The sequence below is a fragment of the Malus sylvestris genome, chromosome 12 (assembly GCF_916048215.2).
Source record: "Malus sylvestris chromosome 12, drMalSylv7.2, whole genome shotgun sequence".
Lineage (NCBI taxonomy): Eukaryota > Viridiplantae > Streptophyta > Magnoliopsida > Rosales > Rosaceae > Malus > Malus sylvestris.
In genome coordinates, this window is record NC_062271.1 from 18,536,683 (window position 1) to 18,608,771 (window position 72,089).

Below are 72,089 nucleotides of genomic sequence, written 5' to 3' on the forward strand. Positions count from 1 at the left end.
AAGCAAATGTTTGATGGGCAAGTCATTTTCAGAAATGATGAAGGAAAAAAGAGGTCAAATAAAATTTCAGAAGTGCAAGAAGGGGGAAATTTCTACTGGCAGCAACTTTCTGAGCATACTCTTGAACACAATTGATGTTTCTATAAGATAAGAGGCAATAAAGCCACTCGTTCAGAGATCGAAGAGGCACCGCTCTTCGAATTTCAAAAGCTAGATTTTCCTGAATAAAGTTTGTTGGCATATTTCAGACGTAATCTCAGTTTTTTGTGATATCGCGTGCAACTTTGTCAAAGATCTCTGACAAAGTTGAAAGCGCATAAATCTTACTATTCTAATTACACCACAGTTGCTGACAAGAGTAAAGGCACAACACCACTACCTGCTATTGGGGAAATCCCTATATGATGCATCTTCAACAAAGCATCTCGAAATACTCGGTTTTCTTCCTCTCCGAGAATACATCTTCAAACAAGTCACACCAGAGCAAGATTATCTCATATCTTCAGGGATGAGAGTAAGAGTATCTCATATCATGCAATCTCATTGTCCTTTCCTTTGTCCTTGTTCTTACCTGCAAAGACAAGGATAAAGAAAGCAATATGTCGGAACCTCCACTCAAACTCCCAATAAGTAACTGACTGCCTGGAACCTTTCTTGATTGCTTACCTAGCATTCCTCTCGAGTAGTCGTCTTTAACTGTTGTTGGAGCTGGGTCTCCAGTCACCAAGAAGTGATGAACCATCCAAATGCAAGGGTTGCATTCCACTCCTGCATCAGAAGGTAAATACTGCAGGAGAATATGCCACACATGCATGGGGGAAAACCAGGGAAAATACAACTTAAGCATGGGGAGCAAGTAAGACAAGTGAAAATGATACATTGAAGCATATGGAGACAAGCGCAACAAGCACGTGTTGATTCATCCCCGACAAAACCGAAGATCACTTGCCACGTGAAGCTCCTCATGGTCCACTTTCATTCAAGATCAAGCCACGAAGTCCTTGAAGAAATCATAAGTCCGATTCAAGATCAAGTGTCCACCACCATTGAATAAAATTCCTCTCCAGATTAAAAGAGTAAATTCAAACCTTTGGAGGAAGTCTAGCAGAAGGCCCTCCAACCCAGTTCACGAACAAGCCTGTGGAAAGTTAACAACATGTAAAACACCTCTTTCGGCAACTCTACTCGCTAAGGGACTGAAGCATAATGATCAATGATTAGCCTAAAGAATTTGAAATCAGGGGGAGATACTAGTTAGGGGAAGCATCCAAAAACAGATCAAGATTTTAACAAGTTAACTGATGTTGATATGTGGGCATCCAAGGGGGAGTGTTGTAAAACAATGCGTATGTTTGCCCACATGTATATAGTAAAGGTTCACAAGTTAAATAGTGAACTTTTTGCTTTCATAATGTTTTCTCTATAAATAGAGCATTACAAGGAGATGAATGAGAGGGACTCATGGAAGAGATTGTGAAGGAGAGAAGGAAGAAAGAAAAAGAGAGGAAGAGGAGAGGAGAGAATAGTGAAAGTTATCTTTGTACTCCTATTATTCCAAATTATAATGAAAGCACTACTGCTGCCCCGAAGACGTACTCCAGTCACACTGACATTGGAGGAACCTTGTAAATTTTGTGTCTTATTTATTTATTCCATTGCACACACCGTCGATTTTACAACAAACAATAGAAAAAGAAAAATAAATAAAAAAGGAAGACCCACACTTTTAGGAATGTAGTAGAAGGTTCCCTCAAAGAACCGATAAAAAAAAAATTCCATCCAATTTATACTTTCCCTCTCTCGTGAGAAACTTTCTCTTAATTTGGGAGTCTCGTCTCACCGATTGTGAATGTATCCAATTTCGATAAATTCCAAAGCTGCCGACCCTAGCTATGGTTGGGGTTGGTGGTAGTTCCTTCCTCCTGCCCTTTGTCTCCTCTTTTCTAACATGATGTTGCTTTTTCCCCCCACTTCCTACCCCGATTTAGCTTGTCCCTCACACCACAATAGCATCCGTCATCTTTGACCATCTCTACTTCGATCTGCAATCACTATTTACCACTATTTGTTGCGGCTCGTCGAGAAAGTGTGTAGAGCTCCGGTGTTCCCATTGGCTAGGGTGTTCATAACACCACCACTTTCTCATTGGTTGCTGCCTTTTTCTGCAGCGTTGCTCGTGTACTGCCATAGGCTTCTTCCACTTAGTGACTAGTTTTTTTCTTTGTGGCTGCGTTTGATAAGTTGCTTGTGGCTGGTTGACGTGATTGGTGAGGCATTCGTCGGTTGGAGGCGTGGGATCTTGTTGGTGCACTGTAGCAAAGGCGATGGAAGTAGACATCTAGGGTGTTTTTTGCTAGTTTCCGGTTTGGGCCTGAATTCTTATTTGGGCTCCTTTTTGTTTAATTCTGCTAGTCCAATTTTGCTTGTACTTGTTTGTCCTTAGACCTTTGTTGTGTAAATTTGGGTTGTTGGTAATGGAAATGTTTACCTTTGTTCAAAAAAAAAAAAAAAAAAAAGAAGAAAAAAGCCAACAATAGCTCACATATACAAGCAAACGAAGGGCTAGAACTGCGAAACAAGATGGCCTCCTATAACCCCGCTTTCTCGAGCTTTTTTATCTTTATGTTGTTTCCATTACTCTTGCAATTTCAATTTGGTACACAGCTTCATCATATTTTTTACATTTATTTGTGGATTTTAACTATCCTCTACGAAAACTATCCTATACCAGATGTCATTTTAATCAATCTATGCATACCTTGTCTAGCAGAGTTCGTCAATCTGAACTATTGATTAAGTACAGTACTCTGGAACGTCAAAATTATCTTAACTATTACGTCCTTATATACGTAGAAATTTATATAAAACAAGGAACCGTAGCTTAGTGTGTTAAGTTGACAATGTTGTGTATTTTGACTGGTTGACATAGGTAAAAGTGAGCTCCGACTTAACTATTACTCCAATAGTTGCCAAAAGCTGAAGAAATCATCAAGCAAGAGGTCACTAATCCATTTTATAAACATGGAAATAGCAATTTCTTGGCTAAGAAATCTCTTTCACGATAGCATCGTTCAGGTATGAGTTGTCTGCCTTTGACTTTTGCGTACTAGTTAATTAAGTCAGAGACATCAAATTCATAATTTTCATTAGTTAATTAACATTAATTTGTGGCATGCAGGGATGTGATGCGTCTCCATTGTTAGAGAGTGTGAAAGGAATAAAGTCGGAGAAGGCATCGGGGAGGAGCTTCAGTATGAGAAATTTCAAGTACGTAAACACAATAAAAAAGGCCCTTGAGAACGAATGCCCTTCCACTGTTCCACACAGTTAATTTCTTGTGCTTATGTTGTTGCTCTTTCGGCAAGAGATGGCTTTGTCATGTACATATTGTAGTGAGTTTCGTTCTTTTGGTCATCACCACATGATCAAAGATTCATGGTCACCCGCCTTTTGGATTTGATATCAGGATTAGAGAATAAATAGATACACTTTTAAAGCTTTAACCTCAAACTTTGATCTGAAATCCATAAATGAGTAATAATCATGCATTTTTTTTATCACATGGTCTTCGAGAAAATTTTAATATTACATTCCGTTTAATTTTCTTCATCTATTTCGACACTTTAAATCTCTTTACGATCTTTGCAATAAAAAAGGTACGTTAATAAATTAAATTATCGTTTCAGTTGACTTTCTTCGTGTTCGATTAATTAGTTTTTCTTTGAGAGGTTAGGCTCCTTGTCTCGTCGAGATTCATTACTTAAGAAGATTTAGTTGCAGTTAGAAGGGCCACGCATTGAGATGAAGACGGGAAGGAAGGACAGTGAGGAGATCTATGCAAGTGTGTTGGAATAGTTTATTCCTAATCACAATGATTCAATAACTTTAGTGCTCTCTCGCTTTCAGTCCATTGGCATCCATGCCGAAGGAACAGTGAAAATTTTGGGTAAATTTCCACTATCTTTGACATCAACTCTTGAATATCAAGTATTTGAATATTTATATTCTAATTGTATAATAATTCACCCAAGAAATTAAAAAAAAAAAACAAAATTCAATATAAATCTGATTCTAATAGCTTAATGGGTCAGCTAATTTTCGATGTTATTATATAAGACATACTAGACCTCCATATATCAACCAAGGAAGAAAATATCGGTGATATCGGAAATATCGGTAGTCCGAAAACACGGAAATATCGATGGAAATATCGGTAAAATATCGATATCGATAAAAATTACATGGAAACCACGGAAATTGTAAGAAAAACTTGGAAATTTTTATTGAAACTTTGTAGGATGTTTATTTAGTCAATTATCTATTAGTTTATCACAAAAAATTGGAAGGAAATGCATTGCATGATGGATTTAACATTATCAAGTTGATTATATAGCGATCTGACAAACATTATGAGTGTAGAAAATATGTAGTAATTAATGAAAGAAGTCTAAACACACCATAATCATTTATATATAATGAATTAGTACAATATTTTACACTTTAGTACCACATAGAGTTCCTATGAGGTTCAAATTTGTCACTATCTTCATCATCTCTATGTGTAGAATGAGTGTATTGTGAAGAATAGTTATCAAATGATAAATCCCCAAAATAGTTTTGCATGTAATTGTTAATATGCCACCCATATGGATCCGAGATTGGTTGAGGTTGTCCATAAGAAAAATCATTTGAAGATTGAGGCTGGGATTGTTTCCATGAGTCGCTCGATTCCATCCCAACAGGAATGGGATATGAAGGGTAGGGAAATGGTTGGTTATGAGTATAACCATAGTTACTACTTCCCAATCCAACAGAGTCTGAAGTTCTAGATAACGAGTCATCTTCTTGACTTGACAAAATCCCTTTGCCTCTTTCTCTGCGAGTATAGTCCTTCCTTATGGCACCAATTCCTGGTCCTGCCCGCCTACTGCCATGGTCATCATCCTGTGTTGCATGCGTGAAGTTTGCCTTACCAGTGAAGGGGCTCATATATCCGGGAGGTGGTGGTCCATAATAGTTTCCATATCCACCACCACTACCTCCAGCTCCACTATGTCCTTCATCATTCCCACCTCCGGTGGTAGGTGAGTCTCCTGATCTTGTACTAGAGGTATCATTAGTATCAGCACGATGTTGTGGTTGTGTAGGATTGGAAAAAGGTGGAATTCCAGTGTTGCTTGGTATTGGGTGCAAAAGTTCTTCGAAAGAGTCAGCGCTGCTAGATCCCACCTCCTCCTCTAATACTCTTTCTACATTTATCCCTTCATTACGTGCTTCTTCAGCAACTCTGGGAGCGGGGTTGCCTTCATCATCATCTAAATGAAGAGGTCTAATCCATTGAAAAAGTTGGTTACCCTCCGTATCATCATCTTCACCAACAATATCAAACACATCTAGTGGGTCACCACGGTCGACATGATCGATTTCTGCTTCCTTATCTCGAATTTGAAGCTTCATGTTGTAGTAGCAATAAACTAATTTTTCCAAGCTACTATGAGCCAACTTATTTCTTTGCTTTGTGTGTATGAGTGCAAATGTGCTCCAATTTCTTTCACAAGCAGATGAGGAAGCTGTTTGTGATAATACTTTTATTGCTAACTTTCTCACAGTTGGTGCATCGGTCCCATACATGATCCACCATTCAGCTACAATGAAAAATAATGTTGATAAGCCTAATAACTCCAACAAATTCTATTATAAACTTATAGTGAAATATGTTTATACTCACTAGGAGACATATTTGTTCGAGCAGCAACTGATGTTGGTTCTCCAAATGTTCTTCTTGCATCTTTAAACCATGTTAGCTGAATACAATAAATTGTGTTAGTTTAATCCAACAAAGTAATTATTATAATTTAAGTAATTGTGTACCTCATTTCCAAATTGGCCAACTGCTGGTGATGCAGGGTCTAATTTAGAGTATACATTATGTACAGCACGTATAAGGTTACCATCATCTCCAACACCGGGTCTGTATTGGTATCGGGGATTCAAATAATATGCTGTTCAAAGAAACACATACTCTAATAAGATAAATAATACTTATGCAACTAAAGAAATGAATTGCAAATTATGACATAATTTATACCTGCTGCATGCAAATCGTGGTATAATGTTTTATACCATCGGTCTTCAATTATTTTTACGACCCACCTTGCACCATGTTTTCTTTCCAATTCATCCTTCACTACACGCATCAACTCATATACAGCCCCCATAGTAGGATACACTTCTGTGTCAACGATCCGTAAAACTTTGTAAAGAGGTTCAAACACTTGACACACATGTTCTGTTTGACTCCAAAAAGCATGATCAAGCACTATACTTTCCACCATACGACCTGTATTTGAGCGGCTGAAATTGTGGTTGGCCCAATCGTCACTAGTGAATAGTTGCTTCAACCCTGCTTTCTTCTTGAGTAGGCTGTTTAATGCAATATAGTTGGTGGCGAATCGAGTGGTAGCTGGACGAATAATTTCTCCTCTGCAAAATTCACGCATCTTTGCCAACAACCAACCGTGATTGTAAATATAATTAGTGATCGTTCTAGCTCTTTTGACCACAGTAGCAACATTCTCTCTCTTCCCCATTGCCTCAAACATAAGATCAATACAATGTGCTGCACATGATGTCCAAAACACATTATGATACTTCATTAACTTTTTTCCAGCTTTGACAAATGCAGAACCGTTGTCGGTCACGACTTGGACAACATTATGCTCTCCCACCTCCATGATTACATCCCTCAATAATTTGTAAATATACTTGTAATTCTTTATATGGTCTGAAGCATCAACAGACTTCAAAAAAATTGTCTTGCCCTTGGAATATACCATGAAGTTGATGATAGATAATCTGGTCGGGCCGGTCCATCCGTCACACATGATTGTGCAACCATTAGTTTCCCACTTTGACCTTAACTTGTTAACATACTCGCCAATGTCTTTATACTCCATATCCAAATATTTGTTTCTTATCTCATAGGGAGTGGGAGGTTGTACTCCAACACCGGCCTGTTGACATCCCACTACCATATTTTTGAAATGATGTGATGAAGCCTTCGCAGCAGGGACATTTTCATAGATAAAGAACTTGTTAATTAGACGCCCCATTCCCTCCTTCACATTACCTCCCTTGAAATAACTCCAAACACTCTTTTGACGTGCGTTGGATGACTTATATAAACTTGGGGCTATTGGTGGTGTTGGTTGTGATTCTCTAAGACTGCCTCCCCGTCTCATTTGTGCACCACCACTTGTCCCGGAACCTTGTCCCCTATTAGGAATTTTATGAAGGTGTTCTTTTTCCCATGCTGACTGTTTGGAGGCACGTAATGCTTGTTTCAAACTGCGTCGTTCTTCAGGTCCCATGTCATCATCACATTCGTCCTCATCGTCATCATCATCACTGTCAACCGCTTGGCCATAGACTTCTCCCCGTAGCCCAGCTCGAATAATTTCCATTCCTTGTGTCATCTTTTCCTTCTGCTGTTTTTTATTTTTTAATAATGTGCTGATGAATGCCTTCACTTCTGGGGGGACATTATCGCATCGTTGGACATTTTTTGCTGGATCTAATCCACTAAGATGGTACTTAAGTCGTGTCACTCCACCACTCTTCATTACCCGACCATAATATTTGCACATTGTGCCATGTTTGTTTCCGTCTATTGGGTCGCCATGTTCCCAAGCTGGATCACGTTTACTAGCTCCACTAGACATCTTAAACGTACCTACATTTAATTTGATAAAACCTAATATTAATGAATAATAATCCAATTTGATAAAAAAATAATCACTGATGAATAATAATCCAATTTGATAATAATCCAATTTAATGAATAATCCAATTTGATAATAATAAAAAAACCTAATATTAATGAATAATAATCCAAATCGATAAAAAAATAATCCTAATATAAAACATAGTGATGAATAATAATCCAATTTGATAATAATAAAAAACCTAATATTAATGAATAATAATCCAATTTGATAAAAAAAATAATCCTAATATAAAACATAGTGATGAATAATAATCTAATTTAATGAATAATCCAATTTGATAATAATCCAATTTAATGAATAATCCAATTTGAGAATAATAAAAAACCTAATATTAATGAATAATAATCCAAATTGATAAAAAAAAATAATCCTAATATAAAACATAGTGATGAATAATAATCCAATTTAATGAATAATCCAATTTGAGAATAACAATAATATAAATATAAGTTAGGAAGGGCTTAATAAAAAGTTGTACACATGCTTTCTAATCTAACCTCCGACCAGGCTAACTAATATATTTCATATTAAATTCACAAACATGCAACTGAGATCCCCATGTTCTATTTTACTTTTTATTTTATTTTTTTGGTCTTAACTTAATATTAATGAATAATAAAAAACCTAATATTAATGAATAATAATCCAAATTGAAAAAAAATTAATCCTAATATAAAACATAGTGATGAATAATAATCCAATTTGATAATAATCCAATTTAATAATAATCCAATTTAATGAATGGTCCAATTTGATAATAAGCCAATTTAATGAATAATCCAATTTAATGATTAATAATCCAATTTAACAATAATCCAATTTATTTGTTATTGTATAAATTACAATAATATAAATATAAGTTTGTAAACTTACCTTAAATATGGAACCCTTTGTGTTCAAGCTTTGGAATAGATCTGGAATGGCTTTGAAAATGGTAAGGGAAATAAAATAATAAATAACATTAAACATATTAAAATAATCCTAGGGAATAATTATACAACATTACTTAATTACTTAAAAAAAATTAACATGTAATTGTTAACATTACTTAATTACCTACAAAAATTAACATGCAAGTATTAATTAGTTAAAAAAATTAACATACGAGTCCATACAAATTTATTTGTTGTTGTATACATTACAATAATATAAATATAAATTTGTAAACTTACCTTAAATATGGAACCCTTTGTGTTCAAGCTTTGGAATGGATCTGGAATGACTTTGAAAATGGTAAGGGAAGAAGAATAAACGAAATTGCTCTGAGGGAATGCCTCTGATACTCCAACTCTCATAAGGTTTTGCACATCCTCTGAGGGAATATAAGTATATAACAGAGAGTGGAACATGGTTTTGCCTGTGAAAGCATATCACAGACTCACAGTGATACACGGTTTCATTATTAAAGTTCTAATATTCGTTGTCCATTGTCTGCAATTGTAAAAAGTGATTGAAAAATTAGTGAGGTGAGTAAGATGGGGTCAATCAACCACAGAGGCACACACACAGACATGCTATTATTCGTTGTCCATTGTCTACAAATGTAAAAAGTGATTGAATAATTCATGAGGTGAGTCAGATGGGTCACTCAATCACAGAGGCACACACGCACACAGACGTGCCATCACACACGCACACAACACACGCACACATATCACACACGCATACCGCACTCTCTCTCTCTCTCTCTCTCATTCTCGATCCTTCTCTCATCTTCTCTGAGTCGCGCCGGACCTCTCTTCTCCCCCTTCTCCATTCGACCCACACACACCCACACACATATCTCCATCCTTCTCTCTTCTTCTCTGAGGCGCATGACCTCTCTTCTCCCCCTTCGCCTTTCGACCCACACACACACAGATCTCCCCCTTCTCGATCCTTCTCTCTTCTTCTCTGCCCTCGATCCTTCTCTCTTCTTCTCTGAGGCCTGACCTCTCTTCTCCCCCTTCTCCATTCGACCCACACACACACAGATCTCCCCCTTCTCCCACTCTCTCGATCCTTCGCTGCCGTTGATCGTGGGTCTGGCGAAGTGGAACATGGCTCAGTCGTCTCAGGTAAGATTCCATTGAAACCCTAACTTAGATGTGTTGAATCGTTGATGCATGCGTGAAATTTGAGGCTTATATGTGAAATTTAAGTTAAAATTCGTGTTTTTGCAAGGTTTTTGGGACGAAATGGGCTCGGGAACAGGCACACATCTCCGGCGTTCTTCTCCAGCGTCCGATATCGGAGTCCGATTGCCGCGTTTGCCGACATTTCTCGATATTTCCAAAATATCGCGATATTATCGATAATATCGATAATATCGCGATATTTGGCCGAAAACCCCACGGAAACCAGTTTAAATATCCATGTCCCGAAAAATCGATATTATCGGCGAAATATCGCCGATAATATCGATATTTAAATCTGTGATATCAACCAAAGAATAGATCAGTGTTGTAAAATCGATGGTATGTGTGCAGTGGAACATAAAGTAAATGAGACATAATATTTACGAGGTTCGGCAAGTGTGCCTACGTCCTTGGGGCAGCAATAGTACTTTCTTTTATTATGTGAAATAATAGAAGTACAAAGATAACCCTCACTATTTTCTCTCTTCTCTCTAGCCCAGCTCATTGGTATTTTATTCTATATCTCTCTTATTTCTCTTCTTCCTCTCCTCTCTCTTCTTTTCTTTTACACCTCTTTCCTTCCTCCGTATGTTCTCATTTTATAGGAAAAAGGTTACTGTAGCAACACTATTTGCTTTACAAACTTTCTTCATATGAATGATAACCTATTTGATTTTTCTTTGGATGAATAGTAAATAACTATTCATGTGGGCTATCCACATATTACATTACAACACTCCCCCTTAGATGACCATATGTCAATTTCGGTTGCCTTGTTAAAAACTTGATCTGTTTTGGATAATCCCCCTGATGAGTATCTCCCCCTTATTCATGTGGGCTATCCACATATTACATTACAACACTCCCCCTTAGATGACCATATGTCAATTTCGGTTGCCTTGTTAAAAACTTGATCTGTTTTGGATAATCCCCCTGATGAATAGTAAATAACTATTCATGTGGGCTATCCACATATTACATTACAACACTCCCCCTTAGATGACCATATGTCAATTTCGGTTGCCTTGTTAAAAACTTGATCTGTTTTGGATAATCCCCCTGATGAGTATCTCCCCCTGATTTTGAATTCTTCAATCTAGTTGATTACTAAGTTGATGCAATCTGATATCATTCATGATAGTTTGAGTGTTTACTTTTGAAGGTGGTTCACATGCGCTCCAAATTTTAATGGCCACAGGTTTTAACCAAACTCCCTTATTTCTGAGAGATATGGAGATGTGGCAATGAATGTTGCTTCCTTGATTGTTGTAGGATCGATCTATTTCCATATGTAAATACAAATCCTTTCTGAGAGTGATTTGTATGCAGGCTAGAGAGGTATTCAAATTTTGCTTGCCCAATAAGACCATAGCTATTAGTGAGTTCTTTGGAATAAAACAAGCACATGTCTATAATTTCCTGGAGTTATCAAAAGTTAAACTTCATTCTAATACCATATGTTGATATTGTGCTTCACAGGAAATGTAACATCTGACTTAGTGTATTGTACTAAATGCAGTAAGACATATACTTCACTAGGATATGGTACTCCTGGACCAAATATCAATACATCATTTCCCTCACGAGGATGAATGATTTTTCTTAATGTCTAAATATTAATTAACCACTTGAGTGTTCAACTCATAATCTTCAATCCATATGGTTCTTTAATACCATAAACATCATGGATAAGACTTGTGTTGGCATATTGTTCAATCTGCAGCTTGAGACAATATTCATTTTAACACTTTATATTCTTTCTAGACTCTTCAGGAGTCCCATTCTAATATTATTAGCTTTGGCAAGAGATTTAGTATGTTGCAACAACATCATAAATATAGTACTCACTAAGGCAATTTATACCATTCATTGGTATTGAGTATATAATTTATGCTTTACCTTTCCAGGGTTTCCTTCAAGCAATCTAAATCCTTCGGGGATTTTCTACACTTCGTAACACATTCTCTTTTGGAATTTATACCGAGCAACTTGCTTCCATGTATACTTGAGGGATTTACTTGTGGAGATATGCTTCGGGCATATATATAATTCTTCACTGAAATGAACAAGCTTTACAATGAAAAATAATGCCACCAGGAGTGTATTACAATTTCAAGTTTCAATTGGAAACCTTCTGTCATATCATGTGAGTGTATTTTACTGTGTTACAAATGACCATATGTAACCTTCTGGGTTTAACATCATTTGGCGAATTGTACTATAGGTCCATTTTTTTCACATTCTTAATAAATTGTAATGGGATTGCCTTTCTCCATATTGGCCAATAATTTTTCTTTTTTGTCAACGAACAAAAGAACGTGGCTCAATATCAACATAGCTTATTGATGAATTTAGTAGCTATTGTAAAACCAAAATTAACATTGGTAATCATCAATTCATGATCCTATAATTCTCATGTGCATGTGCATGCATATTTATAAGTATTTCATTACTTTGGATATCATTGCCTCTTCATGGGCTTTACATTGTCTCTTCTAGGACAGTCATCTCTTATTAGATGAATTGTTTGAGCATTTGGATCATAACCTCCTCTAGAGCGTCATAGAGCTTGGATTTTTAATCTCTACTTTTGGGAAGTTGAATCATTGGAACCTACACATTGATTATGCTTCAGACATGAGATATATTAAAATTGTCATGTCCATGGATTATCCCTTCTGGAACTTGAATCCAAGTGGTGACTGTCATGCATCGGGCGTAATAGTTCAGTAGTGCTAAGTCTATGGATAGTCTGACTGAGACTTCAATTCGTTCGACATCTCTGTAACTTGTAAACAATTAGTAATTTTCATTACTTTTTTATGCCTCATGTGAATGATATAAACTGGTAGAGTTTGCTGGGGCTATGAGTAGTCCATGCACAAATTAACAATCAAATACTGGTCGAAATCAGACAAAAGAAAATAGGTAAAAAACTTAGGCTTTTTAGCCAAAATGGTCCTTGAGAATGTCCACCTTCCGTTATTTTGGTCCCTAAGATTGAAAATCAATAGAAATGGTCCCTAAGAATGTTTAGCTTCCGTTATTTTGGTCCTTCCGTTAACAACTCCGTTAAGTGTCTCGGAGCTCTTGCCCGAAAGTTTGGGCAATTTTCAAAGCTTCGTAACTCAATCGTTTCTTAACCAAATTCGACCCATAATATATCAAAATGAAGATAGGAAAGTGTAGAACAAGATTATACCTATTTAGAAGCCCAATGGTTGTCAGAGATGGCCGGAATATAGCCTGAAAGATGACTGGTCAACTGGAAAACTAGAAAACTCGCCAGAAATTGGGTAAACTTTAAACGTTCTTAACTTCTTTCTTTACTCAATAAAATCAAGTAATTCAAAACTGAAAATCATAGTTCTCGATGAGATGAAAAGAATGGTACCTTTCTCAATGACTAAATCGCTGTGGTTTGGTCGAAAAATGGCTTGAAACTGTGTGTTGGTCTCGAGTTAGCCACTTTCGAGCCATTTTTCGGCCAAACCAGAGCGAATTAGCCATCAAGAAAGGTACCATTCTCTTTGTCTTGTTGAGAAGTATGATTTGTTTTTGAATCACTTAATTTCGTTGAGTATTGAAGAAGTTATGAATGTTTAAACTTTACCCATTTTCGGCGAGTTTTCCAGTTTTCTAGGCGACCAGTCACTTTTCAGGCTATTTTCCGGCCATCTCCGACAACCATTGAGCTTCCAAATAGATATAATCTTGTTCTACACTTTCCTATCTTCATTTTAATATATTATGGGTCGAGTTTGGTTAAGAAACGATTGAGTTATGAAGCTTTGAAAATTACCCAAACTTCCGGCCAAGAGCTCCGAGACACTTAATTGAGTTTTTAATGGAATCACCAAAATAATGGATGGTGGACAATCTCATGGACCATTTATATTGATTTTCAATCTTATGGACCAAAGTGATGTGTGATGCAAATCTCAAGGACCATTTTGGCTGAAAAGCCAAAAGTTTACTACCCTAAATTTTTTTTTTCAACATTTTATACATGAAGATTTTTTTCGTCTCAGTTTGGTACCTAAAGTCATAATTTGGGACACTTTCATACATCCGTTAAATTTTCTGTCAAAACCTCCATTAACAGATGACATGGCACTCACGTGGATAATAACTGAGTGCCACGCGTCAACATAAGCCCACGTGAATATTAAAAAATAAAAAAATAATAAAACTAAAAACCCTATTTTTTTTCTCCTCCCCCCTTCACCCGAGCTACCATGTTCTCCAAAACCTCATTTCTTCATTTTCCTTCCTATTGTCGTCGCCTTTTCAAAATCCTCACCATGTCCCTTGAGCAAGAACCAACTGGAATTGGGGACATGGACTGCGTCAGCGTTGGAACTGATTCATCACTACATTCTCCACCTAGGCAACCAACCCTCCCTTCTTCTATTCCTCCTTTTCCTTCCCTAGTCACATTGTGAAGTTGGAACGCATCCTCATCGCCGTCATCCATCATAGTAGGTGATAATCTAAAGGCCTACATGCAAATCATCGATGTCCCTTTAATTTTGCAGTAGAAAAACAACATCTTGGGCAGATATGAACTAAGATGACCGAATGAAGCCTAAGTCCACAAGCCTCTTTTGGGGATTCGAGCAAAAAATTGGGTTAGGATTTTTGGGTTTGGTATGAGGAGGAAGTCGAATTGGTGGGTGGAGTGGGGGACTGATATAACATGGAGGTGGTGGTTGAAGATGAAGGTTGAAGACGCGACTCAATTCGTCAAGGCCGGGAAGAAGGAAATTGAAAAGCCCCTCTAGGGGAAAGGGTTTGATAATTTCTTTGGTTTTGGGTTAGAAAGAACACCAAAAGCAAAACCCATCTCTAATCAATTTTTTTTTTAATTTTTAAATATTCACGTGGCGCCCATTCATTGGCCATGTGGGTGCCCTATCATCAATTAATAGAGGTTCTAATAGAAAATTTAACAAATGTCTGAAAGTGTCCTAGAATTATGACTTTAGGTACCAAACTGAATTGTTGAAAACCAAGAAACTTCATTATAGTAAACTGAGATTAGCCCAAATAGTAAATAAATATTGCAACACTCAACTTTAATTAAATAAAAGGGTTAATAACAATTTACTATGCTAAAGTTTATTGGTTTTCAACATTTCATACATCAAGTTTTTTTTTCCGTTTCAGTCTGGTACCTAAAATCATAATTCTGGGACAATTTCATACATCCGTTAGTTTTTCCGTCAGAACCCTCGTTAATTGATGATGTGGCGCTCACATGGACAATGACTGGGTGCCACGTGTTAATATAGGCCACGTGATATTAAAAAAAATTTTAAAAAAATCTTTTGTCTTACTCTCTTTCTTCTCTGCACATCCTCCCTTCCCAAACACCCATTCTTGTCTCCAGACTTCCCCACCCAATTCCTCACCAGAGCACTAAATCTCCCCCACCTAAACACTATTCTTCCATTAACCTTCTCTCGTCTTCTCTTAGTTATTGAAGAAGCGAGAAAGTAAAACAAAATGATATGTCATGCCTGCAAACAGAGTTGCAGGCCAAGACCTAAATCCATTTGAAAAATGGGCAGCGGACAACGAATGGAGGTGAGGTACATGGCCTCGATGGGGGAAGGATGAACCCAACAAGGTGTGACAGTGTAAGAACAACAACATGTGTGCGTGCAATGTCGTAAGAGTGACGACCTCCAATCTTACCCTGCTTCCTCCTTGTTCTCCATTTTCACCCCCAGAACGCCGCAACCCAAGTGTTTGATTTGCCTCCTCGCCACGCCCGCCGCCACCTTCAACTCCAAACTCTCATCTTCCAAGCTCTCTATACGAAGCAAGCCCTCTCTCTAGCAAGCCCTCTCTCGAATTTAAGTTTTTTTTCTTTTGGATCTGATAAGAAAATAATTTGTTTTAGGGTTAATATTAGTTTATTACACTGAAGTTTCTTGGTTTTCAACATTTGATATATCAAGTTTTTTTGGTCCCAGCCTGGTACCAAAAGTTATAATTCAAGCACACTTTCATACATTTGTTAAGTTTTTCGTCAAAGCATCCGTTAACTGATAACAAGGTGCTTACGTGGACAATGACTAGGTTTCATGTGTCAACCATATGGATATTAAAAAAATTTAAAAAAAAATTCTTTCGTACGTCTTCCCCTCCATTTTCCCCTACATATCCTCTCTTCCTAAATGCCTATTCCTCCATCCCGACTCCCCCCCACCTAATTCCTCACCATAGCGCTAAATCTCCCCCACCTAAACACCTATTCTTCTATCAACCATCTCTCGTCTTCTCTCAGTTCTCGAAGAAGCGAGAAAGGTAAAAGAAAAGGGATTTGCCATGCCTGCAAACAGAGTTGTAGGCCAAGACCCAAATCATTTGAAAAATGGGTGGCAGACAGCGTACAAAGGTGAGGTCTATGGCCTCGGTGAGGGAACGGAGAACCCAGCAAGGTGCGACAGCGTGTGTGCCATGGCACAATCAACCAGTCTTCGTGTCTTTACCAACCCCGATCTCACCCCCTTCTCTGTAATCCAACAATGGCGGCTTCAATTTCCAAGCTCTTCAATCCCACTCCACTTCCTCCTTGTCCTCCATCTTCAACCCTAGAACGCCACAGCCTACGTGTTTATCGAGCGCGAATAGCATAAAAGCGTCATCGCAGTTGAGCCTTCCCCCTCGTTAAATCATTACCATGAGCGTCCAATCAGCCGAACCCATCTTTATTCGTTGCCAACGCTGATGGATCTGCGGTCACATTGAGGGTGAGCTTGGTGACGATGTCGAAACGGGAGAAGAGTGAAGGGAAGATGGGTTTTGGTCATGCGGTAGAGGTGGGGTTTTGTCCACGATTGAAATGAAGCCCATCTCGGATCTATACGGGTCCGTCGAAAAGACACGGTTGAAGACGGAGGTGTTGGAAGATGAGCCGTAGCTGATGAGGTAGTTGTTGGAGGGAGTGAATGAGGCTGAGAAGTGGAGGAGAGAGATGAGGGTTAGGGAGAGAAAGTGGAGATTAATGGTACATTTTTAAATTTTTAAAATTTTTAAAATTTTTTAATGTTGAAGTGGGGTCAGATTGACACATGGTGCCTAGTTAGTGTCTACATGGGTGCCACGTCACCAATTAACGTTGACTTAACAGTAACCATAACGGACGTATGAAACTATCTCAAAATTTTGACTTTAGGTACAACTCTAGGATGAAAAAAAACTTGAACTACCAAATGTTGAAAACCAAGAAATTTGAGAGTAGTAAACTAAGATTAACCTAATTTTAAATTGGAGTCTTAATGAAACATTTTTGGTACTATTCATGTTAGGGACATTTTTACTCTAAAAAGTTACTCCTGGTACTATTCACTTACAACACATTTTTGTCATTTTGGTTAAAACTCAAAGTTTTCAAGTCCTTTTAATGAGTTTTCCTATTTTAAATACCCATGTGTGCCTAAATTAACACGTGGCACCCAAACATTGTCCATGTGGGCACAACATTATCAATTAATGGAGGTTTTGATGGAAAACTTAATGGATGTGTGAAAGTGTCATAGAATTATGACTTTAGGTACCAGACTAGGACAAAAAAAACTTGATGTACCAAATGTTGAAAAATAAAAAACTTCAAAGTAGTAAACTAAGATTAACCCTTTTTAATTTTTTTAATTTTGTTAGTTTTTCTATTTAAAAAAATAATAATATCCACATGGCCTATATTAACATGTGGCACCTAGCCATTTAGGCCTGTCAAACGGGTCGTGTCAGTCGTGTTCGTGTCGTTTTCGTGTAACACCTGTTATCTTAACGGGTCGTGTCGTGTCACACCCGTTATCTTAACGGGTCCTTAACAGGTCGTGTCACTTTACCCAACGGGTAAAGTGACCCGACCCGTTATGACCCGTTAAGAAAAATATATTTTTTTCTTAAATTTGCACATACCACACATTGCCACATAAATATTACTTCAAAACATTAAAACACATTTATCGTTTAAGTACTACATCTACACTCGAAAATAAGAGCCTAATAAAAAAATAATACATACACTACTAATCTATTACAAATTTTAAATGTGCAAGGATATGCAAAATGAAACAGTTTTTGTTTTCAAGGTTGTGAAATCTTTCTCAAAAGTTTAAACCTCAATTTACAAAATCCTCGATTTACATCGATCATCATGAAATTGCATTGGAACTTTGGCTTGATCTATTGCTTTCAAGAGTTATGTTGATGATGTTTTCAGTAAGGTTTTCCACGTCATAACTATCTTCTGCATAAACTAAGCATAGAAAAACCAAACATTAAAAATCATTCAAATTATGAGAAGTTTACCAAAATAATTATGAAAAAAAATAAAACAATAGTACTATACCATACTTTTATTAAGTATAAACATAAGATTTTGTGGTATCCACTAGTGTAAATATTTTAAATTGAAGATCGAATTCAATCATTGTATTCATATAAGGTCAAGGAGTGTAGTTGTAAAAAATCATCAAAATCGGAGTTAAATTAACTGTTAAATTGTGATTTTTTGTTTATAACCGTCAAAAAGTTTTGTCTCGTTACTTGCTCTCTGAATGTTTGTTTTTTGCAATTTTTGGCGTATGCGATCTCGAAATATATACAAACATGTTTGACGGTTGGATCATTGAAACTAGTTTCGTAGAATGAGTATCCCATCAAAACAATAGATTCACTAATACTTAAGAGTTTATTCATACTTTTATTAAGTATAAAATAAGATTTTGTGGTTTCCGCTAGTGTAAATATTTTAAATTGAAGATCGAATTCAATCATTGTATTCATATAGGGTCAAGGAGTGTAGTTGTAAAAAATCATCAAAATCGGAGTTAAAATGACCGTTAAATCGTGATTTTTCGTTTACAACCGTCGAAAAGTTTTGTCCCGTTACTTGATCTCTGAAAGTTTGTTTTTTGCAATTTTTGGCATATGCAATCTCGAAGTATATATAAACATGTTTGACGGTTGGATTATTGAAACTAGTTTCGTAGAATGAGTATCCCATCAAAACAATAGATTCACTAATACTTAATAGTTTATTCATACTTTTATTAAGTATAGTATAAGATTTTGTGGTATCCACTAGTGTAAATATTTTAAATTGAAGATCGAATCAATCATTGTATTCATATAGGGTCAAGGAGTGTGGTTATAAAAAAACATCAAAATCGGAGTTAAAATGACCGTTAAATCGTGATTTTTCGTTTATAACCGTCGAAAAGTTTTGTCCTGTTACTTGATCTCTGAATGTTTGTTTTTTGTAATTTTTGACGTATGCGATCTTGAAGTATATACAAACATGTTTGACGGTTGGATCTTTGAAACTAGTTTCGTAGAATGAGTATCCCATCAAAACAATAGATTCACTAATACGTAATAGTTTATTCATACTTTTATTAAGTATAATATAAGATTTTGTGGTTTCCACTAGTGTAAATATTTTGGGTATAATTATTATAGTATATATAATTATTATAATTATTATAGTTAATTTAATATATATATATATATAATTATTATAGTTTTTAGGGGTATAAAATTGTTAAATTAATATATATATATATATATATAATTATTATAGTATTTTTTTAGGGTTATAAATTATTAAATTAATATTCTGCTTATCGTGTATCGTGTTACCCACGTGTATACTCGAACAAACCCGTTATCTTAACAGGTGCTTATCGGGTTACCCGATAACGACCCGTTTCGTTATCGTGTCGACCCGAACACCTGTTAATTTCGTATCGTGTCGTGTCGGGTTATCGGGTCGTGTCAGGAATTGCCAGGCCTATAGCCATTGTTCATGTGGGTGCCACATTATCAGTTAACGGAAGTTTTAATGGAAAACGTAACAAATGTATGACAGTGTCCCAGAATTATCACTTTAGGTACCAGACTAGGACAAAAAAAATAACTTGATGTATGAAATGCTGAAAACCAAGAAACTTCATACTAGTAAACTAAGATTAATGTATAAAGAAGTTACGCAGTACGGCATATTGTACAAAGTAACTCACGACGGAGATACTAAACAAACAAGAACATTAAAAACATAACAGAGACACGATATTAATTAACAACCCAACTGTGAATTATTCTAGCTAGTTCCACACTAGTACCAAAGTACGTGCATCCGCACACCCACTAATAATTAAGTGATAAGTGATCAAATCATCACTAGCTTAATTAGCTAATTAACAGTTTCTATGCAAAAGCATCTGCGGCGTAAACCCTAGACCTGACAGTTTCTGACACGACACGAAAACAACATGAAAATAACGGGTTTCGGGTCAACACAATAACTCGGGTGATCCGTTAAGAACCCGTTAATAGTATACATGCGGGTAACACGTGGGTAACCCATTTCGACCCATTAAGAAAACATTTATTTTGATAATTTTAAAGTTTAATTACTAAAAGATTTATTATAAAATACAATAGTCATATTAATATATACAATGTATTCTATATTAAATATATAGTTTTGTATTATTATTCTATATAAGTTATAAAAAAGATTTTTAGTCCTTATTTATTTTTATTATGAGAGTTCCTAATTATCATTACTAGGATAAATTTTACTTAACATGTTGTTGTCCAAAATTAAAATAAACTAATATAGTATTTGTATAGGCAAGAACTAAGAAGACATACATACAAGTATGAAAAATGTGAAAGAATATATAAACACTCATGATTCATCATTATTCCTCCACGAGTAGATAATGGTTACACTTACATTATCGTTTAGATTTTTAAAATCCTCCAAACCTTCATGAATAATGTTTTTTATTTGAGGGCAAAATTAATAAAATTAATAATTATTATTGTAGAAGTGTAAAAGATGTAAAAAATATATACAATCACTCATAGTGACAAACTTTACAACTTTCTTGAAGGGGTAAGCTTCGAAATCCAACACTATAATTCATAAATCTTAAATTTATATTTAACCATCGATTGCCATTTACACTTTATTCTTCTTACTGAATTTCATTTTTAAAATTTTCATTTTTGAAAACATGATCATCTGGTAGATGTAAGAAGATGCATGGTTCAGATCTTTGATATCATGTTTCGATATTTACGGTTAACTGAAATATGAGTCAATGTCATATAATTCGTAGAAACTTTATAAACATCAAGCAATATTTTCACTAACCGTAAAACTTTGAATATAATATCAACGATCCAAACCGTTCATCTTCCTGCATCCTCTAATAGATCAAGTTATCAAAAATGAAAATCTGAAAAAACAAAATTTGATGAGAACAATGAAGTGTAAATGTAAACAACAATCAATGGTTAAATTTTGATTTATGATTTATATGATTATAGTGGCAAATTTTGAAGTTAAGCTCTTCATGAAGTTGTAAAGCTTGTCATTACGAGCGTTTATATATTTTTCTATATTTTTTTACACTTCTACATTAATTAAAAAACTATTAAAGACTTTAGGTAAGTGAAAATATACTTAAAAGACAAATGTGTTTTTATGTTTTAGATGTGACAATATGGTATGTATATACTTATTTAGTATTATGTTTTTCATTTGATTATTTATTGGTTTAAAATATATTTTCCTTAACGGGTAACGGGTCGAGTCATATTACCTGTTAATATTATCGGGTTGGGTCATTTTACCCGTTTATTTTAACGGGTGTTACATGACACGACCTGTTAAGATATCGGGTATGACACGACAACGATACGAACAGGAAAAACACGGCATGAATGTCAAGTCTAGTAAACCCTAGCACCAACCACCGGGAAAAGCCCTTAGTTTGGCAAACAACTGCACAGTTACTTTTACTCACGCATGTTCCATTGAAGCGGTTACTCTCAGACTCGCAGGTCCTACACTCGGCAACTCTCGTCTCTTTAAACAATTATTCCAAATAAAATATGGTTACTATGCATGCTTATAATCGTAACATATATATATATATATATATGAAGTTAGTAATCGTAATATATATATATATATATATACATATATATATATATATATATCTATATATATATATGTAATATATATATGAAGTTAGTAACAACATTGAGCAAGAAGAAGCAGATAGTTGGGAGAAAACACATGGAACACTTTTTATGTATCTGTAACAAGTTTACACTTAAGATTTCAAACTTAGGGTAACCTAGAATGATACTATAGCAATACAACTGGGAGAAATCTGAGATCCATATAAATCGGGACATCTTAAAAAATAAAGTCATAAATTAAAATGCTTAAGAATTTACTAACAAAGCACATATATTAATCTGTAAAATATTTCGTACAACATATTACAATATCTTCTCACGATCACGACGCATTTTCAAGTTTTGAAAGGGCGTTGCGTAATAATTTCATTACTAATACCATCAAATATCTCTTTCTATAAAAATAGGGGTGTGATAACCACACACCTCTTTTTACTTCTCCCACATCTTTTTGGTTTTCGGCCGTCGGATCAAATGAATTGAAGAAGATCAACGGATATAAATTAACAAGGGGTGTGTGAGAAGTAAAAAGGGATGTGTGGATAGCACACCCCTAAAAAAACCATGTTATCATTCATCCATTAATTTTCTTACAATTTCTCAATTGATCTTTTAGAAATTTCATAGTTGAAAATGCTTTATCTCGTCAAATCATTATATGCAATATTTACAGTTTTTTCACAAAAAATTGAGTTAGGGCATCCACCCCTTTGGCCCAAGATGGCTCCTGTCCTTGGTAATACCACGTATACTTTGCAGAAACGTGAGTGAAAAATTTGAAAGTGTTTTAAGAAAAAAAAATGTGGAAGAGTCTTTTAAAATGTTATCAAGAAAATATTAATCTTTAAGGATTATTTCTTCTAAAATAAAATAAATAAACAGTTAAGTCTTTGTTTAAAAGTTGATTTGGCAATTTCGAACCTTTTCCTAATTTTTTTTCTTGTGCTTCAACCTCACCTTGTCTTACATATATTACTACTGGTTTAAAAGCCAAAATAACTTAATACAACAGAAGCTGCGGATAAAAAAAGTATATCTGAAATCGACAATGTGACTTAAATAAATCTTTGTGACACAAATTAAAGTAATGTGTTGAATCCAACTACACTAAGTGAATTTTTCCAACAAAATGCCTTGTCAAAACGGAAAAAAAAAAATATTGTTATTAGCATTTCGGGATAATAGGCAATTAAAAGTACGTAAGGCGTGGTGAAAACACTACACTAGACATATGAATAATGATCCATGTAGGGTCATTCAATTTATTAGCAAAAGCAACCATGTGGATACATGACCATATCTGGCCATCGCATTAGACAAGCACGATCTCTACACAGATAACATTTCTTTTTAACAAAATAATTAGCACTTTTTGGTGCAGACGCATTTACGAGTGAAGCCATCGCCAATACATTTGCCTCTGGTGAATTGCTCCTTTCTGCAGGTGTGTTTACAGTTGTTAGACGAAATGCACAGCCCCTTGAACAGGGAGCTCGGAACCTCGCAGATCTTTCCCTCAACTGCCTTGCTTGATTCAGTCTTTGCCTCAATACCCATTGGCCCCATCTCTAAAGATCAATTTTTTTTGTTGAATAAGATGCTTTATTCGAAACATCATAAAAATTTAATTATTAAAAAGAGGTATAATTACCGGTAGATGCCAAAAGCAGGACAAGAACGAAGGCGGCTGAAACAAGACGCATTGAACGCTCCATTTGAATCTGTGTGTATGTGAGTGTGTGCTTGATCCGTGTGTTTTTATGTGTGTGCTTATGTACTATAAGAGAGATCTTAGATGCTAATGCAAAGAACAATAACCATGCAAGGCTTATTATATAGGGTTTTTGTCCAGATTAAAGAAGATCGGTCTCCATAAAATGAGGTAACTCCATACCCAAAATACAAAGTTGAAATTTCCAACTTAAGAGGCACCATAAACCAAATTCCTATTTTTGTTGACTAAGTTCTCCGTCATACATTTTTCTATGCACATTAGGGTTTCTTTTTCGAGCACATTTAACTTTTGCTTTTAAAAGAATATTTGGGTTTTTAAGCATGTTTGACTTATTATTCACATTTTTATATGTAAATGAGGCGGCATATATATATATATATATATATATATATATATATATATATATATATATATATATATATATTCACATAAAAGGCCATAGTTCTTATAACAATATAATTGTTTTTTACACAAATTTTAGTCTATATGTACCAAATTAATCTAAATTATAAATAGATCAGGGTTTGCACATCAGGTGTAGAAGGAAGATTTTTTTTAACGTTGCTTTAGGTGATGTGGCTAAGTCTAATAAAATGAATGTTAAAGTAGAATCGTTGAGGAAAAGATAATTATTTGTATTCCAAACGTAGGGCATTACAAAGACTTAAATTTGTTGATAGTTAAACACTACTAAGCATAATTGCTTGGGTGACGAAGCGATAGTTGTCGTGCAAAGGTAAATACGGTCACCGAAAACATTGGGCGGCGAAAAGGACGTTGCGCAAATTCTGTCGCACAAAGCTCGTGACGTCAGACATTACGCGACGGAGGAAAGTTCTTCGTTGAGTGAAATGAATGTTGCGCGACGGAATTGGTGGTTGTTGCGAAAAACAAAGACCTATAAATGAGTGTTCGTTGCGTGTGATCCTCCGAGCGATGAAACTGGGGTTCGACATGGTGACCCTTGCATGATGGACATAAAAGCCATCGTAGTAAGATTTTAAAATTATTTTTAAAATTATTTATTATTTATTTATTATTTTTTCCTTTTAAATGTTGATAATATTGTTTTATGTAACTTTAATTAATTTAATGAAATTAAAAACAGAAAATGTAAAGAAGAATATTGGATTAAAAAATTATTGAAAACATACAACGGAAAGAAGTATTCTAAAATTTGCAATAATTATAAAAATCTACAATATGTAGTCGTCCACGTCACAATCGCCTGCTGGTGGTGTTGCTATTGCGTTGGGGGGCTGGGAGGTTGTAGCTGCTGCGGCGGGGGGTTGGGTGGTTGTTGTTGAAGTTAGTTTAACGTCGGGGAACCGAATGCCAGAGATTTGAAGGGCGAGACGAATTTGGTTCATCAAATTGCTTTAGGGCGCAAGCTGAGACTGCTAGGTGACAATTTTCTCCTTTAGGTCCACCACTTCAAATGTTAGCGGTTCAATCTCTTATGTTCTCTACCTGGAGAAGGAGGCAGAAGGGTCCTGAAGGCGGGCTTTACCAAGCCCCTGGTGAGCATTCCCCTGCCTACGACTGATGGCCTAATCGAGTGTGTCTATCATGATCTAAAAACCCACATCCTTAGGGGAAAACACCTCCTTGATTAGGGTCTCTAGGGAGAAGCTAGGAAGCTACCTCCTTAAGAACGGTCTGGTCTTTCTCCATCATGGTGGACTAGAAAAATGAAAACAAACAAATTAATTTTAATATACATGTAATTAATATTAATACTAATTGAATATTAAAAAATGAAATAACTTACATGAAGCTACCCCCCTGAATGAAAAACAATATATATGAACACATAGATTACCAATTGTGTAATAGAGTAAAAAGAATCAAAACTTAAAATAAATATACTGTTACCTTACGTCGCATCTCCAACCTATAAAAGAAGCATCTTGAGCCGAAGCGGTGAAGACGTTTCTTCTTCGATCGATTGATCGAGTTTGCCTTCACTTTTTTCTGTTGAGTTGAAAAAATGTATTAGTTTATATATTTATAACAAATTAATGAAAAAATTAAAATGTTATTTAAAAATACACAAATTTTGATTAAATATTATTGAATATATATTATACTTACGAGGTATTTCTAATCTTAAAAATGGTCACACAAGCACTACCATTCATCTCGGCGGTCCACCAACTTTTTAGGGCACCCAACTGCTAGAACGACCTTCGGACCGTCATATTTCTCATAATGCTTTTGGAGGTCACTTTTCCACTGAGTGAACATGCCGGCGCAAAGCTTGTTGATGTACTGGTTTTGATTGGCATTGAGGTTCGTGAGCTCATAGTGATGCTGCAAAACTTAACAAATAAATAGTAGTTAAAATTTATAATATTTGTATACTTTAATAAAAATTTAGTATTTGAGGTTGAAAATACTTACCGATAATTCATGAAGAACGGCTTCCTTGACTTCATGTGGGACAACTATCTGTGACTCCCACATGTGTGGGCAATGATTCCTAATAACCGAGCCAATGTCGCTGGCCAATGAACTGTGCTGATCATTGCAGCTGCACAATGTTGAGGATCCCATGTAATGATGATCTTCTCAGTCGGGGTACGAGTGGTCTGTGACATCTTCAGAAGTCTGCATGACCCTTTTTTTTTTTTTTTTTTAACTACAAAATAAACAAGGCAAACATAAGAGGAATGATATTTTCTACTGAAAATTCAGCATAACCTCCCCTAAAACAATTCAAACACTTTATACCAATTAGGGACTTTAAAACAATTATAATCTAAATTCCAAATTGTTAAATTGAAAATATTGTGAGAAAGATGCATTACCTGTTTGGGACCCCTCTTCATGGACAGAGGAAGCCTCACTAGACTGCTCAGCCTCCTCATAACTCTGGGGCCGTCGATGAGTTCGTCGGGCGCTTAGTAGAGGATGGGTCATCGAAGAAGTCGATGACGTAGAAGCCGGAGACACCGTTGGACTGAAAGGCATGACCGGAGACACACCTGTCGTGCCTATATCAGGTTAGGAGGTGGTAGCAACACTACTTGCTAGAGAAGGTGTCTGACTAACCCTACTAGCTGCCTGGTAGTTTGAAATTAAGTTCGACATCTACAAAAACAATAAATAAAAAAGTTGCATTCCACTACTTATATTCAATTTATTAGAGTATATTACATGGCACATAATATACATAATCCACCAACACCAACATGTTTTTGTTTATGTTTTGCATTTAAAAGCTATCAAATGTTTGTAAAAAAAACATAAGGAATGAATCCTAAGTAGCTGATGTTACATCCTGGCCTGGGGCGGATCACTTCCCAGGCCTGTTCCACCACTGTAGCACGATATTGTCCACTTTGGGCTTACCATTCCCTCACGGTTTTGTTTTTGGGAAGTCACGAGCAACTTCCCAGTGGGTCACCCATCCTGGGAGTGCTCTGGCATTCTTCTCGCTTAACTTCTGAGTTCCTACGGAACCCGGAGCCAGTGAGCTCCCAAAAGGCCTCGTGCTAGGTAGGGATGGGAATATACATTTAAGGATCACTCTCCTAGGCGATGTGGGTTACAATCCACCCCACTTAGGGGCCCGATGTCCTTATCGGCACACTTCCAGCTAGGGATTGGCTCTGATACCATTTGTCACATCCCGGCCGGGGTCCACCACGCTTCCGCTGCGCCACCCTGATTGTGTTGTCATCCATCACGACCTCTGTTGGCATGAACACCACGTCCCCTACGTCTGCTGACCTACCTACCTCGAAGACCCTGCACTACTAATAGCAATCTCTCCCTGCTGGGGCTGTCCCCCTTGGTACCAGTGAGATCCTCCAGCTAAATATGGCTGATAGGACATAGATCATCCCTGATACTGAGGATACCCACTATGATACTGAAGATTATGAGAGTACTGCTGCTGTCCTGAGGTCTAGGGAGCGGCGTTGCTCTGGTAGTGGTAGGCACCTCCTCGTCCAGTCCGAGTATAACCACCAGATCCTGAAGCGTGCTGGGTAGGTGCAGGTGGTGGGAAGGAAGGCTGCTGGGGTCTCTACTGACTCTAAGGGCATTGAGCAGCCCTATGACCCATTTGACCACAAGTGAAGCATCCATTGTTGCCTCTCCTACACTCCCAAAAATGCCTAATATTACATCTGCGGCATAAGGGAGCACCGGATCCTCCTGAACCACCAAAATCTCTATGCCTCTGGAACCTAGTGCCTCCAGTAAATCTACCACCTCTCCTTTGCATATTAGTACTCAATCATCCGCTAGAAGAGCTGGAACTCCCACCACTCATTTTAAAGTTCTGGGTATTGCGGGGTCCCTGAAATGCTTGCCCTTTTCCTTTGTCATCTCGTCTCTAGCCCCCATTATTTCCTTCCTCATCCTCACTTTCACTAGGTATGTTCTCTGAGACCTCAATCCTCAGTAGAATCTCATAAAACTCCTGGTAAGAGGCACAGTAAGTCGATGTCGCTATGGAACGTCATTTCTTCTTAGTACCTAAATTGAAACGGTGAAGCATCTCTACCGGATTAGCAGCAACCTTTGGATCATATCTCGACAGATCAATAAACATCCTGTAATACTCATTAGCGGACATCTTTCCTTGCCTCAGATGAGTAAACTCCTATTTATTACTATCAATATACGCAGGAGGAATGAACCTTTTCTGAAACAGCTCCTTAAACACTCCCCAGTCCACAATCTCTACTGGGGTCAACTAGTAAGACTCCTGTTGATGCGTAAAATAACTAAACACACAAATTAAACCCTCTTTTTATCAATTGTAGTAAAGTATGTAAGTAGGGATCGTTCTAGGCCGGGGATTAGGAGGGATTGCTAAATCACTTGGAAACTGACTTGAAAACGTAAAAACAAAGTTTAAAACACTAACTAGACTCAAAGAATGCAAAACTATACTTTAAAACACTAAAACAAACCAAAAGACTCAAAACAGCCCCTAAACACTCAAAACTACCTTAAAAACACAATCTGGGCAATTTTGGGACTCTCACACAAACTTGGACAAATTTTGGTTTTCTAATGAACTAAAACACTTAAAACATAATCTAAGACAAGTTCTAATTAATATGACTCAAAGAAATAAGATGGGGTTGATTTTCGACGAAAATAATTAAATTAAGACAAGAACAAAGTAAACAAATTCTTAGACAAATTTGGGTGAATCAAAACACTCTAACACACAACCAAAACAGAAATTAAACACTTTGAAACAATAAAGTAAAAGGGGGATTTTGGTTTTAATGAATTTGAAAACAAAACAACTTTGTAAAACAAAACAGATTGTAAGTGAATTTGAATGAAACTTATGGATGGAAGATTAGCTAGGAGGTTCTTCTCCACATATGTCACACTTGCATACAAAACGATTTCCAGTTGCTTTTCGATAAGCTATGAATACTCAACGCCCCAAATTAACCGTGAATTGCACTAATTAACCCTCAGTTTTTTCCACAAGTTATTAGGTTGGATGATTGCATACGACAACCCAAAACATTCCCTACAAGTTCCCTACATGAATTGCATAATAGAGATACAAGCAAGAATCATTAAGTTCTATGAAAAACATAAGCATTGACGAGGCACTCGTTACTATGATTTGCATGAAACTTATGCCAAGAGTTTACTTAACGTGATTGTGACTAGCAACCTTCACTACTTGTGAATATAAGTTTATAACGATTAGGTGAAACTCCCTTATATTCTAGCGTCAAATTCATGCATGAAAATTAAGCATGCACTCTTAACCAACATACACAAATTAGTTTTTATATGAACGGATAAGTAAATTGAATTCACAACTTATGAATCACAACTGGATGTAATCAAATCATATTGCAAGTATGAACATAGTTTCGAATCACCCCCTAACTAAGAGGGGTTTAGTTCCTCATACTCACAAAGCAAAGATACATAAAATTAGACATTAAAATCAAAGGAAAGAAAACACCTAAAATGCTCCAACTTGGTAGCAAGTGCATCCAAGATTCCTCCTTTCCCTATGCTTGCGGCAGATTGGGTTATGGACAGATTTTGGGTAGTTTTATGATGTAGAATGGATGGGGAATGGTATGGAAGGGTTTAGGGTGAGTGTGGAGGAGTGTTTGATGGTTGGAGGGTGGTGGAAAACTAGGCAAAGAGGGTGGAAGAAGGTGGAGTGGCTGTTATGTTTTCTAGGCACTAGAATGGTGTTTTTGGGGTGTTTTGCTTCCTAGGGTGTGTATGGACGAATTTTTGTGATAAAATGATGAATATGGGGGATTGTCCTTTGGCCAAGGGGTGTAAACATGTATTTATAGGCCCCAAAAACCTTAGAAAATCAGGTTAGGTTAAGGATGAAATGCATGGCAATTTGTGTGTGTGGTGTGCAATGGTCCAAGGGTGAAAATGAAGTAATGATGCAAAGTGTGAAGGGTAAAATGGAGTGGTGTTGTAGCTAGGGAGCATGAATGATTGTGTACATTGCATAGAGATGGAAAGGGAGGTGAAATGTGTCAACAAATGGGTCAAAGGTGCAACAACATGTGTTGCACATGGCATTGGATTCCAAATGTGAATGATGGAGCATCAATTGGTGCATGTAATGGATGTAAATGTTGTCTAAAATCTAATGAGTGAAGGGAACAAGAGGTATCAAGCAATTGAGTGTAATAATTAAATGAATTGAAGCATGAAATTAGAAATTATGTAGGGGACAAGAGTGATCAAGCATGGCATGGAATCCAAAGGGAATTCTATGTGGTTTGCATGGCAAGGAATGCAAGTTGGGGTGACAGATTTTTGGGCTGTTTTCTTCATCTTTTGGACCATAATTCTTCATATTCTTGGCCTCTTTAGTTCTCAAATTCGTCCATCCACTTGGCCCATGCATTTGACATGCATTCCAAGCTCCATTTTGCTCCAAAATGCTCCAAAATGCATCTTCTTGCCTACTTTGTCCATAAAATCTGAAAACACACGAAAATGACTTTAAACATTAAAATAACTAAGGAAACACGACATAAATGCACAAGAACAAGCCAACTAAGTCGCATAAATATGCTCCTATCACCTGTCTCCACCAAGATGCAGGTTGTTCTCCCAAAAACCAGGTAGTCGTCTCGACCCACCTATCAGAAGAAAGATTCCCTTTTACTCTGCATCACCTGAAAGGTCCTCTCCACGTGATTCAGCCATTTTTCTACCCCCTCATGACCTTCATTTCCAATGAAGTGAGTCAACTTCAGATTATGAACTGTCTCAAGAGGTGTTCTCTCGGGAGTACGGAATGCTATCTGAATGGTAGAAACTATAGCTTCCCCTAATTGAGCAATATCAGGGAAACTAGATTCAGCTGATTGACGGGGCTCTCTACAAGGCAGCATAGTTCTGATATTCAAGAATTATATAGGACTGCTAAACCTAGGCTCTGATACCATTTGTCACATCCCGACGTGGGACGGATCACTTCCCGGGCCCGTTCCACCACTGTAGCACGATATTGTTCGCTTTGGGCTTACCATTCCCTCACGGTTTTATTTTTGGGAACTCACGAGCAACTTCCCAGTGGGTCACCCATCCTGGGAGTGTTCTGGCCTCCTTTTCGCTTAACTTCGAAGTTCCTACGAAACCCGAAGCCAATGAGCTCCCAAAATGCCTCGTGCTAAGTAGGGATGAGAATATACATTTAAGGATCACTCCCTTAGGCGATGTGGGATGTTATAGCTGATCCGCCAATAGATCAGTAATAGACAAAGAATAGTCAAATATATAACATTTTCCTTGATATGAATCCTAAATAGCTGGTCCACCAATAGATCAGTAATACATGCGCGCGCGCACACACACACATAGGGATAAATTAAGTTTATCTATTTTTGGGAAAAAATCCAAAACCAAACCAAAACACCAAATCTAGTGAACTTATATGAATATACAGCTACAACAAAGCATTCGAGACAATAGCATATATGGAGGGAAAGGGTTGGTTGGTGTAGGGATATAAATAGCAAAATAGCAAATAAATCAATTCAAATCAATATTATCTATCCACGTACATACACACACACACAAACATATATAGTACTCATTCCCAAACGATAAAACCAGTCACAACTATCATCTGGCTACTCAGTTTCCTTTCTTTCTTTCTTTTCCCCTTTAATTTTCTAATTAAAACAAAACAGTTATCAAGAAAACCCTATTTCTTATTCTTTACTACCTATTCCACGAATCTTTAATGAGACATTTTAGTAAAGGCTTTCCGAACATCCAAACTGCTTAGAAAGCTCTCTTGCATTAACTACCAGTCAACATATAAATTAGACTCTCAGTGTTTTCAGTGCATGTAAGAAATAATTATCTGAATTCTGGAATTCATAGTTTGTGACATAGAGGAGCTTACTTACATCATATTTCTCCGCGTAGTATATATGTTGTTAACGCTGATCACTATAAAGAAAATGCATAGATAAACTCATCAGTGCAGAAATTATAAGATTGATGAACTACCTTCAACAATTTCTTCCAACACCTTCTCATATGTACAACCGTTTTTGACTTCCTACTAGCTTATTCAATAGATAAATGTTTGCTCATTAAGCATTAAAATTTAAATTCTAGATCTTAGATTTTAGTATGTGTTGACCCTAAAAACTACCAAGCCTATGTGGCAAGCAGGCCGAGTAACTAATGAGTTGACTACGTCCTTCGGTTGATACGGGGTGTGCCAACTCGTCGCCCAAGCTTGGGCGAGGTGTAAAATATGTTGACGTTGCATTAAGCGCGCAGCTGACTTCTCGATCTTACGATTGCGACCGAGGAAGAAACACGTCTCAGCCTTTGGGTTCTAGAGCCTGAAGACAAGGCTGTTAATTTTGCGAAATTCACAAATCGTTGGCGCCGGATTCGGTCACAGTGATTATATTTGTAAAGGTATAAGCACACCGAATCGACACCAGAGTATAAGGGTACAGATACTCAAAACAGATATATGTCTATGGTAAATGTGGTTCGGCCATTAGAATGCCGAACTATAAAGCTTACTTGTGAGTATCCAATCATAAAACAACTCGGCATTCAATGTACCGAGCCCTAGTAAACTGTAACACCTCACCTCGTCGAAAAAGGCTAATGAGATGACCTCTACCAATAAAGACCCGAAAGTCTTTCTAGACCGAGACTTGGATAGATAACCATTCAGCCTCGACGTAGTGTTATTTATCCAAACTGAAGGTGTTCCGCAATCGGCTGGTTCTATGGTAATAGTGCTGTTTATCTAAACTGAAGGTATCACTGGTTGCCTTCACAATGCTGTTTATCCAAATTGAAGATGTGTTGGCGAAAAAAGAATAAAAATCTCAAGGTTGTTGAGAGAGTTTGCGCAGGGCAATTTGTGTGTTGAACTGGAGGGCCTTTTCGTTGTTTGCCGCTTTGTATTTATAGCCAAGTTTCCTTGACCGCCAATCCAAAAGAGTCCTTTCCCGACTATACTCTAAAAACAATATCAAAACAATTGATATTATCTTTAATATATTTCGGCAAAAATCTTCTTAGTCTCCTTATGCATGTAGACTTATACCAGAGGAGCAACAAATGTCCCGTTGAAACCCTTTCACACAGCACGCATACAGCGATTCCATCATCAATTCTTATCACTTTAAACTCATTTGCCAACACCCATCACCATGCAAAAAAGCCTAGCCTACCTAGGTTTCCTACCACATCATCACATCACCAAAAAAAACCTAGCTTTCCTAGGCTCTCATCATCACCCTAAGCCATCATCTTTTACCAAAAATGTTGCATGCATCCTGAATGCTGATGTTCATTTTTAATTATCACCATATTTTAAATGGATAATATCCTGACCTGCATGCTTCATTATTTGATGCCGTGCATATTTGTTAACCAAAATTGATCCCAACCACATATCCACATCCACATCAATTTGAATTGTGTAGCTTGTTTCTAGCTTGGAGATATATTATTTCCATAAGAAAATGTCAAGATAAATCATTATTAAAAGATAATCATAATAAAAGAAACCATAATGTTATCCTTTAACCTTACTAAAATGATCTTCACTTTTCCATCGACAGTGTGGATGTATGCTTACTCAACGGTCTTGATTACTCGGGCCGATTGTGTAATTTTGGGTCCAAACAGTATGAGACATACCTGTGACTGTTAAGGGAAGCGAACTTAATCTATCAGCCAAAGACAGTTAAGTAAACTGCAAACAATGTAAACTCTATTGATTAACACAATGTAAACTCTATTAATCTATCAGCTAAAGACGGTTAAGTAAAATTTAAATTCTACCGGAACCCGAAATATCTGTGTTTAGTATAAGATTCCAAATAGTGCTGGCAATTGAGTAAGATCCTGAAATATCAGAAACTCAACCTATAAAACATTCTTTCTTCCGTTAACACATTTTAAAACTTCTAACCCACTCTCAAGTTTCAAAGTATTAACACGAAATAAAGTTTCAAAGTTTCAAAGCAAACCCTATGATATATATATATATATCAATAATGCTCTCAATTTGTGAGTTTGGATTACTTAACAACCAGATAAAAAGAAGGTAGTTGTAAAAATACATTGAAATCATACTTGCACAAATAAAAAACTACAATTTAATATGAAGAAAGAAATTAATAATTCCAGAAACCCAAATCAATTAGTACACAGATAACTAACCCCAATTCAAAACCCTTATTTGATCAGAATCCAATTCGAAACCCTTACCAATTTCCCAATAATTCCTTAAGTGTGCTTTCCTCCTCTGGGACTGCCTCTCCTTCCCAGTTGCTAATCCCAGTTTGAAACCCCTATTTGATTCCTAATTTGATACCCAATTTTGTTTATAACCCAAAAAAAATGAAAACAAAAAAATTACAAACCCCGGATTCCCAATTCAAAAATCATAACCCAATATTCTCAATTCGAAAACCCTAACCAAAGATTCCCAATTCGAAAACCCTAACCCAATATTCTCAATTCGACAACCCAAACCCAGGATTCCTAATTCCAAACAATAAATCCCTAATTGTTCTAATTAAAACAAAGGAAAACTAATGAAAAGGGCTTGAAAACTTTGAGTTTTAATGATAAGGACAAAATAAAGGGTAAAGTGAATAGTACCAGGATTGATTTTTTAGTGTAAAAATGTGGTTTTTCGTTAAAATGAACAGTACCGGGTGCTTTTCGTTAAAGTTCCCTTAAAACAATTCAATAGAAAAAAAATGAAAAATTGCAATAATAAATAATTGAATTAAGAGAGAGTGAATTAAGGAATACTTGGTGCTTACCTAGTAATGTTGCGGTGGTGGTGAGATGGTGTGGTGTCAGAGTGTGGCAGCAGATGTCAGGTGTGGAGGAGAAAGTGACAGAGACACTGAGAAACAGAGAGAGAGCGAGTGAAGGAGAGAGGGAGAGAGGGAGAAAGGGAGAGACTAAGATAGTGAGAGAGATAGAAAAGAGAGAGAGAAGACTAAGCTTCGCAAATAATGAGAGAGATAGAGTCTGTGAGCTTCACCAAAATAAAAACACGTCCAATTTTAGCAAAGAAAAAATTAAATTAAATTTTTATATGTTCGCGCGACGAGGGTGTTCTAATTCACCAAAATAAATAATTTTTTTTGTTTAATTAATTTTTTACAAATTTTAAAGGAAACTTTTGTTTGTATACAAAATAAATACCATTCAATACATATCATTACATTTACATCACAAGTTTTCATTAATCCTTGTCTGAACTAGAATAAATATCATCATTTTCATCATATTTAGACTCTCATTCCTCCTCGTTTGTAGGCATGTCAACATCGTCGTTCGCATGCTCGGGTGCACTGTATCGCGGTAGATCCCCGAGGTCAATCATAATGCAATCGATTGGTATTTTGATTTCAGGACGTCCGACTACCTGATACGATTCTTGTACAATAGTCATATCTCACAGTGTATGTGCACCAAGTTTAGTTGAAGTTTCTAGTTGTTGGTCAGCAATGTCACCATAATCATCAACGTTAGCAAGATTTTGGTCTGGAATATCATACAGCCTTATGTGCTTAATCTTCTGAACTACTTTTCATCCCCTCCCGCCCTTAAGGTCATTTATATAGAAAATTTGTTTGGTCATCATTGCCAAAATGTAGGGGTCGTCCTTATACCAACATCTATTAGTGTTGACCGATCGCAAACCATTGTCTCGCTTAACACCTCTAACCCTACGTGGGTTTGTATCAAACTAGTGACATTTAAACAGGATAACTTGACAACAGTCTTTGTAAAGCAATTGCACAACACTTGTAAGTTTTCCTTAGAAATCAATGTATGCAATGCCGCCCGCACCTGGGACATGTATTGACACACCCCGATCCCGATGTCCGAGGGACATCTAGATGGCCACGTGTTGGCTGAACCCAAGAGTGATGCAAGCCATTTAATAAATGCATATGCTAAAAACATGTAAAACATGCGTATAAATTTTGTTCGAACTCCATAAAATAATATAATAATATTCAACTGCCAACAATGATAAAGATAGTGATAGTGCATGACATGTTCAGAGCATACATCTAATTCAGAATACAACGGAAGGTACTATTGCAATGATGTCAAAGCAGAGATGATGGCACGATATCACTGGTAGGGGCCTGCCTTGTAGCTCGAATCGTAAGCCTCGTTCCTATGTTCTGACGGGGCATAAAACAAACATGAGTGGATCAAGTTGATATATATATAATACTGAAACAGTTATCAACATACTAACCCCCAAAGTTTTATGAAAACTCAATAGCATAATATGTAATAGGTTTTTCAAAAATACTAGCATGCCATAAAACCTTCATAAAACATATATCGTATAGTGTGCTACGTAGTGGTATCATAGTGGCCTGTGGTACTACATTTCCCTGCCTGAAGCCAACAGCTATATCTCCCAGCCCGAAGCCAATAACTATATCTCCCGGCCCGAAGCCAATAAACAAGTATCTTCGCCCATTGGCAGAACAGTGACCACTAGATAAGTACAAAAACATTGAATATACTATTTCCAACATAAATCCATATATCTCAAAAACATCTTCATAGCATATAATCATCCATCACATATACTACAAAGAAGTGTAAAAACATGTTCATAAATAGTATATAGTCATTCATCATATATACTATAAAGAACATAAATTCGATAAAGTATGGTATTCCAAAATATTATCAGTAAAGCATGATAATCATAAAGTGTAAATCTAATTTACTCATAAAAAATTTCGTAAAACGTAGCCATTAAATCATGCATTTCATGTATGCATTTCTACTATTAAAACATGCATTTTAGAAAGGGTCCATTCATAGATACTTCATCGTTGAAGAGCCGTACGAAATAGGAATAATAGGAATGCCGCTCATAAACACACCTAACCACATAAATGGTCCAATTAATAAAAGTCTACTAAAACAATTCAATTTGGGAAAATGAAAGTTAAAAACGGATTCAAGACATCAAAAAACATAGGGGGATCGCGGGTACCCCTACACGCCGCCATTGTCACGGAAAGTTGGCTAGAAAATTCACCGGCGCTGTTATGGACAGTGGTGCGTGTACTCCAAGCGCCGACACTGGCAGTCACCCACGTGCAACCCACGCGCAAGCTCATGCACGGCTGGATTTAGGGTTTAGGCTGGTTCTGGGTTTGGTGGAGCTGGGCCTTATAACTAGGCCGGGTTCTATAACCTAGAGGCCTGGGTTTAATAGGCCGAAGGCCCGTGTCATCTCGACCCAAATGCCTATGGTCCAAAGGGATTTAAGGGATCAACAAGCTTGGGCTTGAAAGCCCGACCTAGGGTTATAGCGTTTTAGGTTTAAAGCTCAATGGGCCGAAGCTCTTAGGTTTTGGGCTAAGGGTTTAGTACAGCCTTACAGGCCTAGGTTATATGGGTTTGGGTTTTGGGTCTCCGGGTGTGGGTCTTTTGGACCCCATTCTGTAGAGAACGAAGGTCGAAGCCTCCTGAGCTTCAATCGACCCCAATGTGCCAAAATAACCAACGATCTACCTCTTAAAATGACAATATAGATGAGAGGGAGGGTTTCTCACATTCGATTCGTCGTGAAATGGCCAGAATCGACAGGACTTCGAACTCGAACGCCACGGCTCGCTAGATGAATTTTGGGTGGTCTCTAGGTGTCCCATGCTTCAATGAGATGAGGGAGGAAGAAGGTTGACACTGGTGGTGATGGTGACACCATCTTCACCGTTCGTTTGTCAACTTGGGTGTGTGGGTGGTTGAATGTAATCGGGGAGAAGAATGAAGGGTTCTGTGAGAGTGAGAAAGATCAGAGCGAAGAGAGAGAGAGAGTAATTGGGGAGAAGGGAGAGAATGAGAGATAAAAGGGGGTCTGCCACGTGGCAGGCAGAGAGAGGAGGAGAACTAGAGAGGGAATCCAAAATAAAGGTTCCGGATTGGGTAAGGTTAGGGGTGAGGTTTCACAATATATCCCCTTTAAAAGAATTTCAGCCCCGAATTTACGACCTCAATTAAATAAATATGGATAATGGCTCTTCATCAATTCCTCTGCTTCCCATGTCGCTTCCTCGACGACATGGTTTCTCCATAACACTTTTACCAATGGGATGACTTTATTCCTCAGACTTTTATCCTGATGATCGATGATTGCCACAGGTTCCTCAACATAGCTTACATGCGGATTCACTTCTAATGGTTCCGGCTGAATGATGTGAGAAGGATCTGATACATATTTTTGAAGCATGGAAACATGAAATACGTTGTGAATCTGCGACAGCTCTGGTGGTAGCTCCAACCTATAAGAAACTGCACTAATTCTCTCTGTGATCTGGTAGGGGCCAACATATTAAGGGCTCAACTTCCTTCACTTACCAAAATGAACCACACCTTTCCAGGGTGACAACTTCAGGAAGACAAAGTCACCAACCTTATACTCACGATCCTTGGAATGTCAGTATGTAATGCGTTTTTGTCGATCTTAAGTCGCCTTCAGATTTCTCTTAATCGGCTAGATGCTAGTGTTAGTGGTATTGACAATTTCTAGTCCCACTAACACCCGTTCACCAACCTCTATCCAACACAACGGTGTCTGGCACACATTCTCATACAATGCCTCAAATGGTGACATACCCATACTGGAGTGATAGTTGTTGTAAGCAAACTTAATCAACAACAAATAACTATCCCATCTACCCTTCCACTAGAGAACAGAACTTTCAACATGTTGTCCAAGGTTTGAATCATCCTTTCTGATTGACTATCGGTCTGTGGATGGTAGGCAGTGTTATACAACAGCTGAGTATCCATGGCGTCATTGAATGCTCTCCAAAACCTGGAAATGAACCTTGGATCTCTATCTGAAACGATAGTGACAGGAACATTATAAAGTGAGCAATTAACGAACAACCGTGCTACACTCTTCAGTGTGCAAGTCTGTCGAACAGGTAAGAAGTGAGCAGTCTTGGTGAGACGGTCTACAATCACCCATATGCCATCAAACCTCGACTGCGTCCTTGGTAAACCATACAGGAAATCTATGGTGATGTCTGCCCACTTCCATGCTGGTATAGGGAGATTTTGCATTAACCCTTCAGGTCTCTGTTTGTCCGCCTTCACCTGCTAGTAAATAATGAATCTCCTCGCATACTTTGCCACATCCTGCTTCATCCCGTACCAGTAGTATAATGGACGGATAGTGTGATACAGCTTGGTGCTCCCCTGATGCATGGCAAATGCCGAAATATGGGCTTCATCTAAAATTTCCTTTTTCACCACCTCATTATCCTTAGGCACAAACAGCATATTTCCCATCACCAAGGCTTCATCCCTTCGAATTTTCAAATCTCGCCTAGAGCCCTTCAATACCTGCTCATTTAGGTCTGCACACTACAATTCAAGTTCCTAAGCTTCCCTAACCATATCCACCAAGACAAGCCTAATCTGGAAGTGTGCCAATAATGCTCTTTGTGAATCTGGTGTCACTAAAATGCCGATTTCTCAAGGAGAAAACAATAGCAGAATATGGATAGCTAAAACAGAGACAAGCTATCCAAAAGACTTCCGGCTAAGTGCATCCGCTACGACATTGGTATGTCTAGGATGATACTCGATAGTGCAGTCATAATCATTAATGAGTTCCATCCACCTTCTCTGCCTCAAATTTAGCCCATTCTGGGTGAAGACATATTTCAAACTCGTGTGATCAGTGAAGATGCGGCACGTACAAGTAATGTCGCCAGATTTTTAGAGCAAAAACCATTGCTCGGAGCTCCAGATTATGAGTGGGGTAGTTTTTCTTGTGAGGTTTGAGCTGCTTAGAAGCATAGGCGATGACTTTCCCATACTACATCAGAACACAACCTAATCTTGACATAGATGCGTCATTGTAGATCTCAAACTCACCACCATCGTTTGGAAGAACAAGGACAGAGGCATGAGTAAGACACTGCTTTAGCTCCTGGAAACTCTATTCATAATGTTTATCCCACTCGAATTTGACCGCCTTCCGGGTCAACTTAGTAAAAGTCAGCGCGATTGATGAGCAATTTTGCACAAAACATCGATAATAGCCTACCAGCCCCAGAAAGCTCTTCACTTCAGTAATATTCCTCTGTTGCTCCCATGTAGACACTACCGAAACCTTTTAAAGGTCCACACTAATTCCCTCAGCAGCAACCACATGCCCAAGGAAATTGATCCAGTTTAGCCAAAACTAACATTTACTAAACTTTGCATACAGCTGATGTTTTCTCAACCTCTCCAACACTAACTTCAAATCCTTCATGTGCTCAGCATTACTCCAGGAATAGATCAGGATGTCATCAAAGAACACAATCACAAATTGATCGTAGTCTGAAGACTTGGTTAATCAAATCCATGAAAACTGCGAGTGCATTCATCAACCCAAAAGGTATGACTCGGAACTCATAGTGTATATACCTAGTGTGAAAGGCAATCTTCGGTACATCTTTGTTTCAGATCAGCAGCTGGTGGTAACCCGAACGAAGATCGATTTTAGAAAATACTTTAGCACCCTTCAATTAGTCAAATAGATCATCAATCTGAGGCAACGAATAACGATTCTTCATTGTCAGCCGATTTAGTTGTCTGTAGTCGATGTAAAATCTCATCAACCCATCCTTCTTTCTGACAAATAAAACAAGAGCGCCCAAGGGAGACATGTTGGGCTGGATGTAACCCTTATCCACAAGCTCCTGAAGTTGAATCTTCAATTCTCTCAACTTTGTTAGTGCCATTTAGTACGGTACCAATGAAATAGGGTTGGTATCTGGAAGTAAATCAATGGTGAATTCGATTTCTCTCGCAAGTGGTAACCCTGCCAAATCCTTGGGAAATACATTGACGAATTCATTCACCACTGGCACATCTTCAGTACACAAAAAAGGTTCACTCCGTGTGACCATGTGGGCTAAGAATCCCACAAAACCTTTATGTAATAACTTAGTCGTCTGGATGGTAGAAATAAGCCTATTCGTCGTTCACCCTGAAACATGATTGACGGTCATACAGGCCAATTGAACGTCAAAAATTTCTCCCTACGTCTAAGATAAGCATGGTGCATGGATAGTCAATCCATTCCCAAGATGACATCGAACTCCGCAAGTTGGAAGGGAATTAAATTAGTCTCCAAAATTTCCCTTTCAACAATAACCGGGTAATCCTTAAACTTCCATTGTGCACAAAAAAGATCTTCAGGTGTCATTTGTATGAACCTATCAAAACCGAGCGATGTAGGTTAAGGGTTTACAACCCGTGCAAATGGTGGAGAGACAAATGAATAAGTGGCACCCAAATCAATCAGAACTATAGCCTAATTAACACAAACAAGTAACGTACCAGTAATGACTCTAGGATCCTGCTCCACCTTCTACTAAGTTATGGCATTGATACACCCATGGACCTGATATCCTGAACCACTGTTACGACCGTCTCAAGTCCTATCACCTAGGCTATTGTGGCCCGCTCAGTTCCCCTGAGCACAACTGCCTGAAGCTGCTCCGGAATACTGTGAGTATTACTACTACCGCTCTTACCATAACTATGAGTATTACTACTACCGCCATAACTATGAGTGCTCAGATTGTTACTCCCATTGTAACCCGAATGCGAAGCATAACTCTCTAGTAGGGATGCCGAAGGGCAATCACAAACACAATACCCCGTGTCACCACACTTGTGACATGTGGTAGAATTCACCCTGCAATCTCCCCGATGGCGTAAACCACAATGCGTACAAGCTGTTTTTGCCTGACTAAAATGGCTGAAAGATCACTTCGCCTACTCACTGTCTGAGCCCTTACTAGACAATATTGAACCTTGACCTTGTTGCTTGAACGATTGAGAGTGTCTAGGGCTGAAGGAATGAGAAGAAGTAAAAGGTTCCCTCATACTTCGGGATTAGAAACCACAACCCCTCTAATTTTGGTTCTGATTTCGAGGCTGGTTTTGACTTTGAGGCTAATCCTGTTTAAGTATGTCCCATCTCGACTGTTTGATCTTCAAGGCCGCCTCAATCATATCCTCGTAGGATCTATGCCTCTGTAGCGCTAGAAGCTCGTGGTAGTCCAGGTTCAAAGCAATCTGTAGCTGAATCATCATCTCCCACTGGTTCCCATAGGTTCCCTCATGGTGTCTCGACAAACGCCAAAAAGTATGTGGACAAAATCGCCCTGGCGAAACTCTAAGAACTTTTGTCTCTTCCTTAGCTGATAATTGGGGCTAAACAAGTGTGCGGTGAAAAGTCTCCTGAATGTAGCCCAAGTCATCAAAGAATTATGTGGATAAAATCCCGTCGCTAACTCCCACCAAAACCTCGCGTCCCCTTGAATGAAGTAACCGGTGGTATTCGCTCATTCAGATGCTGGGCATTTCATGCTCTTTAAGGTATCTTCCATCTTTTCCAACCAATCCTCAGCCTCCTCATAGGCTCCAACTACCCTAAGTTCCGTAACGCCGTGACTACGAGCAATCTCCATATATGTACAACTCGGCCTGCTACTACCAGGAAAAGCATTCTGTAAAGCAGAGGTCAATTGTTGAATTCCTCCCATTAGACCAAAACGAGGTCGTCGAGGTACATTCCCACCAAGATGGTCCATAATTCTGATAAGAGGCAAACAAGATTTAGAAGAATGTTATGATTACCAAATGGAATAATGAAGTCCTAAGTATGCTCTGATACCAATCTAACACTCCCCAATCCCGATATCTAGGGGACATCGGGATGGCCACCTTCTGGCCGACACCTGAGGGTGATGCAAGCCATTTAATGAATGCATATGCTAAGAACATGCAAAACATGCATATAAATTTCGTTCAAACTACATAAAATAAAATCATAATATTCAATTGCCAACAATGATAAAGGTAGTGATAGTGCATGACATGTTCGGAGCATACATCTAATTCTGAATACAACGGAATGTGTTATTACAATGATGTCAAAGCAGAGATGATGGCACGATATCACAAGTAGAGGAATGCCTCGTAGCTCAGATAGTAAAACTCATTCCTATATCCTGAGGGGGTGCAAAGCAAACATGAGTGGACCAAGTTGATATATATATATATATATATATAATACTGAAACTATTATCAACACTAACCCCCAAACTTTTATGGAAACTCAATAGCATAATATGTAATAGGTTTTCCGAAACCCCAGCATGCCATAAAACCTTCATAAAACATATATTGTATAGTGTGCTACGTAATGGTATCATAGTGGCCCATGGTACTACATTTCCCAGCATGAAGCCAACAACTATATCTCCCAGCCTGAACCCAATAACTTTATCTCCTGGCCCGAACGCAATAACTATATCTCCCGGCCCAAACCCAATAAACAAGTATCTTCGCCTGTAGGCAGAATAGTGACCACTAGATATGCACAAAAACATTGAATATACTTTTTCCAACATAAATCCATATATCTCAAAACATCTTCATAGCATATAGTCATCCATCATATATACTACAAAGAAGTGTACAAACATGTTCATAAATAGTATATAGTAAGCCATCATATATACTATAAAAAAAAACATAAATTCGATAAAGTATGGTATTCCAAAAACTTCTCGGTAAAGCATGATAATCATAAAGTGTAAATCTAATTTACTCATAAAACGTAACCATTAAATCATGTTTTTCATGTATGCATTTCTACTATTAAAATATGCATTTTAGAAGGGGTCAACTCACAAATACTCCGTCATCGAAGAGCCGTACGAAATAGGAAAGATAAGAACGCCGCTAATAAACGCACCTAAGCACATAAAGGGTCCAATTAATAAAACTCTACTGAAATGATTGAATTTGGGAAAACTGACGTAAAAAACAGATTCAGGACGTTGGAAAACATAAACAGGGACCGCGGGTACCACCACGCACCGCCGTAGGTTGTCGAAAAGTTGGCTTGAAAATTCGTCGGCACCATAGTGGACGGTGGCGAGTGTACTCCATACGCCGGCACCGGAAGTCACCCACGTGCAGGCTCACATGCGGCTAGGCTTAGGGTTTGGGCTAGTTCTGGGTTTGGGCTTGGGGTCGATAGGCCTAGGTCGAGTTATATGGCCCATAGGCCTGGGTTTAATGGGCCGAAAGCCTGTGTCATCTCAACCCGAAGGCCTAGGGTCCAAAGGGTTTTAAGGGTTCAACAGGCCTTGGCTTGAAAGCTCGGCCCAGGGTTATAGGGTTTTGGGTTTAAAGCTCAATAGACCGAAGCCCTTAGGTTTTGGGCTAAGGGTTTAACAAGCCAATGGCCCAAATTGGCACGGCCTCACAGGCCTGGGTTATATGGGTTTGAGTTTCGGGTGTCTGGGCGTTTGTCATTTCGACCCTGTTCCGTTAAGAACGAAGGCCGAAGCCTTCCGAGCTCCGGTCAACGCCGACGTGCCAAAATAACCTACAATCTACCCCTTAAAATGACAATAGAGACAAAAGGGAGGGTTTCTCACCTTTGATTCGCCGTGAAATGGCCAGAATCGGCCGGACTTCGAGCTCGAACATCACAGCTCACCGGAGGAGTTTTGGGTGAACTCTAGGTGTTCTGTGCTTCACAAAGATGAAGGAGGAAGAAGGTTGACACCAGTGGTGATGGTGACACCATCATCGTTATTCGTTTGTCAACTTAGGTGTGTGGGTGGTTAAGTGTAATCAGGAAAATTGAGAGAGGCTTCTGTGACAGTGAGAGAGATCCGAGCGAGAGAGAGTGAGTGATCGGGGAGAAGAGAGAGAATGAGATATAAGAAAGGGTCTGCCACATGGCGAGCAGAGAGATGAGGAGAACTAGAGAGGGAATCCAAAAATAAGGGATCTAGATTGGGTAAGGTTAGGGACAGAAAGGTAATTTCATTTTTTATTTAAAATTTGTGAAATTACACTTAATTTTTGGGGTGGGGTTTCACATGTACCACACTATTTTGCATACACAACTTGTCATCGCAATCAGCTACCAAAATCTTGATGTCGTTTACATGACAACCGGAGTACAATTCTGCGCTTAGGTGCCCCAATGCCAAGTTGTACAATTCCTCAGTGTAAGCACGTGAATTCATGTCCTTCAATTTCTTCACCTATATTAATGATAAAAAGTTGATGTGTTAGTTTACTATTTACAATTATGCGAATAACCCAAAACACGAACAACTTACATTGTCACGAAACCAATGAGGAAACAATTCACGGTGCCTCTTAGCATATAAATTTGGAGGATGTTCCTGCTTTATCAACTCTTCATGCTCATCTAGGTAGGTAATTGTCTCATCACAATTGTTAAGTACAAACCAATGTGCTACCTCCATGTCCATTTTGTTAAACGACTCCCCTCTAATTGGTTTGCCAAAAGGTTGTGCAATTTGGGCAAAAACAAAAAGTTTTTCACTTCTTACACCACTGTCATTATTGCGTTCCTGTCAATTGAACCTAGTCTCAACATCTTGTAGGAACATTGCACAAAATGTTAGCAACTCAAATGCGACCCATGCTTTCACGGTTGATCATTCGGGCTTTGCCCTGTTCTGTACTCTTTTTTAATTCACTAGTAGTTTGCATTGTGGATGCAAATTTCTTCCTCCTTGATCTTGGACAAAATTGCACCTACAAAACAATTAACACCTTTGGTTCAAGCCAAAAGCCTCATGCACCCACGATGAATTTGGGGTTTTGGCCGAAAAACCACCGATGCCAAAGTTAGAATTTAGAGAGAAAAGTGTTTAGAGAGTTTTTGGAGTTTTGCAAGAGTGTGCACCTAGGTTTTTAGAGAAAATGGGGTTCAATATAGAGCATGGCCAGTCCCCATTTTGAGAAAATGTGGCCAGCCCTTTGGGGTATTTTTGTGTGAAATGGGTGATTGAATTGGTAATTAATGGATTAATTAGGAATAAATCCATTAATTAGCCAATTAACTCAATTTATATGGAATGTTTTGAAGGTTATGAAATAATTACCTTGTAGAAAATATAGGATGAGGATGGATGAAATAACTTTGAATTTGTTACCTATTTTGGGCATTTTTGACTTGATTGAAGGATGATTATCCACTGCTCGCGCGTAGGAATCCCGATGTGCCTCGAGGGTAATTTTGTCATTTTCACCCAAAAATCCACGTGTTGTCTTTTGATTATTTTTGGCTTCACAAATGCCCCCACCCTTGTTGGGCTGCTCGTAGGAAATGGCAGCAGGTGTAAAGATCTTCTTGCTTGAGGAAACATAAGATTGTTTCCTATTTTGATGTTGATTCCCTCTTTAATTAGAAATTAGATCATTCTAGGAAAGGGAAATAAATTTATTCTCAAAGCCTATTTAAGTCCACCTTAAGTGGGTTATTAAATCAACTTTGGAGAGCAATTTATTCTACCATACAAGAGAGAGAGCGAGAGAGAACTTAGAGGATATTTGTACCCCTTCCTCTAGCAATCTTCTACATCTTACGCGTGCAAATGACCGTTTTTCATTGCTTTCTATGTCTTCTCCGTGCCTCACCGAAGTAAGAAAAATTTAATTTTCCTTATCTTCTTTTTGGATAGTGTTGTCGCAGGGCAGTCGTCGGGGTGATGCGGCACGTTGGCTGGTAGGGGCCAGGAGTCGGCTCAGCATGGGCCAAAGAGGTATTGTGGCAAGGACCATTGCTTGGGCCGCTTGGCTTGGCTAGTGCCAAGGGCAACTTGCACGGCTGGGGTCGGGGATTGATGTGCTGGGATGTAGTGCTAGGCGAGTCGCATGGTTATTGTCCTTTGGGCTCTTGGTCCTGACGCGGGCCAAGTGGGCGATTGAGAAAAATGAAAAGGTCGAGGGCCTCATGGGCTGCTAGAATTCTGGGCATGCAGGCCTCCTACCTGCTGGTCCGAGAAAAAAATTAGGGAAAAGCCAGTATGGGTTGAGCTCCCCTGCTGAGTACCGTGAATAGCGTTGGCTGCTCTCTCGAAAGAAGGTAAAAAGGATCGAGGCAAATGCATTAGCTCTTTTGAATGCTGTCGTGGAGCCTATTATAAGGTGGAAAGAATAGATCGTCCCCACCTGCTTAAGAGATGCCGGTTGAGAAAACTGAAGACTTCATCCGCTGCTTGTGAGGGTCTGCCTGCTGCCGAGAGTCCTGTGATTGACATGACTTCTTCCAATGGAAAAAAAAGGCTGCTAGATCTGAGCATGTGGTGCCTACCATTTTGAGAATGGCTTGTACAATTACTGATAGTATTGCTTAGTGTAGAGGTCTTGTCATGCCCCAAGTGCCGAAGTCTGTGCCAAAACGTCTGTTAGAAGCAAAGTCTGGTTCTCCTTCGAAAAAGGCTTCCTATCATGAAAAGCGATAAGGTGGATTCTGCTTGTAAAGTGGCGCTAAGGCCCACTTCCTCTGCTGCTGAGATTAATTCGCCTGCTGGGAAGGAGAAGGCTGCTCACGTGGGTTGCTGTGAGAAATCCACTAAGCCTGCTTCTGAGGAGGCTACTGAGATCTGCGTGCTCTTGAAACTAGATCAGCTTGAAGACATGAACGTTTGTGCCAAGTTTATTGATGGTGTTTAGAAAGGTTTGTTTGCCCAAGTTCATTTGTGAAGCATAGACCCAATATAGAATGACTAATCTACTTGTTATGATGCAAATATAGCAAGGTTACCAAGGAGGTGGCGAAGACTATAACAGCTGAAGCTTATTCCTCGGTCGAGGAGATCAAGAGGTTGGATGAGGAGATCAAGAGGTTAGGTTCTGAGCTCGTTGCTTTGAAAGGGTCTAATATTTTTACCCCCACTTCTCTGTAGCTTAAGACCGTTCGCTAAGATATTATTGACTTGAAGACTAAGCTTGACACGATCCAAGTTAAGTATGAAAGTTTAGAGAAAGAGATTGGATGTTACATACCTCAGATTCAACATCTTAAGTTTGCAGTTCCGAGTTTTGTTTCACTATTTATGCAAAGGTTGAAGAGTTGATTGCTTCTTATAATCAAGTGATCCATTTCAAGAGAATCATCGATAGGCTTGAAGCCCAAGTGTTGGAACTTCAAGGTGTACTGAAGATCAACGAAAGTCTGAAGAAGGAAGTGGATGAGTTGCAGCGCGTCCGTGTTGGTCTACTCGAGGAGGATGAGCAGCTGAAAGGTGAGAAAGATGGGCTCGAGGTTTCGAGACCTTCTCTATTTCTCCGGAAAACATGCTTGCTTTTACTTTTGAGGCTTCCATTAGTGAAGTAGTTGGAAAAGTTGGTGCCCAAGATGGGGCAACTGGGGGTGAAGCGCTGGATAAAGCCACTGTTAAGAGCATTGCAGTTGCTGAAGGTGTGGCGACCGAGTAGTCATGGGATGTCCAAGCTGAAGTGTAGTCTTCTAGGTAGCCTTTATGATTTTCTTTGTTATTACTTGTAGCTCTTGTTTTGCTTGAACTCCTTCAGCCTTTGCTAGTTGTTAATAAACATGCTTCCTTCGTTTTTCTTCATCTTCACTTTTTTTGTTCATGCCCTAACCTTTAGACTTTATACACCAGTGGCAGGCGTGCTACTTTTCTATAAGCAGACAGGCCAGCGTAACCTATGAAGCCGTAGGTGTTGGTGTAGAACTTTGCAAAGTTGTTAGCCATAAGGTTGGCTGCCGGATGCCTTACTCACAGAAGCACACAAGTCCGCGTAACAACTAGGCTGTTAACCTTGGCTTTCTCCAATTCTGTAAGTTGCATAGCAAGTATCACAACACTTTAGGACTTGGTGTAGGTTGTTCTGGGCTTGGCAGATGTAAAGCTTATCGACTACGTAGTATGTCGGTAGTGGATAAAGCTTCGTATATGCACGCTAGCTTGTTTAACCTTTCACAAAAATGTGCGGTTGTATAAGTCTAGTGTGGTTTTATTGCTCGAAGGGCAAGTCGTAGGTAGTCTTCCAAAAATCATAGGCTACTTTAGTGCACTCGGTAGCAGCTTTAGGGTTCCAAGGCAGCCGTCTCTAGGACATATTACATAATGTCCTCTCTCTATCTCTAAGGCCCGGTTCTCGTCGGATTAGGCCAAGAGACCCAAAATCCTTCAGTTAGCTAAGCCTTGAAAAAGACTATTGTGGCTACTTCTAGGAATCTCGGCGCAAGCCATCATGCATCAAGTTATACTAGGGCAGCCAGGCTCATCCACGTCTAGATATTCGGAGTGTAAAGTTTATCCTCCTGTCTTGAAGAGCTGACCCATGTGGGTGTCGGGGAATTGGTTCACCCTCTCGCACTGGAGAGCATGGTGATCAGTTATTGTAAGCATGCAGCTGAGCCAAGTTGTGATTACTTCTGAATTCCTCATTGAAAAATAAGTGAAACAAACGAGAACTTAGTTGTAAGGTAGGAACTGCATAACAACTAGATAGTTATCGACTTGTGAGGTGGTATCCGTCGAGCTGCTTGAGTCTTCGGGATTTAATGTAGCGAGAGGTCACACATGGTACTTCTTCAGATTGTAGGCGCTTCACTGTTTTGTGATCGTTTTCTCGTTTCATGGTGGCAAATGTGTAATTACTCTTGCCGCCTACTCTGTTGATCTTGTACGGATTTTCCCATATGGGATCCATCTTTTTGGAGCCTTCTCTGTGGGCAGTGATGAAGGTTTTTCTTAAGACTAGATCTTCGAGCTGGAACTGCCGGATCTTGGCCCTTTTGTTGTAGCTGGAAATGAGCTATTGTTGGTAGGCTACGATGCAGATGATGGTCTGCTTACGCTTCTCCTCTGCCAGATCTAAGCTTGTGGCCATCTCTTTACTGTTCTACTCAATGCTTGGTAGTAGAGCGGTGATACTTGGCTTGATGACATTAGGATGAATGATTATTTCTGAGCCAAATGCCAAAGAGAAAGGAGTCTCACCGATTACTCATCTTTTGGTGGTGCGATATGCCCATAGACATGCGGGGAGTTTGTCTAGCCATTTTCCCTTGTTGTTGGTGAAGGATTTCTTGAGGCAGTTGAGGATCATCTTGTTGGATGCTTCAGCCCGCCTACTGCCTTGAGGATATCTTGGCATGGACATGTGCTACTTGATGCCATACTTTGGAAGAAATTTGCCACATCTTGGCCCACGAATTGCAGGCCATTGTCAGTGAGATAGACTGAGGGATGCCAAATCAACAAATGATGTTCATCCATATAAAGTGCTCTATGTCCATCTGAATCGTGGTCGTCTTGGGCTCTGCTTCCACCCATTTGGTGAAGTAATCGATTGCCACGATCATCATGTCTCTGCACCCAGTAGCAGGCGGCATAGGTCCTACCAAGTCGATTGCCCACTGCATGAACGACCAAAGATTCGTCTGCAGGTGTAGCTCGCTGGCAGACAGTAATGGTACCGGCTTGTAATATTGGCAACGATCGTACTTTTGTACTAACTTTTTAGCATCTCGATGTATGGTAAGCCAGCAGTAGCCTGCATTAAAAGCCTTATGTGCTAAAGATCGACCTCCGGAGTGATTTCCGCAAATGCCTTCATGGATTGAGCTTAGAACCTTCAAGTCATCGGGAGGCGCTAGGCAGCAGAGATGTGGTCTGGTGTAAGATTTTCGGATGAGAATGTCATTCCATATGTAGTAGTGTGCTGCCTTGACTTAGAGCTTCCTAGACTCCAATCTTTTCGTGGGTAATGCTACAATGAAATCTTATCTGTTTGGAGTTGTACTAACCTGTGACACATCGGCTGTTGGTTTTGCCTCTATGCTTGGCTCGTCTAGATACTCCATCGGAATAGAGCATTTAAGTTGGTGGTCGAGGGCAGAGCCTAGGCCAGCTACTGCGTCTATGTGAGCGTTGTCGATCTGTGAAACTTGAATGAAGGTGTAAGTCTGAAATGCCTCAAGCAGTCTCAATAGTGATTACCTGGGAATCAAAATGAATTGTGAGCTTTTTCAACGCCAAGTTTTTTACCATTCGGAGACCTGCTAGTAGGGTCTCGTATTCTGCTTTGATGTTGGATGCTTTGAAGCCTAGAGTGATCGCCTATTCAGACATTGAACCGTCTAGGTGACAAGGACTACGCCTACTCTCAAACCTTTGTAGTTGGATGCGATGTGGACATGCAAATGCCAGAAGTTTCCATTGGGTAGAGCAAACAAGGCTAGAGCACGCTCGGCTACCTCCAGGGCATCGTTGGACCGCTCTGTTGCATCGTGAATGAGTGGTATGGAGCTATGGAGATGGGGGCAATGTTACACATAGCAGGAAATGCTCAACTACCGGTATTGGGCCACTCTAGAATTGAATTATGGAGTAAGGGTCGGCTAGGGCCGTGTGACAAGTAGCAAGAAGTGGTGCTCAGCTGCCGGTACATGTCGCTCCTATATAGAATCTTTTAAGGCGACGAAGACAAAACTTGCTTCCGAGTGTGTCCTTCCAGTGTTCATCTACCCTTGGTATGTCTTTTGGGCTAAATTGTTACGTTCGTCAGAAAACTTTGCATCCACCAAGGTCTACGCCTTTATCGTCGCGCGTCTGGATTGGGCGGAATAGTACATCATAAAGGTGACTGCGTGTGTTTGAAGGTAAAACTTGAGCTTCCAAGTTACAACAATTATCGCCAAAGTTAGCTTTTGAATTTCTGATAGCATCGATAAGAGCTTTTGAACGGTGGAATACAAGTAGTTAGGCCCCCATCTCTTCTCACATAATGGTAGAGCTTATTGCTGCTTTAGATACTGTCAAATATGTGAATAAGTCATCCGTTGCTTCCTGTTTGGATAGTAAGGAGGTGATGGTGGGTATTTCTTCAAGTTCTTGAATGTGCATTGGCAAGCCTCATCCCAAAATGCATGCTTCTCTGCCATAGCAAAAGAGTCTGCCAGAGTTAGATCTTCTTTCAAGATCAATTTTTTGAATAGCGAGTGGTCTGCTGGAAGCCCTTTTTGGAATGATGATCTAGCTATCAAGTCGTTGCATCCAACTATCCTTACCTTCTCTGCTTTGAACCTTTTCACATAGTTGTGAAGCGACTCCTTTGGGTTTTTCTTGACGTTGAACAAATGGTCGAACTTCTTTTTTATCGAGCGATAGGATGAATATTCTTTAGTGAAAACCAAAAAAAGTTCATCGAAACTCTGGATGGAATATGGCAGCAGGGTGTAGAACCAATCTTGCGCCTCGCCTTGTAGAGTGGTGGCGAATATCTTGCACATGAGATCGTCATTGTTTCGATAAAGGATCATTGCGCTTTGATAGTGCTTCAAATGTCTCTCCGGGTCTTCATCCCTTTTGAAATATGTGAAATGAGGCATGCTGAACTTGCATGAAGGCTCTGCCTACTCGATCCATGTGTTTGGCTAGTCTATGTCGCGGATGCGGTGCGTATGGTGTGTTCCTAGCAGGCGAGCAAGTTTTTCCCAAGCTGCCGGTTGAACTTGAGCCGGATTGAGTAACTAATTCTCTCCGCCCGTCGTGCTACCTACTCCGGTTGAACACTTCACCTTGAAGGTTGCTTATGTTGACTATCGGCGTGTGACCCCAACCGTGAATGTATGCTCGTCCGTGAGCCTATTCAATAGTGTACGCTCCTCAACGCGCTAAGGCGGGAGTATACACTATCTCGGGGGCCCAATTGAGAGTGTACACTGCTTGAACGCTCAGTTCATGGCTGGTCGAGTGGCTGCTTGCTAGGACACTGCTGGAGAGGTTCTTTATCTGCCCTTGTCTTACTTGGAGAAACCTCGTCTGGGGCACGTTACATCTCAGTACGCTGCAAGAGTTAGTTCACCAAGGTCGTCTGATGTGCGATGACACTCGTCAACTCTATGAATTGTTGACACAAATCTTGTTCTCCATTTAGGTTGGAATAACTTGGAAGAAATGCGTCTCCTTAAGCAGTAGAAGTGTGGTAGACTTCAGGTGCGAGATTTGAGTTGGGAAATATCAAATCAACAGAAAAATGTGGTGAAAATGCTCATGGTTCGATCGTCGGTCTGAAAATTTAGAGTCGGGATGGTTGAACTAATCTTGGATCGATTTGGGCTGCTTGGAAGGGCACGGGAGAAGACTGGGCCGTTGGAGTAGGTTGGGTCGCGGAAGCAGACTGGGCCACGAGAGTGGGCTGCTCGGCAGGAGCAGGCTGGGCCACATGAGTGGGCTGCTCAACGGGAGCAGGCTGGGCCACGAGAGTGGGCTGGGTCGTGGGAGCAGGCTTGCCCGTGAAAGCAAGCTTAGCCACTAGAACAGGCTGTTTAGCACATGATGCATGCGAGTGCGAGGCTTGAGTCGTGGCTTTGATGTCATGGGCCTTGGATGGCACGGCTCGGGACGTGGTGGCGGTGTCATGGACCTCGCCGCGGGTAATGGTGGCCACAGCAATGGTTGCCATGGTGGAGCCCCATAGCGATAGTGCTGCTCTTATTATCATATTTAGCCTCGTGGATCGTCGTGGTCCCATTTCTTGAATATTGGAATTTTCTAAATTTCTAACCATTGTATTTCTCTTTTACGTTATATCAAAGAATCTTTGCAAATAAAAAATTCTAATAATAAGAACGTACAAAAATCTACATATGGACAAATAAATAGAAAAAACCTTTTGATGCAGGAGTCTTCTACGAGTGTGTGACTCTTCTCTCAATGAAAGCACCAATTTGTGGATGCAAATTTCTTCCTCCTTGATCTTGGACAAAATTGCACCTACAAAACAATTAACACCTTTAGTTAAGGCCAAAAGCCTCATGCACCCACGATGAATGGTGGGGGCTTTGGCCAAAGAACCTCCGTTGCCAAAGTTAGAATTTAGAGAAAAAAGTGTTTAGAGAGTTTTTGGAGTTTTGCAAAAGTGTGGACCTAGGTTTTTAGAGAAAATGGGGTTCAATATATAGAGCATGGCCGGTCCCCCTTTTGAGAAAAAGGTGGCCGGCCCTTTGGGGTATTTTTGTGTGAAATGGGTGATTTAATTGGTAATTAATGGATTAATTAGGAATAAATCCATTAATTAGCCAATTAACTCAATTTATATGGAATGTTTTGAAGGTTATGAAATAATTACCTTGTGGAAAATATAGGATGAGGATGGATGAAATAACTTTGAATTTGTTACCTATTTTGGGCATTTTTAACTTGATTGAGGGATGATTGTCCACTGCTCGCACGTAGGAATCCCAAAGTGCCTTGAGGGTAATTTTTTCCTTTTCACCCAAAAATCCATGTGTCGCTTCTTGATTATTTTTTGCTCCACATGCATCAATAAACAAAATAATGTGTAAAATTAGTCAAATCATAAATACATCACAAACTAAAGTATTTATGGCGAATAAATACCTTTCTATCGTATATATGACAATCATTACTCTTGAGGCCTAAAAATTTGCCGAATAAATATCTTTCTATCGGATACATGACAATCATGACTCTTGAGGCCTAAAAATTTGCCTCCATTCACATTGCGCAAAGGCCAATGCTTGAAGTATACCCATCTGGAAACTGTACAAAAGATAGAAACTACAAAAAAAAATTTCCTCTTATCCGGTTTCATAAAAAATGATGCAAGCTTCTTTCTAGCTATGTCTCCATCCCTCATCATCCATACACCTAGCCTAATGCCCATTTTTTCCAGATCCATCTAAGCTTTTATTATGTCCTTTGTTTTTCCCTCAATGTCTAGTATAGTTCCCACCACTGTATCAAACACATTTTTCTTAACATGCATTACATTGATGTTGTGTCTTAATTTTAATTTCAACCAATACGGGAGCTCGAACAACTCGTCTTGTGTGTCTAGTTCAGATGTGTGTCTGGTCTTGTCCTATTTACAGATTTGCCCAACGGAGCAAAATCCAAATGATTCACCTGAACCAAAATTTCATCTCCGTACCATTCTCTGGGTCTTTGCCGAATCTCTGTGCTGTTGAAGAAGGCTGTCTCGTTCTAACGCCACTTGTGGTCCCACAGCAACCATCTACGATGCCCTAGGTAACAAACTTTTCTCGCATGCCAACCAGACTTTATGTTCTCTTTGCAAACTGGGCATGCGTAATAACTCTTAGTGCTCCACCTAGACATCATAGCGTACGCGGGAAAATTGTTTATAGTCCACATCACTATTGCTCGCAAAGTGAACATCTTCTCGATATATTTATCGTACATGGGAACACAGTTTTCCCATAATTCTTTTAGTTTATCGACCAACGGTTGTAAACAAACATCAATAGATATGCCCAGATCTTCGGTTTTCAATCATATCATCATCATATATTCTTTTTACATGCACTTCCAAGGTGGGAAATTATACAAAATTGCGACGATTAGCCAAGTGCTGTGGTTTTGGTTTAGAATCTCAAACAGATTAAACCCGTCTGTTGCAAGTCCCAATCTAATGTTCCAGGGCTCACATGCAAAATCAGGTACAACCGATCAAACTCTTTCCATGCCTCTCCATCTGCAGAATATCTCATAACATCATCTTCTACTCGTCTATCCTTATGCCACCTTATGTCGCTTGCAGTGTGTATTGTCATATACAATCACTGCAACTTGGGCTTTAATGGGAGATAACGCATAACTTTTTGTGGAATCTTCGTTGTTCTATTCTGAGTGGTCATTTTAAACCGCAACTCATTACATGCAGGGCATTTATCTAACACTTTATTCTCTTTGTATAACAAAATGCAATTATTTTTACACGTGTGAATTTTTTCATATCCTAATCCAAGACCATTCAACACCTTCTTTGCACTTTATCATCTTTAGGCAGGCAATTTTCCTTTGGAAGTATCCTCTTGAAAACCCCCAACAAGTAATCAAAACACCGGTTCAACATACAAAACTTTATTTTGCCATGCATTAACTCAACAATGGCTGTGAGCACCGAAAATTCTTTACAACCGGGGTATAATTCTTGCTTGCCACTTTTTAATAGTTTCTCATGTTTTTCAAATGCTTCACTCTCCATGGTGGGAGGGACGTCATCTTCTACTTCCTTAATCATATTTGAACTAGCATTTGGAAAAACATCATTGATAATGTCTATAATTTGTTCATTTAGGTCCACAACAGATTCAACTATCACCACTACTCAAGTAAGGTGTGAGGATGAAGCATATTGTATTGGTTCTCCATGATGATTCCATGTAGTATAGGTCTCCATTATCCCATTTCTAACTAAATGGTATCGAAAAGTGTCAAAATATTCAATGATTGAGTTGTTACACTTTTTACAAGGACACTAAATTTAAGTTGAACCCCAGTTGTTTGCAATTGCAAAATCAATGAATTGATTTATTCCATCCAAATAATCATCAGCACATCTGTTAGGATTATATATCCACAGTTTGTCCATATCACCTACAAACATAAAAAATTTACAAGGGTTACAACAACTTCAATTATGACATGCCACCTTATGCCTCCGATATGGGTCTTATCTCATTCAAGAATGCACAGTTACGTGTTGTAATTTATGATTCCAACACAGTAGAGTTTGATCGTGAGAAAATTTAGGCAGCATCTCCCTGCAGTTCTTCAAGTGCACGATGTATATACAAAAAAACTACGATGCACCCGAAGAATGCAAAGATATGCTACCAAATTTTCCACGTTCAAACTCTAATGCGTGAACCACAAAATACAACATGTAACTATGCATTCTCAAACTACCCAAAATTTTGGAACAATTCAAGAATTAATTGGGCCGCAATCATACTTTCGTATCCATTCACAAAATCCAACTAATTATAAAACGAGAAAGTAAGCTCATATGAACATTGCATACCATTTTTTGTACATCCATAGAAAAATCTTTGCATGCAAATACATAAACTCTTAACAATTATAGACTACAAACAAAAAAAAATTAAATGAATGGAAATTAAATAAGTTATTTAGGAAAATATACATATGAGATTAACAACAACATCGATAGAATTGCTGGAAATTTCAGGAGGTAGGCAGCTACTGCAATTGTTTTACAGCTTCTGCCTTCCTGCATTCTGGTTAAATTCAATAAAGTAAAAAGACTTTGCGCAACGAAAGCATTGTCGCGTAAAACATGGTGCTTCCACTTTTGGCGCCATCCAACTACGTTTTGCCGCATTTTTAGAACACTTTGCCCGACGAACCATAGTTCATCGCGCATTTTTTAAAAAATCAAGAACTTATTTCATTAAATCATTCATGCATAATTAATTAATATAAATATTTATTAAAATGCATTAATTTTATTCAAAATAAACATTAAGTACATATTTAATTAAATTGTTCTTAATAAAAAAAACTTCTAATTCATATCTCATTATTAAATAAGCAATAAAATTATTTTAAATAAAAACACTTCCCACTATTCCGCTGGTATTTGTATTGTAGTTCTGCCGCACTTTGATTATCATGCCTCCACTCCAGGAAACGAGACTTGAAGATGTTGTCGATAGACTTCATCATATTTGGGTTACTTTTGTCAATGTCCCCATTAGGCTGTCATGCGAAAATTAGTAAATTAAAATCTCACTATTATATTAAATTTAATAAACATAATTATTATTTAACTAATAACTTAACACATAAAGCTAACTCATTGATCAAGTGCATCTTCAGCTCCTCGGGGATGGCTCTCCAAGACTCCCAATCCACATCACATTTGTCAAGCACTAATACTCCAATGTCGAACCAAAACATGGCACACATATCTGACTTCACAACCCCTATTAATTCGTCAGAATTGATTCGGTAACGACTCCCATCATAAGTGTGTCGGACCCGTACCTTAGCTCTTTTCTTCATGTCTATCAACAAAATATATATTCATACTACTGAAGGTAAATAAAAACTTTATACAAAATGAAAAATTTACAACTCAAACCTTTTTTGGAACATTCACCATCCATTGTCTTTGACGAACACGCACCACAGTTGGCCATCGTACCAAAAATCAAAGAACAAATTGATTATAATCTACATACTAGTAAAGCGTTTTCGAAATGAATTGTGAAGAATAAGGATAGCAAAAGTGCATATTTATTGGAAGGTTAGGGATTTTGCGCGATGAAGCCTTTGTCCCGCAAACATCTACACTAAATACGGTATTGACTCCCCTTATTCACGTGCACTGAATGCTCTAACTCACAAACTGAATGGACTTTGCGTGACAAAGCCTGTGACACGCAAGGTTTCCGTGGGAAAAACTTCGTCATTCTGCTTATTCACATGCACAGAATGCTTTGACCCAAACACTAAATGAACTTTCCGCGAAGAAGCCTATGTCATGCAAGAAAACTTTGTCGAGCAATTTTTTTTTGCACCAAAAAAAATTACCCACTTTTTTCATGCATATAGTATTGCATGACAAACGTGTGCGTTGTGCGAAGTAGCACCATTCTTGCGCGACGAAGCTATTGTTTCGTTGTGCAAAACACACTTGCGCGACGAATTTTTCTTTGTCACGCAAATGGTTTTTCCTAATAGTGAAAGAAGGGGTGAATGTTAGTTTACTATCCTGAAGTTTCTTAGTTTTAAACACATTTCATACATTATGTTTTTTTTGTCCTAGTTTGAGCCCTAAAGTCATAATTCTGGGACACTTTCATACATCTGTTAAGTTTTTTCGTTACAACCTCCGTTAATAGATGACATGGCACCCACGTGGACAACGAATAAGTGCAACATATCAATGTAGGCCATGTGAATATTAAAAAATTTAAAAATTTGAAAGAAAAATTATTTTGTCTTACCCTCCTTCTTCCCTGCACATCATCCCTTCCCAAACATCCCTTCTTCCCTCCCAACTCATGCGTCCAATTCCTTACCAGAGCACTAAATCTCGCCCACCCAAACAGCCTTTCTTCCATCAACCCTCTCTCACCTTCTCTCAGTTCTCGGAGAAGCGAGAAAGCAAAACAAAGGGATCCGCCATGCTTGCAAACAAAGTTGCAAGCCAAGACCCAGATCCATTTGAAAAACGGACGGCGAACAGAGGTGAGGTATATGACCTTGGTGGGGAAGGATGAACCCAGCAAGGTGCGACGACATAGGAGCAACAGCGTGCATGCGTGTGTGCATGCGACGGCGTAGGAGTGATGACCTCCAATCCCACCCTGCTTCCTTCTTGTCTTCCACCTTCAGCCCCAAAACGTCACAGCCCAAGTGTTTGATCCACCTCCTTGCCACCCCTACCACCACCTTCAACTCCAAACTCTCCTCTTCCAAGCTCTCCATACGAAGCAAGCCCTCTTTCCGGAGTTAATTTTTTTCTTTTTGGGTCTTATGAGAAATTCTTTAATTTTTTTAGTTTTTCTAATTTAAATTTTTTAATATCAACGTGGCCTGTATTTTTTAATATCCACCTAGTTAGTATCCACATAGAGGATACGTCATCAGTTAGGGGATGTATGACAGTATCCCAAAATTATCACTTTTGGTACCAAACAGGGACAAAAAAAAATTGATGTATAAAATGTTGAAAATTAAGAAACTTTAAGGTAGTAAATTGATATTAACCTTAAATTAAAACACACACTTTATTTAAGAATGAAAATTTTTATTTTCTGTAAACATGCAGGAGCTCACTCTGGGGGTCAAGTCCACTGTGTGAACCTGGTACACAGGCTCTACCCAATCATCGATCCAACCCTAGACCGTGACCATGCCAAATACCTCACAGGTCGGTGCCCGACTCCGACCCCAGACCCAAAAGCAGTCGTCTACGCAAGGAACGACCGTGAAACACCCATGCTTCTCGACAACTATTATTACAAGAACCTGCTAAGCCACAAGGGTCTGCCCACCGTGGACCAAGAACTGGGTTCTGACCCATCGACATTGCCCTTTGTGGAAAATATGGCCACTGATAACGGCTACTTCAGGGAGCAGTTTTCTAGGGCTGCCCTTCTTTTGTCTGAGAACAACCCTCTTACTGGGGACCAAGGAGAAGTGAGGAAGGATTGTCAATATGTGAATGCAAGTTAATCGAGACTATATTGCGTGGTTGCATGTCTCTCAACATATGTAAAATAAATTATCAACTTTAAATTTTCTGTCTTTGTTATATGGTAATGGAATCACCAACTTCGTTCTTCGTTTTGTGAAATTCAAACTTTATTACAAAAGAAATTGCTAACATGAACCATAAGACAAAGTTTGTGGAAACTATATATGGGCTTGATACATGCAAGTTTGGTCTATTTATAAAGTAAAGAAAGTATCCAAAACTAAATTAATCCGGTTGAAGGACTACTTGGCCCATTGATGATGATCTTGATTTTGCGTGATTTATAAATAGGGGTGAATGAATTTACCCTACTAGGGTAAATTACATTGCATCCTTGTAGTTTAGGATATGTAACATTTTAGTCATTGTCATTTAAACGCTTCACAATCTTGAATTTACAAATTATTTCACTATTAATCCTTTCACAATAAACCATTACTTAAACACTTTCTGAAACTACTCAACTTTTCTCTCACTTTATCTCATGAAACTCAAAAGTTCTCACTTACTTCCCTAAATATTAATTATGTGTCTCACTTTGCCACATGCCATTAAGTTTAAAATCTCCACTAGTGTCCTAACATGGCATCTATGTGAGGTGCATACAACCAAATACGTACGTACTGGCACGTGGATAACACACAAACGAAAAGGAAATAATTAATTGTAAAGATAAAGAACTGTCAGATCGTGACAAGTGTCAAAAGATGAAGGGATAAGGTGGTTGTGGTAGTTAAAACAGTTAGTATAGAATACTTAGTGAGTAAGGAAAGTCACTTGTATATATACTTGTATTATGTACTGTAAGAATTATTCATTGAATACAAAAAGGATAATTCAACTACAATTCTCTCTCTAAATTCTTCTTTTTCTCTCTCTAGATTACACAGGAAAACTCTATTGATATTCTTCACAGGATAAAGATTAACATGGTATCTTCGCCGGTCCTTGGATTCTGAGGATACGTGCTGCTTCCGCTCTCGATCTTTGAAGTTTTTAGTGATCTAATTTGGAGTTCTTTGCTGTTATCTTTCGAGTCGAGCTTCGTATCTGACATCAATCTTGATTTGCACAGTGTATGTGTTAGGGTTCCAGTTACAAGTAAGGGAGGAAATGAGAAAGGATAAGGGAAAAGAAGAAATTAAAGACTATTTTCATTCATTGCTATCCAAATTCATTACAAAAGGGGGATATATATCCATTCAACACAAGAGACAAAATATCTCATAAGCTGAGTCATCACCTAACACCCATTTACTACTATACTAAGGATAATAACGATTTATCGATGGGCCTACACAGTAAGGACCTAACATGGCACCCTTCCCTGAAACAGCATGTCCTCAGGCTGTAAAGGATGGAACACGGGTGAGGATGGAATCAGCATCCTTCCAAGTGGCGTCACGCTCTGGAAGTCCTTTCCACTGGATTAACCAACGAGTGACTCCACGGTTCCCGCTCTTGAACAGCCCGATTTGAAAAATTTTCTCAGGGGTCCACAGGAAGGTACTTGTAGTAGAGAATGGTGGCAGAGTTAGAGAAGCTACCATATGGCTCCCAAGCTGTGGTTTCAACAAGGAAACATGAAAGGTAGGGTGAATACGAGACTGAGGTGGAAGGTCTAGTGTATAGGCAACTTGACCAACCCGTGCAATCACTTTGAAGGGGCCATAGTAACGGGGAGCCAATTTGGGGCAATGAGTCTTGGACATAAAAGTTTGGCGATAAGGTTGAAGTTTCAGGAAAACCGAATCACCCACAGCGAAGGTGCGCTCAGAGCGTTGTTTGTCGACGTATTGGCACATGCGATGTTGTTTAAGTTGCAAATACGCACGCAACTGTTTGAGCAGTGCATCGCGATCACAGAGTGCTATGTCGACGTTGTGCACCGGAGAGGAACCAGGGAGGTAAGAGGACCTGGAATGGAGTCATGTTGATGGCAGATTGGAAGGTGTTATTATACCACCACTCTGCCCACGGAAGCCACTGAATCCAATCCCTTGGTTTGTCGCTCACAAAGCTACGCAAGAAGTGTTCAAGGGTGCGATTGAGCACCTCTGTTTGCCCGTCGGATTGAGGGTGATAGGCAGAGCTTTTGCAAAGGGCGGTATGCTGCTGCTTAAAGAAGGCAGTCCAAAATTCGCTGATGAAGATTAGATCCCGATTGCTGACTATAGAAGACGGCATGCCATGGAGACGAAAGATTTCCTTAATGAACACCTTTGCAATTTTAGAAGCTTAATAGGGATGGTTGGTGGGGATAAAATGGTCGTATTTTGACAACCTATCCACTACCACCAAGATTGCATTCCTGCCATAGACCGAAGGAATGCCTTCGACAAAATCCATCGCAATGTCCGTCCAAATCTGTTTGGGAATGGCTAAAGGTTGCAGCAGCCCCGGAGGCTTGATGGTCTCATAATTGATACACTAGCAAGTGTCACATGAAGCAACAAACTTTTTCACTTCCTTTTTAAGCCCCGGCCAATTGAAGTTACATGTTAGCCTTTTATATATGCGGAGGAAGCCCGAATGACCCGCTGAAGGAGATGAGTGAAATTCCGCCAGGAGGCGAGAATGCCAAGGGGATGAGGTTGCCATAAACACACCTTGTTTATAATAAAGAAGATCCCCTTGGAGTTTAAACAAGGCATGACTTGCTGGATGGACTTGCAAATCCTTCAGAATGGCGAAAGCCTGCGAGTCCGAAGCATAATAGCTTGTATGTCCGTGATACAGTCAAATAGGGGCCGAAACAGACCCATTAAGGCCAGGACCTCAGGTCTACGAGAAAGGGCATCCGCGGCTGCGTTGGAGGATCTAGGCCTATACTCCAAGGTATAATTATAGCCAAGTAATTTCAACAAACATTTTTGCTGAGCGAGAGTTGTAATGCGTTGATCCAGAAAATACTTCAGAGTTTGGTGGTTTGTAAGTATTTTGAAGTGCCAAGCAAATAAGGCCTTCATTTTTTTACCGCAAAGACCAGGGCCAACATTTATTTTCATATACCGAAAGAGCATGATGTTTCGGAGCCAAAGGCTTACTAAGAAAATCAATAGGGTGGTTCTCCTGTGATAAGACCGTTCCAATTCCGCTATCTGAAGCATCACACTCAATTGTAAAGGATTTGGTGAAATTCGGAAGGGCGAGAACCGGCATAGACGTCATGGCTAATTTGAGAGCCCCAAAGGCCGGATCTGCCGCGAGAGACCACTGGAAACTATCTTTACGGAGCAAGTCAGTGAGTGGCTTTGCTAGCAACCCAAAGTTCCGAACGAATTTACGATAGTATCCGGCGAGACCCAAAAAACCTCGAAGGTCTCTAATGTTGGCAGGAGACAGCCACTCCATAATGGCAAAAATTTTGGAGGAATCCATTGATACACCCTCTGAAGAAATAACATGCCCTAAATAAGCAATAGAACTTTGGCCAAAAAGACATTTTGAAGGCTTCAATTTCAGTTAGTGGGTGCGGAGAAGCTCAAAGACAGTAGCCAAGTGAGAAACATGATGTGCCAGAGTGTCACTATAGACCAATATACCGTCAAAAAAGACGATGACAGATTTCCGCAACAGGGGCTTCAAAATTGAATTCATCAATGCCTGAAATGTGGTTGGGGCGTTGGTAAGGCCAAAAGGCATGACAATGAACTCGTAGTGGCCTTCATGGGTACGGAAAGCTGTTTTAGGGATATCGGCCAGGTGCATCCGTATTTGGTGATATCCCGAACGCAAGTCCAGTTTGGAAAAGATGGCAGCGCCGTGAAGTTCTGCTAGTAATTCATCAATAACCGGAACAAGGAAACGGTCTTTGATTGTGACCGAATTCAAGACTCTGTAGTCGACACAAAAACACCAATCACCCTCAGCCTTACCCACCAACAGAACAGGTGAAGAGAAAAGGCTAAAACTCGGTTGAATGATGCCGGTGGATAACATGTCAACCACTTGCCGTTCAAGTTTCGCTTTCTGGGTATGACCATAGCGGTAAGGGTGCACATTCACAGATCCTGTGCCTGGAAGGAGAGGGATCTGATGATCAAATGCCCTATGGGGTGGCAAGGTGGTGGGTGGCTCAAATAGGTCCAAGTATCTCAAAAGCAGTGCTTGGAGTATTACCAGTAGTGGAGATGAAAGCAATGAACCCTGAGGAACACGGGATAGTTGAGCCACAATCTGAAAGGGAACGCCAAAATGAGCGTCTAATGCCGACGAAGTGGCACATGAACTTTGAGGAGGTGTGGAAAATCCCATGAGACAATAGTTTGTTCCATTTATCGTGAATTTCATGACCTTGAGGAGGAAGTTCCAACCAATAAGGCCCAAGTTTCTAACCAATCAATCCCCAAAACCATGTCGCAGCCGGCAACGGCGAGTAGGTGAAAGTCCCCACAGAACTCATACCCTTGAATCAGTACTGAGACTTGAGGAATGACACCCTTCGTATGAAAGTAACGATCGATTGCTACCATAACTGGCTCATAACGGGAAGAATCTGTGTGAAGGCCCAATCTGGCAACTACTTGAGGGTTAAGAAAACTTTGATCCGCCCCAGAATCAATAAACACCTGAACCAGAGTGTTGAGAATAGACCCTTGCAAACGCATCGCTCGTTCGCGAGAGCGCTTCGCGGCCGAAATGGCATGGAGCGCAATAAGTTGGTCAGGTTGCTCCACCAAAGCTAGCTCTAGCAGTAGGATTGGTGCCACCTCTTGGAATGGGTCATTGAAATCATCCTCCGCAAGGAGAAGTAGAATATGGCACTGTCGACAACGATGGCCTGGCTAAAACTGGTCATCACAATTAAAACAGAGCCCTTGTTCCCTGCATGTCTACATCTCTGCTTGCGTGAGGCGAAGAACTAGTTTCGATGGTGGTTGGGTAAAGGCAGGTGGAGTGGGGCATGGATGATGAGGGAAAACTGTTAAAGGTGCTGGTGTCAATGTGTGAGGCTTAGAGAGATTGGGAGATGGATGGGAAAACCCACTACGAGTCGACGAACGGCGCCCATTTTTATGTTCATAAATACGAGCGAGTTCAATAGCCCAGGCAATGGACGTAGGCCGTTGGGCTACCACATCCTCCTGCAAGTCCTCTTTAAGTCCGTCTAAAAACGCCCCTAAGAGCTGCTCATCAGACCAATCTGGAGTACGACATGAAAGCCGGATAAACTGGCCAATATAGGTCTCGACCGACTCTGTTTAAGTGATGTAGGAGAGAGCCATGTGGAAATTCAAAGCGTCGGCCGATCTAAAGCATTGCAGTAGTTGCATGGTGAATGTAGCCCAAGAGGCAAGATGGAATCGTAGCTTGAACAATCATTGCCAATGGGCAGCGTCACCCCCCAGATGCAACCCCGCGACTGTGATGCGGCGACAGTCCTCAATTTCATGGTAATCCAGAAATTTTTCAGCCATGGATAACCATCCATACGAGTCTTCTTCAAAAAAGCAAGAGAGCCCAATCTTTAACTGTTTTGGCCCCGCCATTGACGAGGAAGGGTTTGGGAAGAGATGGGTGAAATGGGGGCCCTGGTGTGGTGTGGGATGGGGGTAGTGAAGGGAGGGAAAATGGGTAGAGTCTAACGGATGCAAGATTGAGTCACCGAAGTGTGGGGGTATGTAACGAAAGTTTGGGGAATGACTAAGGAGAGTTGAAAAAGTATGAGGTAAGGAGGAATAACCCGCAGCCAAGGGGGACCGCACAATGTGGTTTGTAGGGAGGGGTTAAGAGTGTGGAGAACTCCAGGTTGGTTAAGGAAGAGGGGTTGGGATGGCCGCAAAAGGAGAGGAGCCCAGGGAAATGGGAATGGACCCGATGGAAATCTGAGAACTGTTTTGGGAAGGGGTGGGGTTTTGAGAGTACAAAGTTCCTCAATGACTGTTTGTTGAAATTTCTCTTGCCAGGCTCGGTTGATCGTCATCTCAGCAAGCGTGTGCTGCAGATCAGTGAGATGGTGCTGCAGATCATCTTGGCGGACGTTCATTAGCATGACTGTCTCATGGAACTCATGGAGTTGCGTGATGATTTGTTGTTAAAACTATCTGTCGAGTTCCGAGTCGGAAACATCAGCCACTGTGACCGACGCCTTGCTCTTGCCCATGGAAGCACGCCTGGGCTCTGGATACCAAATGTTAGGGTTCCAGTTACAGGTAAGGGATGAAATGAGAAAGGATAAGGGAAAAGAAGAAATTAAAGACTATTGTACTAAGGATAATAACGATATATCGAGGGGCCTACACAGTAAGGACCTAACAGTATGCAACCATGCCTGCCATGTGTTTGATGAAAAGTATGACTTAACATTTACATGCTGTATTGGTGATTTCTTTCTTAATCTTGATCTCGATTTGTGTTATATTCTTCTGCAATCTTGTGACTGCTTCTTCAACCCTAGATTTCTCAATTTCTTCAAGCAAATTCCTTGATTCTCTGTTACATTCTGCAACACAATGGTGACAGCTGCATAATTGAACATAGTTCAATTTTCGATCACGAATCTGATTACAAATGTGTCTACTTCTGTCACCGTTAAACTTGATGATACAAATTACCTTGTTTGGCAATATCAACTTCGATTGCTTCTTGAAAGTCATGGCATTTTAGGCTTTGTGGATGGTACTAGGCGTTGTCCTACTCGATTCATTGAAGATGCTACAATTGAAGGTGTTGACACTGATGAATTTCAAATTTGGAAAATGCATAACCGTGCATTAATGCAACTTATCATTGCCACATTGTTTCCCACTGCTATGTCTTGCGTTATTAGTTGCTTGAGCTCTAATGACATGTGGATCACTATAACCAAAGCCAGTATCTTTCAGTTAAAAACGGAGCTGGAAAATATTAAGAAAGGTACCGATTCAGTTTCTACATATTTGCAACATATTAAAGATGTGAGGGATCATCTTTCTACAGCTGGTGTCACCTTTGAGGATGATGATATTGTGATATTGGCACTGAAAGGGTTGCTTTCTGAGTATAATACCTTTAGGATAGTTATAAGGGGCAGGGAGAATGTCATCACTCTTAAGGAATTTCGGTCTTAGTTATTGGCTGAGGAAGCAACTGTTGAAAATAACTCGATCTTAGAGTCTTTTGTTACTGCAATGGTTGCTCAAAATACATCTGATAAAGGCAAAGCTCTTATGCTACAAGAAGGCTCTTCCAGTGGTTCTTCTTAGTCATAAGTCTATAATGGTGGTTCAACAAATACTGATTATAATGGTCACTCCTCTAATTACAATGGTGGCTAGAGTTTCAATGGCTTTCGAGGACGAGGTAGGGGCAGGAACAACTTTCATTCTAATCCAAGGTATAACACAGGCCTTTCTAATTCGAGTGCTGGAATACTTGGTCCTGCCAAACCTCATATCTCCATTTGTCCTGAGCATGGTTATGAAGTACCTACATGTCAAATATGCACCAAAAGAGGTCATATTGCTGCAGATTGCTTTCAAAGACACTCTTTTTCATCTGCACCATCCTCTAAAGTGCAATGCCAAATCTATTGGAAATATGGACACACTGCAGTTCAGTGCTATCATCGAGGCAACTTGACTTATCAAGGAAGATCACTACCCTCAAATCTTTCTGCAATGCATACTACATTTTCTCCTTCTGCACCACAAGACCAATTCTGGGTTGCTGATACTGGGGCTACTTCTCATATGACCTCGGATCTTTCTAATCTCAATCTCGCAGCACCTTTTTCTGGCAATGATACAGTAACAACAGCAAGTGGCTCAGGTTTGCCAATCTCTAATATAAGTTCTACTACTCTTCATACACCTCAGTATGCTTTTGAGTTAAAGAACATATTGCATGTGCCTCAGTTATCACAGCATTTACTATCCATATATCAGCTATGTAAAGATAACAAATGTAGATTCATTTGTGATGATTTATGTTTCTGGATCCAGGACAAGATCACAGGGAAAATCATTCTTCAGGGGCTGTGTAGAGAAGGCCTCTATCCAATACCATTTCACATTCCACAACATCTCATTCAAGCACAAAAACACAATGCATCCTTTCAGCAACAAACCTGCTATCTTGGCAGTCAAGTAAAAATAAATTTATGGCACCAAAGATTAAGACATCCTTCCAACATTGTCACCTCTGCAATGCTAAAACAATCACATATTACTATATCTTTAGATCATGTGTCTTCTGTCTGTAAATCTTGTTTAGAAGGCAAATTTGCCAAGCTTCCATTTCTATTTCCTGCCAATAAAATTGTCCACCCTCTAGAGGTCATCCATAGTGATGTTTGGGGTCCTTCATCCACTATTTCCATTGAGGGTTACAAATTTTATGTAAGCTTTGTGGATGAATGTACCAGGTTTACCTGGATTTTTCCATTAATGAATAAAAGTGAAGTTTTTGGTGTCTTTGTTCATTTTCACAGTTTTCTGATCACTCAATTATCTGCAACTGTGAAAGTGTTTCAAAGTGATGGTAGGGGTGAATACTCCAGTCATAAATTCAAACAATATTTACTCCAAAAGGGTATCATTCATCAAAAGTCATGTCCTTATACTCCTCAACAGAATGGTCTCGCTGAAAGGAAGCACAGACACATACTTGAAACAGCCATCACTCTACTTCAAACAACATCCTTACCACGCATCCTTACCACATAAATTTTGGTTTCATGCTTGTGCTGTTTCTGTTTATCTTATAAATAGAATGGCATGTTAAACACTCCAAATGTCATCACCATTTCAGTGCTTGTTTGGAACCTCACCATCCATATCTCATCTTAAAGTCTTTGGATGTACTTGTCACTTCACAGTGCATATTCATAGGCTATACCGGTCAGTGTAAAGGCTATCTTTGTCTCAATCCTCTTACCAACAAAATTTATGTGTTTAGACATGTTTTATTTGATGAGACTACCTTTCCTTATTCATCCATCATTACATCCAACAGTGCATCACCAAGCATTACATCCACATCACTACAAGTACAACCACAAGTTCTTCCTTCATTAGTCAATTCTCATAATATTGTAGTTTCACCAATTCCACTTCAAGCTCTAGAGTGTTCAACTTCTATCCCTACTAATGCCTCAGAGTTTTCAACCATCACTCCCACTACTGTCTCAGAGTGTTCCATGTCCACACCACTTACTAATTTGGGATTTGTGGACTATCCTACTTCTCATACATCACCTACTGCATTACCTACAGAACCTACACAGTCCTTGCTTCCTGATGATCCAGATTTTCAACCTGAAAAATCTGCCAGTTGTTTTTCCAATACCCTCAGTGAGCTTACACCTTATGCAAACTCGATCTAAAAGTGGCATATCTAGTAAGAAGGTATTTTCAGCAACAATTAAGTCCTCTGTCCACGTTTCAGAACCTACAACTTTGAAGTCTGCTATTAAAATTCCAGAATGGGTTGCTGCTATGGAAGATGAGATCACTGCCTTAAAGTCTCAGAATGCTTGGTCCATAGTTCCATTACCATCTACTAAAAACCTAGTAGGTTGTAAATGTGTCTATCGAATCAAAACTAATCATGATGGATCAGTGGCAAGATATAAGGCACGGTTAGTTGCAAACGGTTATAGCCAAGAAAAGGGTGCGGATTACAGTGAGACTTTCAGTCCTGTAGTGAAACCTACCACTGTTCGGTTATTTTGGCATTAGTAGCTCAGTTTCAATGGTCTTTAAGGCAACTGGATGTGAAGAACACATTTCTTCATGGTGACCTACATGAAGAAGTGTATATGTCTCAACCACAAGGTTTTGAAAGTTCAGTTAATCCCTCCAATTATGTATGCAAACTTAATAAGTCACTCTATGGATTAAAACAAGCTCCTCGAGCTTGGAATGAAAAGTTTACAAGTTTTTTACCAGGATTGGGTTTTAAAGCTTCTCTGGCCGATCCATCATTGTTTGTGCAGTACACTCATCTTGGTACTGTGGTTCTTCTTTTATATGTGGATGATATCATCCTTACTGGCAGCTCAACTCAGTTGATTGATGATGTTATACAAGATTTAGCCAAGGAGTTTGACATGAAAGATTTAGGTCAGCTTCATTATTTCTTGGGGTTACAGATTACATATCAGCCTCATGGTCTCTTTGTTTCACAAACTAAATACATCAAGGATCTACTAGAAAAGGTTGACTTGCAAGATTTCAAACCTTGTGCCACACCATGTTTACCATACCACAGGTTGTCTAAGATCGAATGGACTCCTTATCACAGTCCACAACAATATTGAAGTATTATGGGAGCCTTGCAATACTTGACATTTACAAGGCCTGATATTGCCTTCTCTGTAAATCAATGTTGCCAGTTTATGCATAATCCTATGGACTCCCATGTTGTAGCTGTCAAACGCATCGTGAGATATCTCAGTGGCACATTGCATTATGGTCTTCAGTTTCAAACCGGCAAGCTTCAATTACATGCTTATAATGATATCGATTGGGCGGGTGACCCAAATGATAAACGATCGACTTCTGGTCATATTGTATATCTTGGTTCGAGTCCTATATCTTGGGCATCGAAGAAGCAACACACGGTTTCCAGATCATCAACAGAGGTAAAATATAGAGCGTTGGCAATAGCAACTGCTAAGTTAGCATGGATCAGGCAGGTCTTATGTGATCTGTGTGTTCCAATTTTCACTGCACCGATTTTTTATTGTAACAACATCTCTGCCATTGCTTTATCCTCTAATCATATCTTTCATTCACGAGTGAAACATATTGAAATAGATTATCATTTTGTGCGGGAACGTGTTATTCGAGGAGATCTCCATGTGCTTCATGTGTCATCCAAAGATCAGTTTGCAGATATATTAACAAAGGGACTGTCTACACCCTTGTTTCAGCATCATTGTTCCAATCTTATGCTTGGTTCCTCCAAGCATATGATTGAGGGGGGATGTAAAGATAAAGAACTGTCAGATCGTGACAAGTGTCAAAAGATGAAGGGATAAGGTGGTTGTGGTAGTTAAAACAGTTAGTATAGAATACTTAATGAGTAAGGAAAGTTACATGTATATATACTTGTATTACGTACTGTAAGAATTATTCATTGAATACAAAAAGGATAATTCAGCTACAATTCTCTCTCTAAATTCTTCTCTTTCTCTCTCTAGATTACACAGGAAAACTCTATTGATATTCTTCACAGGATGAAGATTAACATTAATGAGAAAAAAAAGAGGAGTCATTTAGTACTACACTTTGGTGGTATTCCTCTTCATTTAGTGAGAGATTTTAGATTCGATTCTCACTAAAGATGAATCTGAACCACATTATTACTAGCCCATTGTAAAACTAAGCTCACTCCCCAACCTTTTAGTGTAAATAATATCGATTGTAAAAAATAAAAAAATATATAAAAAAAATCGCCACAATTAACACTCAACCAGTACATCCTTCCTTGCATTCGACCCCCTTCTCCCCCTCTCTCTCTCTCTCTCTCTCTCTCTCTCTCTCTCTCTCTCTCTCTCTCTCTCTCTCTCTCTCTCTCTCTCTCTCTCTCTCTCTCTCTCTCTCAAACTAAAAAGAAAATTTCAAATTGAGGTGGGTAAGGATGCCTATGGGTATAGTTGGGACTTGGGAGAGATTAGGTTGGATTTGTGTTTGGTTAGGATGGTGGCTGTAGATGTGGGGCTGTCGTGAGGATCCGGGATAGGGGAAAGGAATGGTGCTGGGATTTTGGGGAGAGGTTGGGGGCTTGCATTTCTCTTTTAATTTCATTGTCGTTTTATGTTTCTAATTTCATACTTGCTTTTTTTTGTTCAACTTTTTTTTTTCTTTTAGTTCTTTTTAATAATTTTTATAAATTTACCATATTGAGTCCACCTCCTCTTTCTTAGTGTAGATAATATCATTTGTTCAAAAATAATTTATAAATTTGTCTTTTATTATCTCCATGTGTTGCTATTTCATTGGATGTGTGGATCACAAGCATGACACATTAACACACTAAAGAAAATTGTAACTGAGCGCCAAATTTTTTTTTTCT

At 39.1% G+C, this 72,089-nt stretch overlaps 2 protein-coding genes and 1 pseudogene across 3 annotated transcripts; 1 reads left to right on the top strand and 2 right to left on the bottom strand.

Annotated features, from left to right (window-relative positions):
- The first annotated feature begins 2,580 nt into the window (after positions 1–2,580).
- On the top strand, positions 2,581–60,064 carry LOC126594038 (peroxidase 21-like; annotated as a pseudogene).
- Positions 4,256–9,256, bottom strand: LOC126594036 (uncharacterized). Of its 2 annotated transcripts, XM_050260235.1 has the most exons (6): positions 8,960–9,256; positions 8,661–8,701; positions 6,089–7,732; positions 5,872–6,002; positions 5,729–5,804; positions 4,256–5,645 (listed from the first exon to the last, which is right to left on the bottom strand). In XM_050260235.1, exons 3-6 carry the CDS (start codon positions 7,719–7,721, stop codon positions 4,501–4,503), a joined length of 2,985 nt encoding a protein of 994 aa, XP_050116192.1. In that variant the 5' UTR covers positions 7,722–7,732; positions 8,661–8,701; positions 8,960–9,256; the 3' UTR covers positions 4,256–4,500. The 2 variants fall into 2 exon arrangements, with proteins under 2 accessions (XP_050116192.1, XP_050116193.1); XM_050260236.1 differs by lacking the exon at positions 8,661–8,701.
- Positions 23,158–23,745, bottom strand: LOC126594039 (defensin-like protein CAL1). The gene is made up of 2 exons (XM_050260239.1): positions 23,577–23,745; positions 23,158–23,493 (listed from the first exon to the last, which is right to left on the bottom strand). Exons 1-2 carry the CDS (start codon positions 23,638–23,640, stop codon positions 23,288–23,290), a joined length of 270 nt encoding a protein of 89 aa, XP_050116196.1. The 5' UTR covers positions 23,641–23,745; the 3' UTR covers positions 23,158–23,287.
- Positions 60,065–72,089: the final 12,025 nt, after the last annotated feature.

What these genes read in the sequence shown, in the direction of transcription:
- LOC126594039 (XM_050260239.1), bottom strand. Translation starts at nt 23,640, where the DNA reads ATGGAGCGTTCAATGCGTCTTGTTTCAGCCGCCTTCGTTCTTGTCCTG. An exon ending in CCTGCTTTTGGCATCTACCG is followed by an intron (nt 23,494 to 23,576) that starts GTAATTATACCT and finishes ATTGATCTTTAG; the next exon opens with AGATGGGGCCAATGGGTATT.
- LOC126594036 (XM_050260236.1), bottom strand. Translation starts at nt 7,721, where the DNA reads ATGTCTAGTGGAGCTAGTAAACGTGATCCAGCTTGGGAACATGGCGAC. An exon ending in CCACGATTTGCATGCAGCAG is followed by an intron (nt 6,003 to 6,088) that starts GTATAAATTATG and finishes TTCTTTGAACAG; the next exon opens with CATATTATTTGAATCCCCGA. An exon ending in TTGGCCAATTTGGAAATGAG is followed by an intron (nt 5,805 to 5,871) that starts GTACACAATTAC and finishes TATTGTATTCAG; the next exon opens with CTAACATGGTTTAAAGATGC.